The 60,948-nt window shown below is 38.7% G+C and overlaps 1 protein-coding gene across 5 annotated transcripts; it reads left to right on the top strand.

Annotated features, from left to right (window-relative positions):
* Nucleotides 1-17,223: 17,223 nt before the first annotated feature.
* On the top strand, nucleotides 17,224-59,853 carry SS18 (SS18 subunit of BAF chromatin remodeling complex). Of its 5 annotated transcripts, none has more exons than XM_080609980.1 (11): nucleotides 17,226-17,775; nucleotides 21,732-21,808; nucleotides 23,104-23,188; nucleotides 35,729-35,882; nucleotides 41,331-41,552; nucleotides 49,133-49,300; nucleotides 50,026-50,130; nucleotides 52,262-52,354; nucleotides 53,110-53,232; nucleotides 55,928-56,061; nucleotides 58,156-59,853. In XM_080609980.1, exons 1-11 carry the CDS (start codon nucleotides 17,707-17,709, stop codon nucleotides 58,180-58,182), a joined length of 1,257 nt encoding a protein of 418 aa, XP_080466106.1. In that variant the 5' UTR covers nucleotides 17,226-17,706; the 3' UTR covers nucleotides 58,183-59,853. The 5 variants fall into 5 exon arrangements, with proteins under 5 accessions (XP_080466108.1, XP_080466106.1, XP_080466109.1 ...); XM_080609984.1 differs by lacking the exon at nucleotides 17,226-17,775 and adding an exon at nucleotides 23,602-23,646 and having other exon boundaries at nucleotides 21,791-21,808; XM_080609981.1 differs by lacking the exon at nucleotides 52,262-52,354 and having other exon boundaries at nucleotides 17,227-17,775.
* Nucleotides 59,854-60,948: the final 1,095 nt, after the last annotated feature.

The raw sequence follows: 60,948 nt of genomic DNA, 5'->3' as shown, positions 1-60,948 counted from the left end.
GGAAGAAAAAGGTGTGAAGATTTAATCTCATTAGTTAAAATAGTTAATGGGAAAAAATAAAAACTTATCATGAAACAAGTTTAATAGTAACAAAGAACACTTGCTGTTCAGGAAAAGATACTGAAATAAATGAGATACTGTAGTTAAGAGCAGTAAAATTCACAGAATAGAAATTTTCATAAAAAAAATAAATAAACAAATGAGAATGGGTTAACTGCAGGTGCCAGCATAGAAGATATGGCTAAAAAGATTAAGTCATGGGAACACAGTTGCAAATGTGAATTTATTTATTAATTAAAACAAAAAAGTGAAATCACAGCTGGGTATTTAATATCCTCAGTAACCACACCCCTACATCAAGTTTGCAATTTGAGTAAATTTTTTTTCTTACTTTACAGTCAGTGTTACAGTCAGTGTTACAGTCTGCTCTGTTTTTTCTGTCTCAACTGATGATCTTTTATGGATGTGCCAGCTTCTTTTGGACATTCAGGTCACAAATGCCAATCAAGCATCACATTTATGTAAGTCAAACTCTTTGTTCCATGAGGTACAATCCACTGTGGCTTTTAAAACCTTATACATCATTTAAAACTACATCAGGAAGGTACAACAAAATAATGAGGCATATACTTTTACATTATTCTAAGCCATAAAGCTTAGGTGACTATAGTGACCTACTCAAAACAAGAGAGCTAACTGAACGGGGAGCTTAGCTGTACAGTGGGACATGTTAACTCCCAGCAGAGGAAAAGCTACTTGGCTGCTTGTTTGGGAAACCCAAAGCTACATCATGAAGCCACAGAAGTGATCTAATGAGGTTTGGAGGGTCAGGGAAGCACACATACCTCACTGGCTAGGCTTTAAGTGACAGAGAAAGAAGGGAGGAATGGGTACAAGCAATAGAAATGGGTGGCTGAAAATAGACAGTAACAGGGAATAGGTAGAGTTAAAATCATAGATCACAGAATGATTTGGGTTGGAAGGGACCTTAAAGATCATCCAGTTCCAACCCCCCTGCCATGGGCAGGTACACCTTCCACTAGACCAGGTTGCTCAAAGCCTTGTACAAGCTGGGCTTGAATACTTCCAGGGAAAGGCTTAGCCACTGAACACAAATTAATTCTCAGTGGAACAGAAAGAGTAAAAAATAAATAAATAAGCTAAGACTTACCATTTTAAGACTTACATAACTGTGTTAATAAATTGTACTTGCTGTCCAGTATAATTCACTAAAAGCAAGCAGGTTTATCACTGCAGCTGCAGTGGCCTGTAATAATACAGCATTATGTAAAGCAATAGTGCTAATCTATTTGGCATGGGTTATGTGACCCTTTTTTCTATTTGTCATTGTACAGGGTTACAACACTTAGTAAATGAAACAGAACATAAAATCAGAACTTTACTGGACCTGTAATACCACTGAACACTAATTATCCCACTTGCAAAAAGTTACAGAATTATAGAATATCTTAAGTTGGAAGGGACCCATAAGGATCACTGAGTCCAATACCCTGCTCCTCACAGGATGACCTAAACCTAAACCATATGACAAAGAGTGTTGTCCAGATGCTCCTTGAACTGTGACAGGCTTGGTGCTATGACTGTTTCCCTGGGGAGCCTGTTTCAGAGACCAGCCATCTTCTCGGTGAAGTTACAGTACGAAAGGGGAAAAAATGTTGGGGTTCTGTTGACAGATTTTACATATCCTGTAACAACACCAACTGAGGGCAGTCATCAGCTTCTGGAAAACACGTTAGTAACTTTCTGTGGCAAATACATGTGCAAGACAGAAAAAAAGAAAAAGAGTATGTGAATATATGCCTCTTTGCACAGTGCAAGTGTATATTGAGTTTAGCACAACTGTAGCTCCATCAAGTTTCTGGAAACATACAGAACTCAGTTTAAGAAGAAACAAGTTAATTCAGCAGCCTTGTGCACTGCAGACAATTACTGCCTCTTAGAACTTCACAGACGTAACAGCTATTATCATTGTTCTGTGACTTGGGTATTATTCTTTTTTTCTTCTCAGATTTTTTCCCTTCCCTATTTCTGCAACTTGCATTTCAGTATCTTTTGCACTAGAAAGCTGAGTAAGGCAAAATGATTAATACCACTGATTACCAGTTGTGATGCTCTAATCTATTTAGTTACATCCTATTTAGTTAATCTGTTTAGCAGCAAAAACGGTGCTGCTAAATATTTGTAAAGCATTTCAAAGTGATGCAGTCAGAATCACATATGAGTCAGGTGCTGGTGAAATAAAAGACCACCAGCAACCAGTAGTGGAGTTGCCAGAGGGGCTAAATGGGACTGCATCCCCTTCCCACTGCTTAACACCAGCCACAGTAAGGCTGAGCAAAAGCTGTAACACAAACTACACCAGTAAAAATTGAAATGCAACTGCAGACAAATTAAAACTGGTGTCAGTGTTCATCTACCTCCTTACACAGAGGCTGGAATTCTGTGTAGCATATAGGATGTTTTCTTGTTCTTTCATGCTGTGTACTAGTATTAAACAAGCTCAGATGTCAGTAGGAAATACACTCCACTAGGTACTTTCCCAAATTTAAATATATGTAATATATTTAATTGTGTTCCTCAGCTTTTTATAAACACGAGTAGTTATGCCAGCTGTTAGAATTTTTATTTCTAAAAGAAAATACTCAAGGATTAACACTGGTACTATTCCAACTTTTTTTGGGAAAACAAGCCTACAGCACTATTTGATTTCTTTTTTCTCAGAAAAAAATCAAAACCAAACCAAAACCAAAAAATCCCACTCCCGGCTGGAAAAAGGACACAGCAAATCAGTTTAATCAGGGCAAATCATGAATTCTCCTTCAAATTACAAGGTTGTGTCCTTGTTTTTCTTTATTCTCATAAGTATCATGTTGTAAGAAACTATTGCTGGAGCAGTGCACTTAATTTCCACCTCCCTGTGTTTGTATATTATCTTGGATTAAACAGGTGCATGTTTTTTAGCTGAACTGCTGATCTTCCACTGGGAATTCATAATTTGATTCACCCTTAACACACAAAAAGCATTAAAGCATGGAAATACATGATTTCTGAACCTGGAACTGCAATCTTCCTTCCTTCTAGTAGTTCTATGGGTGTTTCAAATGAGCTGGTTTGCTTGATCAAAAATAAGAAGTGTCTGCAAAGAATACCTGGGTTTATCTTTTTGTCTCTTTTGGTGAATAATAAGAAGATTTACATTCCTACTTCCCCCCTTTTTGAAGGGGTGGAGGGGTATTTTAAACTCTGAGCACAGGGGGAAAAACAAACAAACAAACAAACAAACAAAACCCCAAACCAAACAAAAAATGTATATCCTGATGTTTAGAGAAAACTCCTGTTGTTTCAGACTGCTACCTCAGGTCCTGCTGCTGGGCACCATGGACAAAAGCCTGGATCCATCCTCTTCATACCCTTCCTTCAGGTATTTATGGACATTGACTGGGTCCCCTGGTGCCTTCACTTCTCCAGGGTAAGCAGTCCCAGCTCTCTCAGCCTTTCCTCATAGAAGAGATCATCTTCAGAGCCCTTCGCTGGACTCCTTCCAGTTTGTCCATGTTTGCCTTGTACTGCAGGGCCCAGAACTGCACCCATCACTCCAGCTACAGCCTCACCAGTGCTGAGCAGAGAGGACAACCTCTATCAATCTGCTGGCAATACTTTGTAGTATGTAGTAAGTATTAAAGTAACTAATAAAAAAAATTAAAATCATGTATTCTGATAACTTTTTGGGTGTAAACTTTTGTATATTCTTTAAAGCCTGTATTTTCCATTTGTGATAGAAACAGACTCTATTAAGCTATGAAGAGACCACAGCATGTCAGAAATATTGTGCTAAGAATCACTACAGGATAAAACACTGCTATTATTTTCATCATTTTCAAAGACAGTAATAACATCTAATAGAACCCACACAAGTAGCACGTTGCCATACACCTTCCTACACTGCTTCCTGCATGGAATGTTCCCAACAGTGTCTTACACTATTACAAATTAGCTGAAATCACTATAGCTCCCAGCACTATCAATCTACAGAGACACTACAAAAGTCACCTAACATTGTACCACCAGATGTTAGGGGAGATTTCATACATCAAGTTGAATGCACAGGTGTCACCTGGAATAATTTCTGTGAGAAGATTCTGTGTACTAGTTATATCATTGTTTCCTATGAAGTCATTAATGCATACCTGTCTTGGCTGGTTTCTTCTTGTTATAGCAAGTTCAATGTTTTTTCCACCAAATTTCACACCACAGCATACAATGAAGTCATTAAAACTAAGTATATTTACCGAGTGGTTCACAATTTTAAGGAAAGAAGCTCAAGCTTTTCTTCAAGCATTTATTATGGGCTTTACTGTATTTCTTCTTTGAAAAGCTAATTGCTAATGCAGTGGTGTTCTTTTGAGCTCCTGTAGCTTTCCCTGGGTAGTTCTTTCCAAAAAATCTCCCCAGTTTTAGCATTGCCGCCAATTGTGTTGGCCTGTGGAGGACAGAAAGGAAGTTATAAATCTCACCACCACATACATTAACTTACCTGCTGTAATCAATCAATTGTAAACAATTCCTACTGGGACTCCCTCACTACCACTATGCAATATGCAGTGCACAACTCGCCTGTCTGCAAGGTCAATGATTTCCCCTTGCAGCTTCTACTTGGACTCTGCTAATGTTTCAGTGCTTGATCTTAGGGTATCTGGGAACATAAATGTGTGTTCTCAACTTTTAATGCCAGTTGTGTTTATGTAAACTGTTCCAGCAACTCTGTGTTTGCCAAAACCTCTTTTGATGTAGAACTAAGGGAAGGACAGAAATTTCAAAACCATAAAAAGGCATGCACAGGGTTTCTCTCAGATTTCAACACCTTTTTCAGTTTCATTGGCATCTAAATTGCTGTCAGAGCTTCCTGGTGAATTGAAGAGTGCAAGTGTGTAGTGAGCAAGACTGGCTTCTAGTGCTGCAGCTATTGTCTTTTCTTCCAGTATCTGGTGAATAAATATTTGTAGTGATTCAAGGATTATCTTTCCTTCTCTGACATTTAATAATAATAAAGTTATTCTAATATACTCCTAATAAAAAAAATCACTAACATTTGTTCATGCAAAAGAGAAGTGTAAGGTGGGCAGAATTTTCATCTGGGTTTACTGAGAAGTGGATTATGATCATCTCCACCCTTGCCATGGCTTTGTCAGCTCACCATATCCCTGGTGGCTCAACTGCAAACACATCTCTGTCAATCCTGCAGACAAGGTTCCATCAGCATTTTCTCATATTAAAATGAGAATGTCAAGAACGGTGTGTTGCACTGTTTACAGTGAAAAAAGTACATTCAGAAAGTTGTTTTTCTTTTCATGTTTACAATACTGTTATTAATAAACCAGTTGTCAGATTCTGTGAATCCTCAGCTTTTCATGGGCTCATGGCTTGATCTATCCAAAATCTATCTGCATGCTCCAGAACTCTTTCTCAGCTAGCTCAAAACCACCTTTGCAGTATTATGATAGCTCATGAGCACAGTGTCCTGTGTTTTGGACTGAATTCATTAGAGATGAAAGAAATCCACAGGATGGGATAAAAGCAGATGGTGGCTAGGACTTCCCTGCTTTCTGGCTCTTGGGAATCAAGCAGAAAACATGAACCATAATCCAGTTAACTACACCCTTGAGGCAAAAACTAGGGAATAAGAAGCAACTACAGGCAGGGACAGGGAACCAAGAAAGCATAATGGGCACATCACAGTATAGAACAATAGGAGACTGCAAAGCAAAAACACTTCCACTTGCATCAGTAAGTAATTCTGCTACTATACACTCACCTTGGGAAAAATAAAAACAAACTAACAAACATGCAATAATTAGGAAAGGAGGAATTAGGACTTCTTGTTACCTTCTGTCCGTAACCTTTGAGTTAAGAATCCAAATCTCAGAGCAAAAGGGGAATCGGGAGAGAGATAATGTTAACAGCAAGAATGCCTATTATCCTACATACTAAATTATCTAAAAGGCAACTTTCCACACGAAGTTGCTTAACTAGAAACAATGCAAAGTGTTTACTTACTTGCCAATTCTAGCAGCTATGTTAAAGCCATCAATCACATTAGAAGGTGTCAGAAAAATGGCAAAAAATATCAAATTGATAAAACTAGCATTTACAGTATCAACACAGTAATGAGGAATACTTATATGACAAAAGCACTTGGAAACAAAAATAGGTCAATACAGAAGTGATATTCACTATTTAGCTTTCTCTTTGGATTTTTTATTTCATTGGTGGACAGACAGAAATGAATAAAATATGCAACAAAACATAAAACTAGTGTAAGATGTTAAAGGCTGCTTATGCCCTTCAGTCTTTTGCCTCACAGCAAATATGATCTTTGATTTTGCCTTCACCAAGGCAAAATGTAAGTCTGGGGGAATACACTTGTAAGTATTGTAAGTCTGGGGGGACTTGTAAGTCTGGGGGAATACACTTGTAAGTCTGGGGGAATTTTAGCCTATTCTGCAGAAAAATTGCTCCCATTTATACATAACCAAAGTATGGAAACTATTATGACATGCTGGTATACTATCTCCATCCTTTTCTCCTACCAAGTTTGGTAGCTACTTACCAAAGAGAATTAATCCAAAGCCTTCTGAGCAGTGAAGGTGCACATCACTGTTGTTGGTATAGACCAACCCACCCCAGCAGCTTTCAGCTGCCTTAGCTATACCTATGCCAGAACTTGAAAGTCATCAGTGCATGGGTACAGAGCCTAGCTATCAATATTGCTACAATGGCCTCTGGCACACATGGGGAGCCATGACACAGCTGGTCCATTTTGGAGGTAAGGAGAGTCTGGTACAAATGTGGTCTCAAGGAACAAAAAGTGCTTTGGCAATTTTGTTCACTAATGAGGAGTACCCTGTGGGCTCACACTTGTAAGAGCTTTCAGCAACCATTAGCACAAACTCAGCAGTGACATTACTCCAGTAAACTGAGGTGGTAAATATCTGGTTGACTGAGTACAAAGTATGGATGACACCAGCTGCAGTCAGGTGTGACCATTCCTTTAGCCAGAGGACTTCCTCAACCCTGCCTCTACCTGTCTTCATTTAATAATATTACTTCTACTCTTGGTCATTGCCTCCGTGACCAACCAACATATTCAACAGTTTCCCAGCAATTGGAATGGAAGCCTGAATATAGTAATCCAGATTGCTCTCTTGCTACTGCTTCCTGCAGCACAGCTGCAACACCAACAGGGAGAGCTTCTAGTGTGAAGAGGCAGTACGCTGTGGTTCTTCCAGTCCTGCTGGAGTCAATCGCAAAAACCTGTGATCAAGAGCAAGGTATGACTCAAAATTCTCTGGTACAAAACTCCACTAATGGCCTAGCTGCAATTTGTGTTCTTTCAAATTCAGCGGATGTGCGAATTTTAAGTATCTATACAGAAAAGTGTCTATAAAAAGTGACAAGTGAACAAAAGAATCACAAAGAAAGACAACACACATTGGATGGATATTATTTTCCTGCATGAACAGGCTACCATTTCTTGCAGCAAGCATTAAGCCTTTGTAAAACTTTTACATGTCTTGACGTATTTTGGCTACAGATTATTATAACTTTGTTTCCAAAGCCAAGCATGCTTCAGTGACTTGGCTTGTTGCAGTTTGGTTCAGAATTCAACATCCAGTGTGAGAGACATGCACTGACTATGGGAGAATTTCTAAACATAAAATTGATTCTTCATGCAGTCCATATATGCAGTATTTACATATAAGTACTTAGATACTTACAGACTATTTATAATACACATAAAGTTGACACTTCCGAGACTGGTAGGTACCAGATGGCTCGTCTGGTGTAGTTCAAGACTCCCACTACTATCAAAGCCCACAGTCAAGGCAAGCAATACCAAGAAGTCTACATCCATTGCTTTGTGTGTAGCACCCTAGGAAAGCTGAACAGTTTTGGCATCCCAGAAAATTAAGAAATTTACTGTCAGAATACACCAGGAAAGCACAAGACTGAAAAGGCTAGATGCAGGTATTCAACATAAACATTTTCATTTCCAATCCATCAACAGCTTATTTCTGATCTTCAGACATTAGTTTGTGGACAATGTTCTGGTTGTGCAACTCTGTTCAAATCACACCTAAGTAACTGAGGCAGAACAGGCTTCACTGTAAAGAAACTACTCCCTGTTAAAACCACACAGACTACAGGAATTAAGGCTTAATCAGGTTATCCTTTAACATGATCTCAGGCACAGCTGTGAAAAGATTTGAAGGAACATCTCAGATGGTTGCAATCAACCAGCCTGCTCACAGGTGTTCTGCTAGTCTTAAAAGTATTTGAAAATAAGAATCTGTGAGTTTTACATTCAATTTGACCTTTCACATTGCTCTGTGGGGTTTTTTTTACATTTATATTTTTATCTCACCTCTTTATACAGTAAAAGTTTTTGGTCACTGTGTTTTTATTTCCAAATTATACAATATTCACAGATCTATATATACAAGGAACAGTTGTTTGCTGCTTACCTGCTAAAGTTGCAAAGCACTGTGTGGTATATTCTGTGACTGGACCCTCAAGAGTCAGTTTATGGTGCTGTTAATCACTATTCTGGCACCAGTAGCTAGGTCTGCATAATCATAATAGTAAAGTCATCACACAGCCTCTTTAATTAATTAGCAACAAATTATTATTATTCAAAAAGGAGCAAACCATTGCACCTTTTTTCTTTTTTTTTTAGTAAAAACCTGCTGAAAAACAATGCATATGAAGACAGGAACAAATTCAAAACAGCACACAGTGGTAGCCTTATGCTATCTGAGAAACAGCAATTTTAAGTAAATTTCAGGCCATAACAGTTTTAAGTTTACAGAAAATTAACTTACATAATTAAACATATATTTAGCACCTCCAAAACCACATGTAAGAAGTTCCCTGCTCCCTACTGTACCACATTACATGGTTTTGGTATTGTACCACCCCTTCTATCCTACACTACCAGGAAATGGGAGTTATAGCACCGTAACAGTGTGAAGAAGAGAGAGTTGCTGAGGTACCTCCTTATTCTTCTTGATTACATGCTACTGTAGAAAATCCAAGGCACAGTTTCACATTTTAACTTTCCTGACAATAAAGCCAGTTGAGTAGATTCCCAATTTCCCAATTTCCTAGTCAGTTATTCCCTTAGTGGTATTGTTGCTCATTCTCCCATTCTCCCACAATTTCACCTGCTTGTGAGACCAGTGAAAACACTCATCTTCAGAAAGTAAAAGATAAATATTTTAATTTGGTTGTATTTTTTTTTAAGTTGGATCATTTTGATGAGCTGTTTACTACAAAAAGCTGAAAATTTCTTCTATCACTTGGAATCCCAATCTTGGGAAGCAGCTCCATGTTCAGCATCAGCCAAGCTATGAGCACACTGCTGTCAACAGAGATTTCCCCCATCTCCTGTCCTCCTCACTGAATCTTCTCATTTGCTCCCTGTGTTAGGACAAGCTGTTCTGCAGTTGCTAAGTCAGATCAGTGTGTTCACCCAACTCACAACTAAATTTCTTTTGACAAGCTGAGTTTTGTTTTCATCCCATCTGAAAGCATGCAAAGAGGACGGTTTCACATCCTTGTAGCATGAGCTAAATGGAGATTGACACAAAAAGCAGCAGTTCTGTTCTTCCCAACCACTTCCATGCAGACATTCCTGCAGCTTCCCCTGAACTGTATTTAACAATTCAGTTATTTGAGGCAATTCACCAAAACAAGAATTCACTTTGCATCAGATCAGTGAATTTAGGGCTATTTGCTTCAATAGCGGCTTGCATGCACAGTTGGTTAGGTGTAACATTAAATTGCACCCTTGGTGGGTGGTAATGATGCCCTGACGACCAAAAAAAGGACAGTTCCATTTCCTCTCCCAGCTTCTCCTCCACTCTCTCTTTCCCTCACAGAGTTATGGGATTCATACAGTTGCACACTGAATCAATTCAAAAAGCAAATGAAGTGTTTCTTATTGTAAGGTTATTGAGTTGAGTCAACTCAAAAGGGGTCAAAGAAGCATCAGCAAGGACACCAAGGATGATGACAGTGCCTAGGGTAAAGCAGAAAGAGGAGGAAGAAGTGCCACCACGCAGGAGCACACACTCATATAGGAGTATTTGCAAGGGAGGAACTATAAGCGTGGGTCTTCCCTTGTCTTAAAATGAAAGCAAAAAGGGATGCATGTTAGAAATAGGTAAACTGCCTTTGGACTACCCTAAAAAGAGGAATTTACTGTAATTGTCTCTAAGCAACATAGTAAACCAGAAAGAAAATAGTAACTGTGTTGACTTCTAGTATTCATTTTGTCATCCTTATACCTGCCTGGATCAGTTATATACCTGCATTCCTCAGTAGCATAACAGAGAAAGAGCAGCACTCCAGCAGCTATCATCCCTGCAGGCCAGACTTCTTCCCATGGATGCAGCCTCCTGTTCTCTTCCTTTTTGCTCCTGCTTGAAAAGAAACACACATGCCTGGGTGCAAGGAGGCCTGCATGCATGAACACAAGCAAGGAGGCCTGCAGGGATAAACAAGCAGCTCCTGACAAAACCCCATACATAAAAAGGGAACACACCAGACGTGAATGCAGGGACAGGTAATTTTAAGCTGTCTGAGCATGCAGGAATGGGAGAGCAGTGGATTATGTTTTTATTCCAACCTTAGTAAGTCTTTAGACAGTATGTCCCACAACCTTCTCATGGGCAAACTGGTGAAGTTATAGACTAAATAAGTGTACAGTGGCTGAACTACCAGGCTCATAGGGTTGTGGTCAGTACCATGGAGTCCAGCTGGGGGGCCAGTCAGCAGTGATATATCTTAGGGGTCAATACTGGGGCCAATACTGTTTAACTTCATTTATGATGTGGATGATGGCAAAGAGTGGACCCTCAGCAACTTTGCAGATGTTATAAGACTGGGAGGAGTGGCTGATACACCAAGTGGTTGTGCTGCCATTCAAAGGACCTCAACTGGTTGAAGAAATAGGCAAATGTGGACCTCATAAAGTTCCACAAAGGGAAGTGCAAAGTCCTGCACCTGGGAAGGAACAACCACATGCACCAGTACGTGCTGGGAGATGACTGTTGGAGAGCAGCTTTGCAGAAAAGACCCACGAGTCCTGATGGAAAAGGTGAATGTGAGCCAGCAATGTGCCCTTGCAGCAAAGGCCAACAGTATTTTGGGCAGTAATGGAAAGAGCACTGCCAGCAGAAGGAGGGAGGTCTTCTTTAGGTCATGGGATCAAACTGTTTGAAAGAAAATTGCACTTTCTATAATTTGCACTTTCTATACTTCCTTAGTAAGTTGTGGATTTGTAAAAGTACTGTAGTCATTCAGTCATCTCCTCTGTCCTTCATGGTAATGAATCTTGAGAAGGCAGTAATTGAAGATGATGCAGATGATGCAGAAGTGAGAGTCCTCAGCAGCATATCCAGGAGAATAGTGTACCTTTCCATTGCAAACATGTTGCCTTTCGACAGATCTGCATGTCCAGTGATTACCAAGATCATTGCTACCTTTTCTTCAGCACTGCTTGGCAGTACCTTCTCCTGTTTACGTTTTCTGCTTTGCTTTCAACATTCAAAAAATGAGGAAGTTAGTGACGTACAGCACTTTGCTTCTGTGCCCCAAAATAAAATACCAACCTCTAAGAATTCTTGAAAAATTTCAGCTCTAAGGAGGCTCAGATTACATGTGCTGCTATCCTTTATTTACAGCATACGTTCCTAGTTGCTGGAGATTCCCTTTTGAAGAATAAAATCAGGACATGGAAAGATTTTCTCACTACAGCCGTTGCACTTACTCCCATCAGTGCCAACTGCTGAACCCACTGTGAGTTTCTTTAGTCTAAATATTTATATTTGCAGACTAAAATGACAGATACTAGAAGAAAAATTTAGCACTCCTATGATTTTTTTCTGGATTTTTTATTGCTTTTTCTGGTTTTTTATTGCTCCTCTGGAATGTGGCAGAGCCACCAATATCCTTGTAGTATGCATATCTGTTTGGGTCCTTTACACCAGAAATAGGCTTGCATTTCAGGTGCTACTTCTTATTAATATTCTACATGGTAGCCAGTGCAGAATATAAATGACAAAACTGGGGAAAAAAAACAAAAACAAAACCAAAAACAACAAGAAGCTGACAGAATAAATTGAAGACAAATTTATCCTGTTAGTATGATTCCTTTTAGGAAAAAAAAGCACCATTTACCCTAAAACCATTCTGATATTGTTGTGTATTTTGATAACAAGTTACCATTTTTTAAACAGAATCATAGAGTAGTTGGCATTGGAAAGGACCTTAAGATCATCCAGTTCCAACCCCTCTGCCATGGGCAGTGATGCTTCACCCTAGACCATGTACCCCAAGGCCCTATCCAACCTGGCCTTTGAACAGTGCCAGGGATGGAGCATTCACCACTTCTTTTGGCAACCTGTTCCATAAACTATTTTCAAAACTATTTCCAGTATAAGCATTTACGTAGGCAGACCTTAAAGAGCAAGCTCATTTTGCAACAAGGTGAAATAACACAGAGACTGGGCACACAGGAAATGCCACTAAGGTTATGAGATTACACTAAGATCAGCTGATGAAGAAATACTATACCAAAAATGGCATTTCTTCCCTTTGCTGTCTTCCTTTTTTGTCTACTGAAAGACACTCCTTCCTTGAGACTTGCTCTGTTACCTGATTGCATTGCTGATGTTACAAAACACATTTGTGCAAACACCCTTCAGTTTTTTTAGTTAAAAGATGAAAAAGTAGTCTACCCTGAAAAAGAGGCTCAAATTCACCCTCTCAGCCTGTTAACAGGATAGATCCTGAGCTATCATACTTATTATAGTAGAGAACGTGGGGTTATTTTTGTCAACTTGAAGTGAATGCACAAAATGAGGTGCTGTCACCAACATGCTAAAGGCTTTGCCTGAGAAATGTCTAACTCTCAAGAACTAATCTCAACTTTCATAAGAAGACCTTTAGTCGAGCAGTTTTAAGCAGATGGTGCTACCATAACATTATTTGCTGTTCTCTTTGCTGTACATATAGCTTTGTAAATGCTAAGTTTGAATTTTTCATTTTACATGCAAATTTGAAAATGTTGATGAATCAGCATTCTGTATTTTCCCACTTATGGATGGGAAAGTCTGTGGATTCCTTCTCTTACTTCTCTCTCCTATTCCAGGGAATTTATGGAAACTCAGATAATAAAAATGGCAAAAAATACAGAAACTGAAGATCACTTAGACCATTTTTTTTCTCAGAATTGTTGGAAGACTGGATTGCTGCAAATATTATAGGTTTCTCCAAAACGAAATGAATTTATCTGCAATGAGGAATTCTGACACAATCCTGAGAGCACTAAAATTGCTCTGCTGTTAGCATTTAATTTAAAACAAATAGCTTTCTCTAGGAACTAAATGTTAATGCTTTCCAGACCCTAGTCTCAGGAACTGTATCTCTACCTACTACTTGTTACTGAGAAATATGAGTTGGAAACATGGCGAAAACATCTTGGAAAAGGACCCATCCTCCTCTGTCTACACACTTTTCTCCCCCGAAAATATGACATACTCAAATGCACATCAACAAAAAAAGACACTACACTGACAAAAGTTGGAACAGAGGTGGAAGAAAGACCCGACTGAAACATATTTGCATTTCAAACTCTTGATGACGGTCTAGATTTATGCAACTAAATTACAATTAAATAATGTTAAGGTTGTGAGTAACTCACAAGAGCAAAGAAATGTGCAATTAAAGAGGAAATATACCATATGTCCTTTGATATCTAGGCATATTGCAGTGCATTAAGAAAGTCATAAAAGAGACACCCTGTTGTGGTTATGTGTTCTGAGACATGTGGCCCATTTCCATTGCAGCTATCTATTTCCCTGCTTGTATGCATCTGTGCCATCATTTAAATGTTGATTCTGAGTGTGAATTTCCCTTTGCATGGTAAAAGAAATTGAGCTGCAGACTCTTTTTTCAACATTTCTTTAGATCTGTTGCTATTTATGTGTGTGGAAGTCAAAAATGAGAAACATATGAATGAAAAATCATCACAGAGGGAAATTAATTTAATCATCAGACAAAATTAGGCAAGGAGATGGTTTTAGTTACTACGAATGAATGATCTTATATCTTACTGTAAAAATTGATAGAGTTGAATCCCAAACACTGTTCTTCTGTATTTGGCATGGAAATAGGCATGTGCTGAAAAGTTTCACATATTTAATTTGTATCATTTTAGGAAATACAATAAGAAGTTACTCCTTTAATTTTAAGGTTCGTCACCTGTGGCATCATTCAAGCCTATTTTTTTTCCTCTATACAAAACCAACCTGAAAATGTCGGAGAATATGATGGAACATTCAGATTGATAGGACAAGGGGGAATGGCTTTAAGATGAAGGAAGGTAGATTTAGATTAGATATTATGAAGAATTTCTTTATTGTGAGGGCGGTGAGGCACTGGCACAGGTTGCCCAGAGAAGCTGTGGCTGCCCCATTCCTGGCAGTGTTCAAGGCCAGGCTGGATGGGGCTTTGAGCTATCTCGTCTAGAGGAAGGTGTCCCTTTTTATGGCAGGGGGTTGGAACTGGATGATCATTAAGGTCCCTTCCAATCCAAACCATTCTACGGTTCTATGATCATAAAAGCAGTATGTATGTGCCTGACATTGAACCCACATTGTGTCAAACGCTGTGATCACCAAGACAACCCAATGTGAAGTATTTTATTAACAGTGGTTGGGTAACCAGACTATGAGAGCAAGATGTTAGACTTGTGGGAAGAGGAAAACATTTTCGGGAGTTCACAGTGTTCCGAGTATTTAATGAGAATATGCTTGCCCTCCAGTTGCTGAAGATGCTTGCAGCCTTGGGGCACTTTCAGACATGTCACCAGCTCTCCAGAACCAAGTATATACTTCTGCTGAAGAAACAAATCCTCCTTATTCTATTTGCAACTGGCTAGGAGATGGTACCTCTGATTACATACCTATTGGGCCATGGCTGTCTTGCATTTTTCATTCCTATGATTCCTCGTTGTTGTTTGTAGTAACTAGAAATAGTATCAGTTCGAGCACAGAGCTATTAGGACAGTTATCTTCTAAGTTCACTCCAAGATCCTACAATAATAACCATGAATCACCATGAAGCATATCAACTTTAGAAAAAACAGGTTTCTTCAACCCTTTTTTTTTGCTTTTGGTTTCCTACAAGTGGAATAGTGATGATGATGGTAAAGCGTGTGTGGGAGACAGAAAAAAACCCCAACCAAACAACCTACTAGTCCAAAAAATGGTCCCAGATACCATGGTGATGAGTGAAATGGTTAGAAACACAGCCTAATGGATATGCTGGCATCACTCCTCCTCTTCAGCATGTACAGTGCAAGAACTGGGCCAGAGACCTTTTCTGGAGAGGAGAGCAAGCCAAATTAGTATCACATCAAGTCAGGGTCCTGTATAATCAGAAGAGACAGGGCAGAAGCAGTGCCGTTTGGGTAAAAGAGACCATCAGGCCCAGGTGGGGGGCCTTTGGAGAAAGGGATGCTGTAGGAATGCAGGAACAGCTCAGAGCCAGCAGCCTGGGAACTGGCTGTCAAAGAAAAAAAGCACGGGGTGATGGGCGGTGTCAGTAAATCCTACAGCAGCAGAGCTAGAAACAGCGATCTCCATGGGGCTGGGGAAAGGAGCCAGCCTAGGAACAGTCTGAGGGGAGAGCATGACAGTTGGGAAGCAGCTGTACAGCCACAGGGTGGCCATGGATTCCACTGACAAATGTGTGCTGTAACCAAAAGGGTTAGGGCTTGAGGGAACAGCCAGGGACTTCAGCCAGCAATAGCTGAGAAACACAGCAAGCAATGCATTGAGTAAGGAACAAGATTCACTTTTTATGGTGTTGTGTCATGTTACTGAGTAGTGTCCCATCAGCAACAGCAGCACATGCGTCTGTGAACTGCAAGAGCAGAAAGCAATTTACAGAAGGCTACAGCTTGGAAAGGTGACAATCCTCAGAGCTTGTAGTGAGGCACTTGAAAAACAGAGACTGAGAACAGGGGATGTGCCCAGGAACAAATAGGTCTAAGATGCTTTAGTTGGGCATTTTCAGCTTTACTGTGAGACCCACCTGCAGTGCTGTGTTCAGCTCTAGGACCCCTAACACAAGAGGGACATGGAGCTGTTGGAGTGAGTCCAGAGGAGGGACATGAAGATGATCAGGGGGCTGGAGCATCTCTCCTGTGAAGACAGGCTGAGAGAGGTGGGCTTGTTCAGCCTGGAGAAGAGAAGGCTCTGGGGAGACCTTAGAGCAGCTTCCAGTGCCTAAAGGGGGGCTACAGGAAATCTGGAGAGGGACTTTTTACAAGGGCAGGTAGTGACAGGACAAGGGAGAATGGCTTTAAGCTGAAGGAGAGTAGATTTAGAATAGGCATTATGAAGTTCTTTACTGTGAGGGTGGTGAGGCACTGGCACAGGTTGCCCAGAGAAGCTGTGGCTGCCCCATCCCTGGCAGTGTTCAAGGCCAGGTTGGACGAGGCTTTGCGCAACCTGGTCTAGAAGATGTCCCAGCCCATGGCAGGGGGGTTGGAACTGGATGATCTTTAAGGTCCCTTCCAACTCAAAACATTCTATGATTCTGTGGCTCTATGGTGATGCTTTGAAACTTTCATCCTTGTACAGAACAGTTTGACTTTGCAAACCGACATTCCCTCCAAAGGCCTCACGGAAAAAAATCAAGGCGAGTTTTTAGCACTTTCAGCGTCTACAATTTATTTAAAGTTGCTGCAGTAACTGCTTCTCCTTAAACCATCTCGTACTCATGCCAAGGAAGCTGCGGCAGCCGGGAGCAGTAGGGAAAGCCGCCCCACACCAACGAGCGCAGCTGCTCCCCTCCAACTTTCCCTTCACAGTTTGTTTCCCGCCCCCGTCGGCGTTGCCAGCAAAAGCGCTGCTGAAGGAGCGGCACCGCAAACAGCAAAAGCCTCAAGGGCGGCAGCAGCACCTCCCCCGGCGGTTAGCACCGGTCCCGCGGCTTCAAGCTCCCCTCACGAGCGGGCCGGGCAGCGCCTCACCGAAGCAGCAGCCGCCCGGCACCTCCCTGAAGTACCTCCCTCAGCCCCGCCCCGCGCGGCCGCCAGAGTGCGCTGCCTGGGTGCAACCAACTGCCGCGGCGGGTAGAGGGGGGAGGAGAGCGCGCCGCTCGGCACAGCCGGAGAGCGTCCCCTGTAACGTGCACACCGTAGCGCTCCCATCCCCCCGCCGGCCGTACCACTTCGCTGCCTGTCCTGCTCTGAGGCGCGTGGGGCAGGAACGTACCAATGCTGACAGAAGGAGAGGGGTGGCCAAGAAAGTCGCGTGACACCTGAAGGTCACTTCTAAACGGTGCAGCTTCAACTCCAGGTCCCGTTGTTTTAGCCGAGCGGTGCAAGGCGGCCAAGGCCTCACTGGTCTCCCTCCTCTCAGCGGGAAAGTGGAAGGAGCAGCTGGTCCTCCTTAACCCTTCCCCGGCGGGACGGGAATGGGCCTTCCCGCTGGGTCCCAGCCCCCCCCGCACGCCGTGTTCTTCCCGGATCGCTGCCGCCTCCCGCCGTTGCTGGGTGCGCAGGGCGCGTGACCGGGCGGCGGGGGCTGACGCTCCTGGTAGCGGCCAGACATGTCGGTGGCTTTCGCGGCCCCGAGACAGCGGGGCAAGGGCGAGATCACGCCGGCCGCCATACAGAAGGTGAGGGCCAGAGGAGAAGAGTGGGCCGGGCCTGGCCTGGCCTGGGGGCTGCAGCTGCTTCCTGCTGCTGGGCCGTGCGGGGAGCGGGGTGACGGCGGCGCCCCGGAACGTCAAGGCCCCGGCGCGGGGAGGTGGGGAGCGGCCTGACCTCGCTGCACTGTGGTCGAGGCAGGGAACGGCCCAGCTCTGCGGAGGTGGTTGGCAAAGCGCTGCTACTCTGCAGTTTCGCACTTGTTCGACGGTCCCAGAGCGTGGGACGCGTAGAGGCCTTGGAGGGGCCGATGTTTCTCGCCTGTCCCGAGCGCTCCCGGGGCCGCGGGCGTGAGTTAACCCGTAAGGACTCAACCTAGCACCGTAGGGAACTGGAGGAGTGAAGTAACTCTTTCCTTTGAGGGGTGCCTAAAACCCGGACTTCAGCCGGGGTGTTCCTAAACCCTGCCTGACTTGGGGCTTAGCCTCTGCTGAGCGCTCCCAAACTTGGTCGGCCTAGTAGTAAGGCTTCCCGCTCCCCCGCCCCCCCCCAACCTGAAGTGTCATTAAAGAACATAATGGTCGGAGCCAATGACAGCGGCTCCGGACGACTCCATTTAAGCTGTTGTGGGAGGGAGCAAGTTAACTCCCTAAAGAATCGAAGAAAAGCATGTACAGGATTTGTAATAATCCACGTTACTTTGTATTGGCAGAAGTGAAGGAGCGTGTTCAAGTTCAATGATAACTTGGTGGTATTTGGAAACTTGGTTCAAGACTTGCACTGTTACCACTGTAAATAGCTATGAATCAGACAGATGTCAGATTATTGCAGGCTCTTCTGTCTAAGAGTCTTCTGGATGCATGTAGCTAACCTCTGATCTAGCAAAGAATGAGTGTCTACCAGGTGGGTGTTGCAGGTATTGGGATCTTAAAGAAGACCCCAGAATTATAACAGACCTGCAGGGTACTGTAGCAAAAGTCAGTGCTTGAGAAGCGTATATGAAAAATGCATACCCACTGGGTATAAAGCTGCCTGAGGGTAGTTGGTAGAGACTTCTGGTCACTGGGGTGTGTATGGAGAATGCAGACAATTAAGTTTTTCTTGTGCTGTAGTCAAACCATTAATTTGATGGTGGTGTGCTGGCAAAACCCTAGGATAGTTAAAGCTGAACAATCTTTGTAATGTACATAAGCTGTCATAAGCCCTGGAGGTGTCTTCATCCAGCTGGAAACTGAATTCTCTTTTGGTGGTAGGTGTTTATAACTCTTTCAAAGAACTATTTCAGTTTTCTGTCAGAAGCTGCTTGATCAAACTTGTATAAAATAGTGCCTGCAGCTGTGTCTAGGATATAGTTGTATTCCTTCTTGTTTGTTTTCCTCTTGGCCCCAGCATTTCTTCCCTTCTTCCATTCCCCCAAGAGGTTCCCCTTACCTAGCTGCAATAAAGAATGCAACCAGCTTAACTGGCCTTCTCAAGGTCTACCTGTCTACTGAGCCTTAAGGGTCTGCTGCCTTCCTCTGGAAGGTGGGAGACATTCCAAGGAGAGCCTTGATTCAAGGCTTCCTTTGTAAGTGCTGTGCTAGACTTTGGTATCAGAGGTGTTAGCCCCTTTTTCCTTATTTTTTATGGTGAAAGTGGCCATTGTGTTTCATGTAAAACTTGGTGAATGTGAAATGTGCCTGTGTAGCAGTGTGTTCATGATCCTCTTCAGAGTATGCAACTCCTGCCTAGTTTCTGAGGCTTCGACAGTAACTCAAAATACTGCAGTTCTTTCTGAGTTTAGTGCTTAATGACAGTGTTTCCAGATGCAGTAGTTTCGGGCAAAATAATTGCTCAGGGATTGTTCTAGTCAGTTCTGGTGAATTACTGGTTTGACTTTAGGAAGTCTTGGCTGATTGGCTTATTCTTACATGGATAGAAGTCCTGAGCAAACTGACTGTGTAAGGTTTCCAGCTCCATACCCTTTTCATAGTAGAGATGGATTAGTCAGAAGAAGAAGAAAAACTTTCAGTACTTCTTTTTTTTTTTTTTCTGCATAGAATTTGTTTAGGTTGGATTCCTTGAGAGAAAAAGGTGATGTAATGACACTATTTGTGCTTTCTTTATAGCAGCATGAGCATTTTGGCAAGTCTCAACTGTGTGGGGAAGAGTCTTGGAAGTGGTTCCTGCTAGTTCTGTGACATTCAGCAGCTGAGTAGAGTAGCTTTCCCCTGGGAGAGAGAAAAGGGATAAATCAATGCAAACTTTTTCCATTTCTTAGAATCATAAAGTGGTTTGGGTTGGAAGGGGTCGGGGCAATTCCAGGCACAGCTGCAGGTTGGGTGGAGAAGTGATTAAGAACAGTCCTGAGGAGAAAGACTTGGGGGTGTTGGTGAATGAGAAACTGAACATGAGCTGGCTTCAGCGTGCGCTCACAGCCCAGAAAGCCAACCGTATCCTGGGCTGCATCAAAAGCAGCATGACCAGCAGGTTGAAGGAGGTGATCCTGCCACTCTGCTCTTGGAGTATTGTGTACAGTTCTGGTGTCCTCAACATAAAAGAGACATGGGGCTGTTGGAACAAGTCCAGAGGAGGCCACGAGGACGATCAGGGGGCTGAAGCACCTCCCGTATGAAGACAGGCTGAGAAAGCTGGGGCTGTTCAGCCTGGAGAAGAGAAGGCTGCATGGAGACCTCATAGCAGCCTTCCAGTATCTGAAGGGGGCCTACAAGGGTGCTGGAGGAGGGACTCTTCATTAGGGACTGTAGTAATAGGACAAGGGGTAATGGATTCAAACTTAAACGGGGAACGTTCAGTTTAGATATAAGGAGGAAGTTCTTTACTGTGAGTGTGGTGAGGCACTGGCACAGGTTGCCCAAAGAAGTGATGAATGATTCATCCCTGGCAGTGTTCAAGGCCAGGATGGATGGAGCCTTGGGTGCCATGGTTTAGTGTGAAGTGTCCCTGCCCATGGCAGAGGGAGGTCCTTTCCATCCTTAACTGTTCTGTGATCATCTAGCTCCAACTCCCCTGTCATGGGCAGGGTGCCTTGCACTTTTAGTTCTTCTGACTTGGATAACTTGGCTGATAGCTCGGATTAGCCATTGGTCTGCTGCCTCTTGTCTGATCAGAATGCAGGAGAATGGTTAAAAATACATGAGTGGGGGGATATGCAGCCATAGGAAACCAAACACTATTTTTTTTTTCCTCTTTATGGAGCTTGAAACACCTTGAATTCGTGAGTTTTTTGTAGAAAGCAGGAGATTGTAATGTCCTATGATTTTAGAACAACTTTTTTTTTTTCTTTTGTCAGAAAATTAATTCATATATGTTAATATTCCTGGACAGTTCTGAAGTATAATAGATCTGTTGTGCCCGTTATACAGATTACTTATAAAATGCAGCTTAATTAGAGATTCTTAATGCAAATATGGCCTAGCTTTCCACTGTGTTTCCCAGAAACAGACCTGTCTGGTAAGCTCAGTTTCTATCAATGACAATATCAGTGTCTTTTTGTATTAAATTTATGAACATCTGCAGGCTTTAGAAGAAAAAGCAAAATTTGGGGAATAAATTTTTAAGTAAATTCTTTGTAGAGATCAAAGATATGCAAACCTTGGAAAACTTCCTAAGAACTTGCTGCGGAACAAGCATTGGTGTTCAGAGGGGAAGCTTCACAAATGAAGCTCTAATAGTGATAAGAAACCCTTAAACTGGAATCTGTAAAACTAATTGGAGGAGGGAAATGGGAGCAAAAGAGTATTCTATATGTAATTGGTTAAGTAGAACTTTTTGGAATACTCAGTTTTGGTTATTTATAAATAAATTCTTATTTATAATAAATTTTTAAATTTATTTAATTTAAATATACATTAATTAAATTTATAATAAATTCTTATTTATAAGTAAATTCTTTCCTCTGAGAAGAGGAGCAATATTTAAGCTTATCTTCAGTTCCTTTCCACAAAGAACATGAAACTTACGCCAAACTTCTTTATCGTTTCAGATGTTGGATGAAAATAACCATCTTATTCAGTGTATAATGGACTATCAGAACAAAGGAAAGACGTCTGAATGCTCTCAGTAAGACATTAATCCAAATCTACTGTGAATTTCCATCTAGATAACCATTCTTGTTTTGTTTAGTTCACCTTGTAGGGGAACTGTACTGTGAAGAGCAGAAAAGTATTGCTACAGATATAACACTTAAAATTTAGGGGTATTTTTGTTTGCCATATGACTATCACTTCTGTCACTTTTCAGTGTTGCAGCTTGCCTACTTCAGGTTTGTTACATGATGCTCATAAAAATGGGGACTGTGTACCCAAGATCTTTTTCGTCTGCATCATAATTGCACTTTGGAAAAGAGGCAGTTTTCTTTTCAAACATTGCAGAATCATGAAGGGATGGACCTTCTTCCTGACAGCATGTTTGAAAACCACCTTCTTATCACTTGCCCAAGAACAAACCAGCTTGTCTTAGAGTTTGGCTTGCAGAATATCTCATGTAGTCTTGCTGTCTAGTGTGGTCTCTAGAGAGTGATCCAAGAGAATTGTGGAAGGAGTGAATTACTAAGGAATATTATTTTCCTTTTTTTTTCTGGCATGGAATGGTCATGTAATTTGACAAATAAAAATCACAAATATGACACAGCATCACAATATTGCTTGAGTCCCTTACTAAGAGAACTGGTAATTTGGGAGTAGCAGGGGGTCATAAATAGTAGGTATTTTTGCTTTAAGTAGGTGCTTTTATTGTAGCACCATTACTATATTAAGCTGTTTGCAAGCCTGTAGTGATGGATTTGTAGTCTGTTCCTGCTTTCAGGGTTATTTTTGTGACTGTGGAATGGATGTGGAGACTCCAGAATGTGGTTCTGAAGAAGAATCATTGGTTCCATAGCAAACTTCCAAACATCAGGGTCCTCCTGGTGAAATGCTTGCACTGTTCTTGGTCACAGTTCACATAGATCTAGATACCATGTATCTGGGGGCATAATAGCTGTCTTTCCCAAGTGTTTGTGATGGCAATGACACCATACAGCCGCAGACACACTCTGTGTCTCTTGGTGACTTATTTTGGGGCAGGAAGTGAAATAGGTAAGAACAGTGTCACCCGGCTTTAGATTTGTCTGTCATAAGAAAACAGAAGTTGTAGAAAAGATAAAAGCACAGTTTTGGTGGAGACATTGGGGAAAGACTGGGTAATAGGTAAATGTGAGGGGAAAAGGCTTCTGATTCCTAATAATGGTACTCTTGCAAGTCTCATGAATCTTGTTTTATATAGGTAACTTTACTTACATGTACAGAATTAAAGTAAATTCTGATGTTGCTATGTTTATGACTTAGAATCTATTTTGCTGTTGTTTATTTTGATAGATATCAGCAGATGCTGCATACAAACTTGGTTTACCTAGCCACTATAGCTGACTCCAACCAGAACATGCAGTCTCTACTACCAGCAGTAAGTACAAAATAGTGCAAAAGTAGGGAATAGATTTCATTTGGGTTCCTGGAGGGGGAAAAAAAACCTAAACCAAACGGAAGTGTTTGAGGTCATGATGAAACATTTGGCCTCTGATTTACTGTAGAGTGAATACATGATGCAGTGCCTCCTTGTGCTGTATTTGGTGTAATCTCACTGTTTAGGTCTTGCTCAAAATCTGACTTAACTGAAGACTGATACTGTGAGTAAAACATGCAGTGCGCGTTTAATCTGGCCTGCCTCATAGATAATGTAGTGGTGTGGCTTTTAGCTCCTCCAGCAGTACTGTTTTTACCTTTACGTTAGGGGAAGGTGTTTGGGTATGGAATTTCTTACTTTTTTTTTTTTTTTGTTCTCCCCCCTCTGCAATATCACCTATTCTTTTGCCTCAGTGGAATGAGGTTGGGTACACCTTTGTCTGCTTTTCTGTACTCTAGGTGAGTTTCATTCTTTGCCTCTCTCTTCAAACAGAAAGCAACACTTTCTAAGGTGGATAATGATAATATGCAAGATACAAGGTTGTACAGGCTTAACCTGAAACACTCCATCACTTTGCAAATGAAGCATTTCTTGGATATTACTTGATATCTTTTTTTAATCTGGAGTTCCCAAACTCTTTATAAGATACCTCAGTTTTTTCCTCCTTTCCATTGTTTATGGAGCAGTAAGGAAAAGTACAACAAACGTTAAAATAGCTTGCTATTTGTTTGCTTTTTGTGTTAATCGGAAAGCTTGGGGAGTTCATTGTGAATAACACAAGGAAGTTCTTTGGTTTTCAGTAATAAGACTTTTCTTGCATTAATATAGTCTTGATTCATTTCTGTAATATGAAGCTAAAAAGAATGTCTATAAACCAGCCATTCCTAGATACTAGTTTTCACCAGCTGAAATTGAATTACTTTTTCTTTGGTCTCTGGAGAAGTGTTCTCCAATCATTGCTACTAGCAAAACATCCTTTCAAGTTGGTACCTAGAGGACTACAGAAACAGTGCTTCATTATATCCAACCTGTTGTGCCTGTGAAGGCTTCTCTTTTTATAAATCCATGCTTGTAGTGGGGGGAAAAGGGGGAGGGGAAGAGAAACCTTTAAGAGGGCTGTGTGAATTACTCAACTAATATGTTTTTGGAGGCTTAATTCATATCCTGGTTCTGATGACAACTGGAAATGAATTTGACCTTATCCTAGTCTCTAGTGAGCAGCCCAGTTCTTAAGGTTGAATGTGATGACATTCTCTTCTTTAAGAAAATGAAGATAGGGCCAGGGAAGACTTTTGCAGATCAGGACTGAAGTGAATTTCTGATCTTGAATGTGAGGAATATTCCACAGTAGTGAGAAAATAGCATAGTGTGGCTTTGTGTGTGGGAGGTGGAGAGTCCCCTTTGGACAACTTGAGAGGGGAATAAAAAGGTGGCTTCATTGTTTTCCTTTGAAACTTCAATACGGAGTTAATTCGGATAGATTTTTGTAGGTGCTCTGACCTATCAAGTCAAATAAATCTTTGAAAGTTTGCCTGAAATGTGGTAACATAATAAAATTAAATTTTTTTTAATGTTTTTAAAACTGTTTTCCCAACAAATTTTGGTCAGAAGGATTTGGGAACACGTGAGCGACTGTGCTGCTGTCTTTTTCAGTGCAAGATAAACTGCTTCAGACCCTTTTCCTTTATTGGATTTCCGTTTAAGAACTGATGAGGCTCAAGTTGACTTGGAGGTATTATGTTTCTGTTCACCATGCTTCTGTGTCAGCTGTTGAACAGTCTTAGTAAATTCAAGGGTTGTGGGTGGCAACAGTTAAGTATGGAGCAAGATACTGTGTGTGTAAACATCTACTGTTTTTGATAGTAAAATACATGAACTTCATGTACTACCATTGCAGTAGTTCTCCACTTAACATATAAGAGCTTGAGTCTGGATAGCTTCTGAAGCTGGATTCTGTCTGATCTATACATATCTGGAAGGTTGTTCCCTGAGAAAATTATATTTTCTCTTTTGTTTAAATTTTCTTGTTGTTTTAATTAGGTAAATATACAGTCTCAAGAAATTTTGTAACTATTGCTTCTTATAAAATGTTCTGTGGTAAAATGAGGTTGAAAAGAGAATGATGCTGTTAAGGTAGCCTTCACACTAAACAGAAGAGCTAAATGATCAGGGTGATTGAATTTTTTTAATACAAGCTCAAGTGACTTGAACCTTACAATAACTTTGTTGTATCCTCTCACAATACTACTCAGACTTAATGCTGCATATTGTTGGGGAAGAATGCTTGTAGTCAGCTTCTGTGCCTCTCTCCACATCTTTTAGAATGTGCTATTCTAAACAAGTGACTGTACATCCTTTCGGAAACTGTGGTTGTGACTGGAGAAAACAAGGTAAATCTTATGCTAAACAAAAGTATAGTGAAACATCTGTGTTATGCAGAGAAATGCTTCTACAAAGGGGGCCTGCAACTGAGGAAGAGGTGAAACAGGTGAAGCAAGCATTGCAGGGTGTGGCAGCTAGAAAGGCTTTGAAACTCCAGCGTCATAACGAAGCTTCTGCTGTCTTTGTATGCATCATAAATTTTGAGTATTAAATTATGACTTCAGAGGTAAGAGTCCTTTCTTCTCATCAGAAGAGGTATGAGGTTAATCTCCATGAGTCAACCAGTCTTCCCTCGCTCATGTGAACAGCAGTGTTATTGAGGGCAGGGCTGTTTTGGGGTGTCATCCCAGCTGGGTGAGAGTAGTGGCTAAGTCCATGTGTGGAGTTGATGAAGCTTTGTGCTGCTGCTTTCTGAGTTACAGCAGGTAGTCTCTTTCTTGGACGACAGTTAGAAGTCTGTTTACTTTCCCCATGTGGGATAAGCTAGCTTCCCCAAAAGAGCTAGTATGGTGAGGAACACAACACTTGCATTCTTTTGTTTTTCATTGGTGCTACTTTTAAGGGAGTCTTTGAACTGTAGAGACCAAAAATGCAGTGTAAGTTTTTCACTAGGACTTCCAAAAAAACCTCCAAAAAATAATAGTTAAGTATCATGTGCATGTGTTTCTGAACACACTAAATCTCAAACTGCAGAATTGGCATCTCATCCTCCTCGACTTCTATTTATTTTTTGTTTTCTTGAGAGAGAGTGCTTTAGTGGCATTAAAAAGTAACTGCAAACTATTGAATGGGGGGGGACACCAAAACAATGAAAAAAACCCAAACAACAAATTTCCACTTGAACATTTTCTCTCCTCCATATGTCTTCATTTTGCTAAATCTGCATGAGAAAACAACTATGACCATCACTTTATGGGAAAAGTAGAAGAGGTACTTTTGTCCTGCCTCTTCATTTTGGCATTAGTTTTATAATAGGCAAATGTTGAGGTCTGCAGGAATGATTTGATTAGGAACATTCATCTTGGTTCCTTTAAACACAGAAAAAGTGTTTTTTCTTTTCCCAGAGTTTTTCTTACATAATGTAGCTTCCCTTCTGTCAGCATGCAGATCACTTGTTTTCAGTATATATCTCAAGAAGGTGATAAAAATAAACACTTGTGATTATTGCTCACTTCTTATACGAGTTTTCGTTTACATAGAAAGTGCCAGTTTCTTCCAGTAGCAAGCTAAACTCTGTGCGTGGAGTGACTTCTGAGGTAACTGATTGTGTCAGAGTTGTAGAAACACATGCATATCACATCCAGAAAAGAAAAATATGGCTTATCTTTAATAGCTTAAAATAAAATCTGCATATAAAACTCTCATTGCTGAAGATGAGAGGGGTATTAAATTAATAAAGTTCTTGTCCAGTTATGCACTAAATGCCTGAGAAAGTCTGGTATCTCTGGTAGTGTCATGGTTTAACCCCAGCCAGCAATTAAGAACCATGTAGGTGCTTGTTTACATCCCCCACCTTCCAGTGGGATGGGAAGGAGAACTAAAGGGGGAAAGCTAAAACCTGTTGATGAAGAACAGTTTTGTAATGGAAATAAAATATATTAATAATTGTAATGAAATGGGAGATGACAGAAAGAGGGAGGAATAAAACTTGAGAAGTGATGCCCAATATCATTGCTAGCCCCCTGCTGACTGGTGACCAGTGTGTCCCTGAGCAGCGCCGGAGTGGCTCCCAGCCAATTCCCCCCTGTGTATGTGCTGAGCATGACATTCTGTGATGCGGAATATTGCTTTGACTAGTTCAGGTCAACTGTCCTTGCTCTGTCCCTTCTCCCTGGCAGAGCATGAGGGACTGAAAAGTCCTTGATCAGGGTAAGCACTACTTAGCAACCGCTAAAACATCAGTGTGTTACCAGCATTATTCTCAAACTAAAACCAATACACAACACTGCACCAGCTACTAGGGAGAAAATTAACTCTATCTGAGCTGAAACAGGATAATTTAGCAGAAAGTCTATTTGTGATATCTGCTTTCCTGCTGATCACAGCTGGCATTGGTCTTTAAACCTGTGGTTTAATTTTGTGTGCATTGAATATTCCTGTGTTGATTAAATTCGTTTTGAAGTAGATACACAAAGCAGTACGGTGTATTAGCCTGCATTAGTCTCTCTGAACAGAAGTCCGTGCCAAATTCAAGTTCAGCTACTTGTAAATTGAATTAATAGAGAACAGAGCAAAAGAAAGGTTTTCTTGTTTCCTGTCAAAAGGCAAGTGAGCTATTAGTCAAAAGTGGTGCTTTGATTTGAAGAGTAATTGCTCTGATTAAATGTTTGTTAAACAGTTTTCAAAAATCACAATAATTTACAAATTATTTTTTATTATATTATTACAAAGGCTTTTAAAAAGAGAAACATTAGGTAGCAAATTTTTTGAGAAAGGGGGGAAAGATGTTGCATTTATGTATACCATAGTATGTGAGTGCACTCCAAGGAACTTTCCTGCTGCTCTTTAAATGTAGAGTCTTCCGGCAAGTAGAGCCGCTGTGGTTGGGATGTGTAAAAGAATTAAGCTTCACATTCCTGTACTGTTATTAGAAACTATCAAGTCAGAGCAAATCCATAAATGATAAAAGCTGATCTATTTGTGCTTGCATCCTCCCTGTAGAATATAATTTCTTAAATTATCCCTTTCTCCAGCTCTTCATACTCTACTTTTTTATTTACTTTGTTGATTTTTCATCAGAAAAAAAAAAAAATCCTGTGTTTTGTGAGCAAGAAACACATGGGATAAATCTCCTTTGGTAATAGTCTCCAGCCCCCAGTTAGTTTAGCTTTGTCACTAAAAAATGAGAAATGTGGGACATTTAGGTTCATGTTGTAGTACCACTTTACTCTAAGAATTCACCCTGACTGCTGTGTTAGTAATCTCAGATACTCAGCACTTTGAACAAAATGGTAAATAAGACTTTTCCTGAAATTGTACAGTACTAGGGGTCTGTTAAAGATGAAATTTAATTCTTTATTGCTGTCAGTAGCCTAGTTCTCAGGTACGACTGCAATAACCAGTTATAGAAACAATGTGTTATGATTGATCTCTCAAGTCTGGTGTATCCATATCACTTAATTGTCTTTGCTCCAAGGCTGGCATGTGATCATCTGTATCCATTTTCCTTCTTTGGGTTTTTTCATGATATTTGACTTCTGCACAGTTAGTGAACGCTCTGATGCTTACATGTTCATTGTCTGTGTGCAACTTTCTGGGCTAACAGTGTCATCTGCCTTTAGCAAGAGAATTGGGTATGCTGCATTTTTAAAAGAGTTTTCAGATTGTGCATCTTCAGTTTATCCGTGTATGCCATGGTCTTGCAATAAAATTGCTTTTTCAAGTTGTTCATTTTGCTCCAGAAAGGCTTTTAAATGTTGGAAAGAAGTTTGGCTGTTGTTGGACAAGATTCCTTTCGATAGTAATGGTTATGCTGACATAGTAAGAGCTGTGCTCTCATCAGTTGTGGTTCTGCTGTGTGATATTTTAAAGTTGTGTTATGATCCAGAGAAGCAGTCCAGATGAATTAGGTGTAAAGCAGGATATTTTCATTCTGGATTAGTTCAGATTAACTGCAGAACTGTGTAAATGGCTTTGTTGGCACAGCTGAAAGGGTACTATTGGGAAATAGGGAGCACTGGAAGCTCCTGAAGCCAGCAATTCCATTAAAAAAAACCCCAAACATCAGAATGTCGGTCTTTAAGATGTTAGCATATTAGGAGTGAATTCATAGGGCACTAGTGTACTCCACTTTAAATAAGATCACTCTAACTCCTGTATGCTACTTTGCATGTATTACTAGTCAGGTGCGTCCACATGGGGAGCTAGTGCACTGTACACAAAAAAAAATACTTCTATCGCCTACTAACTTCTGTGGGTAATTGAGAAATCAGTAAAAATAGCAGCCAGTTTGATTTTTGCTCTGAAGTGCATTTCTTTCATACTTGGAGATGTGATTTGCCTGTCTGTAGTACCATACCTGCACAATAAATACCTATTTCAACCCTTGTCAGTTTGCTGAGAGCTGTACCGGGCAGTCTGGTAACATAGGTGCTGAGTCCTTTAGCCTGTATGGTTCTGCTGTTTTCCTGATTTAAATGCTCTGAAGATTCTGCAGGATTCTTTCTGCTTTGAGTTTGTGTAAACCCTTCTAGCTGGAATGGAGGTGGAATTTTTCTCTTCAATTACTGCATGCAGGCAAAACCTGTAAATACTGGACCAGATGTTAAATGACTTAAAAGTCAAAGAAGCAGGAGGTAAATAGCTGTGGAAGAGAAAGCCCCTGCTTTTGAAGACAGATGAGAACTGCATTTTATGGAGAAATTACAGAATATCTCTGAAGTAATCTAGTTTCTATAGCTTACTGTTCCCCAATTAATGTCCACAGTTGATATATTTCTAGTCACTTAAAATAAAACCCATCTGAATTTGTACCAGATTATTTAACTTCTGATTTAAATTATTTCTAGGCATATCGAAAGTTAAGAATTTTATGTGATCATTTTTTAAGTATCAGAAGAGCTAGTCCTATGTAGACAGTAAGTATTTTCAGGTTAGATTTTCCGGTTGTTAAAGTGATGCTAAAGAATATTTATACAAAGAAATACTTTTGTACAGTGATACATGCAATTTGAAACAACTAAAGGTTCCAATTTCCTCTTTAAACAAAGTGTTGAAGTATTACATTTTGCACTATTTTAACATTTTGATCAAATACTAAGTCAGAGTTTCTATGATTTTTGAAGGTACTGAGATTTAGAAACTGATTGTCATTCTGAATTTAGAATTCTTTACTGCTGGTGTCACAACTAGTACTCAGCAGTGAGCTGAGCCCATATTATATTTGTAATTAGCTTCACTATTTAGACATGATTGTAAATGCATTTCACAGAAATCCTTCCTACCCCAAAATATTATACTTGTGGAGAATTGATATAGGTTATTCTTCTGTTTTTTTCTTAATTTAAGGTATTCCCAGTATTAAAATACCCTGTGCCTTGCAGAAGAGGAGTTGTAGTCCAATTAAATAAATCTTGTTTCTCTCAAATATCAAAAATGTATTCCTTTATGATCTTATTTCCCAGTCTGACACCTTAGTAAGTACTCTGCAGGCGCCATCACCACCTATCAACAGAGTGCTGTTCTCTGAGACTGGGACAGGTGCTGTGATATTAGCAATGTGATATTAGCGGGGCAGGGTACCTCCTGGGACGGGATATTTTGCTTCACAGAAAATGGGATTTGAGAACTGAAAACAAAGATGATTGATTAAATCAAGTTAGAGCTTCTCTCAGACAGATCAGAAGGCTCTTATGTTTGTGTTCCATGTAGTTTTTAATGGTTATTTGGAGAGAATTTCAAGAAAATTGTATTTTCCGTAGTGTACTTCAAATAGCTATTGCTATTTGTATTGATTAGCAGTACTGTGTGCTTAACAGTATCTCCTGCCTTTCACATCTTATTGATGATTGAGTTGATATTCCACCTCAATTTTTATAACAATAAATGTTCTATAACCAAATCTTTCAATCTGCTGTTGATGGTAAGAAAAACCTAATAGGGCAAGAGAAGAGATGATAGATGAAAGTTCCAGATGTACAATTCCACCATGGCAGCTTTTATTGTTTGCTGTCTTGCATTTGATCTGATTTGTTATTTAAAAGAAAATCCTCTAACAAAAATGCAGTTTGGTTATTGCCTTAAATGTAAGCTTTCAAATAACTGTTGGGTTTAGCAGGATTTTGTTTGCTTAAAGTTGTCAGGTAAAATCTAATGGGTCTTGTCTCTTTTTCCTATTTTCCTTTTTCTTGTCTCCTTTTTTGGTTATCACTGCAGGTTAGTTTCAGTCTTTCTCAAGTTCAGATTTTCAGAGTTGGACAAAATAGCTTTGAATTTATTTTTTTTATGCTTGGATAAACTTTAAATGCTCATAGTGGCTATAAATTGTTATCTGTGTGTTTGGGAAAGTGAGCCAAAAATGAGTGTTTAGCAAGTGAAGCTGTGTCTAACAACTTCTCATTCTTTAATTTACTTTTTACTGATAGTAAAAAAATTAACAATTTCTGCTTCATAACTGGAATAAAATCAGCAATTATTTTAATTTCCTTTCTGCCATGCATCCAGCAGGAGAGGAGTAGCTTCTCCTTTGGTTCTGTTAACCTAACTACATTCAGATGTCATTTCACCCTTTATATTTACGTTCAATGTGTAGGGTTCCTGTTGGATAACTTCCCTTTCACAAAGGGTGGGGAGTTTCTTTTTCTTTTTTCTTTATTAAGTATTTGTCTTTCAAATACTATGCCTGGGGTATGCTAAATTTACGCTGATTTAAAAGTTTATCAGCTGTAAGAACCTGCATCAACTCTGATAGATACAGGGAAGTTGCTGTTTTAAAACAATTTTTTCTTGCTTTCTTCTGTCTGTAACCAATAGAAAAAACACTTGGGAGAAATTTCATTGGGGAATAATTATATCTGCAGGTGACATTTCTTTTTAATTGCTAGCAGGTAGTGATTGATTTATGACCCTGGCATGAAGGCTTGTAAGACACTTTTAAAATATACTGAATAAAATCCTATATAACTGTTTCAATTGCATGTATATGATTGTCTCTATATCTTAAAATTTGTTCTAATGTCTGCTGTTGATGAATTCCTCAGTTTATGTGATTTATGTGGTGTCTTGTATGTTTAATGTTATTCCTCAATTTATTGACTATTCTCCTGAGGTCTTCTTTGTTGTTAAAGCATAAATTGGATGATCTACTTTTTGTATGGATCATACATTAAATTGTATTTCTGTCGTATCCTCTTATGTTCATTTTGTTTTGAGGCAGAAAAAAAAATCTGTCCTTTTTTACTTGTTTCAGGTGATACCATTCAAAGTCTTTAATCACTGGTTGCCTATCTTTGCAATCCTTCTGCTTTCACAGTATCTTTATGTGATTGCTTTCCTCAACTCGAACTGTCATGATCACAAATACCATGACTTTTTTCTTTTTCCCTTGCATATTATACCTCGTTCTTGATACATCAGGTACTGAAGATAATCAAAGTTTTGTATGGATCTTTTTAAATTATTTTTTTTCCACCAGACTCTTTGGGTAGTGGTCAATTCTTTTTTTATTCTCTGGATTAGTTGCAGTAGGAGTTCCTCTTTCTGAAAAAAGAGTGGTTCAAAATTCAGTGTACTTGCTGTATATTTGTCCATGTTGAACCCTGGCACTATTTGACTTACTGTTTTTCTTCTACAATTTTCAGTAATTAATCTTGCAGTATCTTCAGATGTTGGTATTTACTAACAAATATTTTCACGGAACCTTTATGTGTTCTTCCTTCTTTGAACTTCATGAAAGGTTATTGCTTATTTCTTCCCTTTCAGCCATTTCTGGTAAGTGGAAGCATACACCCCTAGACAAGATATTTCTGCAAAGGCTTTGTCATAAACTTGTGTTAAGAAATTTTTGTTAAGCATGCAGCTAAGTGGTTTAATTTATATTTTTTAGAATTTCTAATAGATCAGAAAGATTTGACTTCTCTTATTGATACTTTACTGACTCATCTTTATCATCCTTGGAGTTCCATAATACCCTAATTATTTTATCATTTACTTGTAGCTTGGGGAACATGTATCACAGACTTATGATTCCCAGAATTGTACATTGTTCATTTACTTTCTGTTCATCTTATTAGGTAGTTTAATGAAAGATTGAATGTTTTTTGCAGCTTGGATCTTTTTCTTGCCTTGTTTTCAAGAATCTGAAGTGGGTTCACACAGATCTTCAAGGTCTTTCCATATCCAAAAGCTCCTCTTGCTAAATTATTTTCTGGTAGTGCTTTTTGGGGCGTTTTTAATCACCCCCTCAGTTCTCTCAATTCCTAGTATTTTATGAAGTTTCTTGTGGGTTTTTGTATCTAATGAAATTTTAAAAATCCTTGCACTTTTTTCCCTGTCCTTGGATGTCTGCCGTCTCAGTGCTGTTAGTTACTGAGTATTTGTCTTAAACAGTAGTTGTTTTGAAAACTGCCAGGATAAATTTCAGAGTTGGAATATGTAGTTTTGTCTTAAATGGAGATTTTTTTTTTTGTGTGTCCATCTTTCCATGCGAAAGGGCATGCCTGTGCTGGTGCAGTTGCACTTACAGGACAGCTAAAACCTGACTATAATCTAATTTTTTAGTACTTCATAGTACTTTTCATTATCAGCCTATTTTGTGAACACTGGGTTTACTAATGATTTATACTTGGAATACAAGTAGTTTATTTTAATTCTGAAAATATTTCAACTTGGATGAGTTTTTGGCTTTGCTTTCTGCTGACATGGGGCTATTGTTAATGCTCTGAGCTCTAGCTGCTCATGTGGAGATACCCACAGTGTTGGTTTTGCTGGTATTCCAAAGCATGCTTTGTAAATAAAACTTAAAACCATTCTGCGTTCTTTTCTGTGTATTTTTCTGTTTTACATAATTTGTTAGATACAAAAGCAGGATGAGAGCTCTTGAAAGTGAAGGAGGAAAAAGACTTAACTGCAGCATTCTTACTTTGATTGCTCACTAGTGGAGGAAGATCAAGCAAAAGTGAGCAGGATTTTACTCACAGTGTTCAGAGAGTAGAGCTGCCTTTCACTCTTACCTCTTCTACTTTCTGCCATTTCTGCTATAGGATGAGGAAGCCTTGCTTATAAAAGGTCCTTGCGGAGGAAGGAAAAGAATTTAGTGAGAGAAGTCATCTACTTGCTTCCATTTTCCTTCCTTCCTTTCTTCTGCTGAAAAAAGCCTTCACTGATTTGTTGGGGAGTTTCTAAAACTATTGCAGGGGAAATAATACCTGCTTGAGATATTTGAGGAAATGCTGAGAAAAGAAATTAGTACTGCTTCCCTCCTCTGTCTGTCGTCCAAGTGAGTATGTGTCTGTCTACTACCCTGATGCTACTGTCCCCAGGGCCCAAGAGGGGTCCTGCCTTACATTCATTTGGAAAGTGTTACTGTTTTCTACTGTGTTACTAGTTGTCTTTACCAACCTCCTGGTGAGTAGGTGTAGGTACAAGGTGGGCTGGGCTAGACAGGAACTTGGGATTCACCCGCTTGGCTCTTTCTCCGAAGAGAAGCGGGAGAAAATGCACACATCATTGTCTCACAAGAAGGGTTTTGCATGGATAGTCACAGCCTTTTAGGGAGAGTCCTCAAAAGCCGAAGACCCGGGCTTTTGCTGTCACAGAGATGGTTTTTATTCCCTGAAAGCATTTGGCTAAGGTGTGTGAGGAGGATCATTCGGTCTCGCAGGTGCTTTTACTAGGAAAGCAAAGCTGGCTACCAGCAGTTTCTGTGTCTCCTTACATTGCTGAGAGTAGAACCTACTGGTAAATTCCCCCTTGTATTTATTGTTTTTCTTGCTCTCCCTCTTTGAACTCTCAAGGTTATTCAGTTATTTTCCTCACAATTTCATTAGGAAATTTGCCAAAAACATCCTTTCTAGGCAGCTGTCTCTGGACCTTTGGAGGCCAGCACTAATGTGCTCTCAGTCTGTAGGGGGTGTTTGGCACGGAATTATGAACTAGGCCTTCAGCGATTTGGGGGAGAGATGGGAAGAGATCGCAAACACTTCACCACAACCAGGTGCAAATTTTTGCTAGTCTATGAGCATTTGGAGGCTTTTTTTCTCATGTTGTACCTGTTTTGTCCTGGTGCAAGTTCTGTAAACAGCAACAAATTATTGGTGCGAGAGAATTACGACAAAGAATTGTTTTTCTGCTCCATGAATGTTGCTTTGAAGGGAAAGCTTGTGTGTGTGTGTGAGGGAGCGACCCCAGCAATCTTAAACTGTTCAGGTATAATTTTTTAATGGGGCATTGATTTGTATTTTTTCTGTTTGAAAGCAGTGCTCGAAGGTGCTGTGGTGTTGCCTGCATGTAACACTTCATGTAAAATTGATTGGAGTATTAAGCATTTTACCAAAATAAATACTGGGAGGAGTTAACCTTATCAGAAAGAGCAAGAAACACGTTTCAGTGCTTTCTTTCATACCCTGCTGAACAATATAGGCAACTGCTGTACCATATGTACATATAATATATTTGTCAGACTAACTGCTTCTCATGTTTGACTAAACTGTCTCCTTTCAGCCACCCACACAGAATATGCCTATGGGTCCGGGAGGGATGAGTCAGAGTGGCCCTCCCCCACCGCCGCGCTCGCACAACATGTCTTCAGATGGTATGGTAGGTGGGGGCCCTCCTGCACCACACATGCAGAACCAGATGAACGGCCAGATGCCTGGTAAGTTTTTCTCCTCTAAGACATTAACACCAGTGTTGCCTGGCAACTGAAACGACATGGGGGCTCAAGGGATACTAGATTGTTGATGACAAAACTGCTTTGAATGCCCCCGAGTACAAGCTCTCTTAGAGTTTGTTAGCTACAGAGCTACGTGACCTGTATTCAGTGTTTATCAGGCTGCCCTTGGGCTTTGATGTAGCTGACACACAGCATTCCTCTGATGAACAGAACTGGCTAAATTTAGTCTGCTTGAAACCGCGCAGTACAGCTGGCTTTAGAAGGCTTACTGAGGAAAGGTATTGGCCTGTGGCTGAGTGAACACAAATCCTTCCATGAAAAGATAATGTGAAATCATTGTAACTAAATAATTAGATAATAATAAAATAGATACACCTCAAAGAGGGTGTTTCAGATGTGGGTAAATGTAAAAAAAATAAAAGCTTGCTTTTACACAGAAAGTCATCCAGCTTCCACTAATCCTGTGTATTCTTTATGACTGAAGATGTGTTGAATCATAAGGGATTTGTAAAGAAATGGCCTCCAGGTTATTGTTCTAGGTGTAAATTTTAAGTCAGTTTTTATGCCATCCTGTTTCATAATAAAAAGTGCTTGGAAGTCAGAAACAAAGCAGTGAAACAAGATGATAAAATTCCACATTGTACCTACCAGCACTGGCTTTGGGGTAACTATTCCCTTTAGCAGTCAGATCAGAATGGAATAGGCTATGGAAAAGCTTGCTTCTTTATATAGAGGCTGTTTCCTAGAATTTCCACTCATAAAGTCATACTGCCTATTTCATGTGAATTGGCTTTCATCTTAAAATTGCATTCCCAGGATTGCTTTTGTTCAGGACCCCTTCATTTTTTTTTGTATGGAGGAAGTTTCTATACAAAAGCTCTTCAAGTTATTGATACTTCCAAGAAAGGAAACTGCTGTCAAAGGATCTTTGAAAATTCATCTCTTGGTGGTCACAAGGAAAAGCTCTTTGACAGTAAACACTGTGAATAACTATGCACAACTTAATATGAAGTAAAAAGTAGAATGATTGCTGTAATCTCTAATTTCTGCGCAAATCTTGATAAAATGGACCTGACAGTGATAGCTTTTCTGAGAAGAGTAGCTGAATAGCCTCCGGGGACTGTGTGTGAGAAGTGTAATAAAAGATCTAGAGAAGAAGTTACTTTCATCATACGTGTTGGTCATGGTCTGCAATTGCAAGTGGAAAGAGCGATATATGCTGCTCCTTAAGTAGGTCAGAGATATTCTGGTTGTGAAGTCCTCTATCCATCTAAGATCCATCAGCTCCCATAGAGAATAGCATTGCCTCTCGCAAATCAGTCTCTTTGACCCTCTAGTGTAATCATATTATTGTTATTATAGTGATCTTTTCCAAGGAGAAGGATTACTAAGTCACAATGTGAGCATAATGACTTCACTGCAGAGCCACAGGGGAGAAAAGTCACTGCTTAAACATACATATTTTGTAATTAGATACAATAAGAAAAGGGCTCTTACGAAAATATGTGAAAGGTAAATAGGTTTGTTTTGGTATTCACCTAGACAGATACTTAAATACAGTTTCCAACTAAGCTTTAATTTAGCCTTTTTTCCAACATAGTCCCTTTTTTGAATATCTGTTTCTTCCATTTTCTGTTTAAGGCTGTCTCTGAGGGTGTGAAGATTAACAGCTTAGGATGAGGGCATCTCTAATATCAGAAAGGCATGCTAAAATCATTTCATAGTTCATAGTTGGAAAAGGGGAAACAATCATTTTGTTAAGTGGATTACTGAGTATTTTGGGTTTTTTTGTTTGTTAGTTTGCCTGTGTATGAGCCTTTCTGTATTTCACAGACACGTATCTAATAATTTCTGCAGTGTATGCATTTGCTTTCTGTTTATGGGGCACTTACTCTAACATTACATAGACACTTTGTAGAAGAAGCCAGATAATAAACCCTTAAATATCTGAAGAGATAAATGATCTTTCTAAAAGGAACAAAGTTACTAACACGCAAACTGGGAGATCTAGGCTTGACAGCCAAAAGTTCACCGGCCTGGAAGAAATAAAATCAAGGCTCTTAAAAATGCCGGTTGAGGATTTCTGGAAGGCTTAATCTGAGCATGGGCTTCCACCAGCCTGAGTATAGGTGAAAGAGTTGATAGGAGGATCAAAAGAACTGCCTAGTGATGGACAGAGCATGAGTTATTTTAAAGTTCTGGCCTAGACCTGTCCCATTACCTAAAGGGCAAAGCATAATTTTTATCATTCTTGTGTTCTGCTTAATAAAGGACCTGGAGTGCTGCTGAAACCCCTAATTGCATACCCTGACGAATGAGTGTCTCTGTCCTTTTACCAGGAAAGACTGTCCTGATGCACCTTTTTCAGCCTGTAGTGGAACCGAGTGTTACCTATACCTGTGACAGATCATGGCTTTTACCTGAAAAAAATTACTGTCTGAAGAGTTACACTGAGAGTTTGTGTGATGCAAAGTACATTTGGATTTGGAAGGAGATTATGAATTGGGTTGTGCTAGTGGCAATTTACCTACCCGATTTCTTGAGCTTGTTTTATCATATGTAAAAAGCTGAAAGGTAAGACTAGCCTTAGGGTTTTCTGACCTTTGTCATGGCACTCTGGTAGGTGGCCTTCCTGAATAACAGGTGCTTGTGTATTAACAATAAGTTCTCTCCAAGTCATCTTTCCTTCCTGAAAATGTACCTTAAAATGCACTTAGGCTTGCTTAAAGCTTCTCAGAGCTAAGATATGGTCTCTAAGTGGTTAGGAGGAAAAAGGACTTCTGTTTATAGTCAAGATAGATACTTATTCCACTAACTTTATTACAATACAGAATCTAATTAGTATAGCATTTGAAACAGTTATTTTAATGGCAGATGCACACTTCATGTTTCATTCATATTCCATTCTTCCTATCTCATTTATTTGTATTAAAAAAGAATTAGAAAATAACTGTGTTGTCTTTATGTGCAGGAGAACCCTGTGCAGTATTTTGGCAAACTATTAAAAAAAGAAAATAAATTTGTGAAGTGTGTTTTTACTATTTTTCATTTGCAAGGGTTTTTGTTACTGCAGACGTAGCTTTTCCTCTGTCCTTGTCTTCTAGCTTCTCACTAACAAACTATCTGATTTTGATTCCAGAACATGACACATGCCTGTCATTTCTTATGCCAGCTTTTCGTTATGAGTGACTTCTATTTTGGTGATACCTGAGACATGCAGTGTAAACCAGTGGTTTAGGGAAGGTATTTTTTTTTTTTTTTTTTTAACTTCTTTTCTCTTGTGATGATTTTTGCCTTCCTCATTTTGCTTTACATTACAGGTCTCAAAACTTCTTCCACCTTGTGTTTGGCTAGCTCTCTGAAATCCGTTATTGACAGTTTTTTCCTTCTAAGCGAAGAGGAGCAAAACCACTGCTAGGCCCTGACTTTCTGGCACTAACCTGGTGTATTCCTTTTCTTAGGAAAGAAATTAAGAAGGTAATCTTCTAGCAGTCCTGCAATAGTTGCTTGGCACTACAGTGTGAAGCTTGTCTTCACCTTGGTTTTATTTTAACACCCTGATGATTGATCTCATGGTTAGAGATTATCTCACTTTCTCAGAATTAAATTGTCTTTGTGTTCTCACAGATTTAGGCAGTGTTGAATTGAAGAGAGGACAGCATAGGCACCTGTAGTTCTCTGTCATGGTCATAGTCCTGTACAGTGAGTTACTTTTTCTGTGTGTGTGCTGCATCCACCCTTGTACAATTCAGGAATCTCTGCTCACCTTGTTTTGCAGGAACAGTGAACTGCATATATGATACCTTTATCAGCTTTTTCACTTTCCTTGATAAAATAAGCTTATGTGTTCTTTTCATTAAGGTGTCCTGAAAAGGGCAAAGGATAAACATACGCTTAAACTTTGTTTTTTATGCTGGCTTTTAGTAGGTGTTCCTTCACCATTGGTATCTTTTTCTTCTGCATCTCTTTTGTTTTCAGGTCAGTTGGTATTGCCTCTGTGACCTTGTGTACAGCTCTGTGTCTTTCCTTTTGCGTTCATTCTGTCCTATATTAGTGGAGTTGTTTCTTTAGCCAAGACAGAACTTGCGAGCTGTTTACATCTGAAGGCAGATGTGTGTTCTGGTGTTTTGGGTTTTGTTTGGTTTTGTTTTTTTTTTTTCCCCAAAGGGGAGATACGTAGCTAAATCACTGTTTTCCTACAACTTTTCTGGCATAGTTACTTTTAGGGTCCGTTTTAAAGTTTTCTGTATTTCTTAGGGTTTTGTAGCTTAACAAAAAAATCTGTGGTATGTTTAACAGCCATGGCATCTTCTTGATGAACTCTATATATCAGCAGTTGTCTTGTTTACAGTTGACTTACTCTGTCACATGCTCTCTGGTGGTACATATCTTTATAAACTCCTTGTGGTGCTTGTCATATGCATAATCCTTGCATTTCATTTACTTGTCATATTTATATCCAGTCACACCTCTTACTAATTTTACTCCTACTAGCTTCTCACCCCAGCTAAACTAATGAGTAAGCTGGTAGGATGGTACTGTAATGTTTAGACTTTTAAAAATACTCATTGAGACTAGATTTAATTCAGAGAACAAGCCAATTTCAATCTGTGTTGTCAGGAAGAGGGAAGATAAAGGGTGAAGGGATGTAGTTGGTACATGAGTATGTAGACTCATAGAATAGTTTGGGTTGGAAGGGACCTTCAAAGGCCATCTAGTCCAATCCCCCTGCAGTTAGCAGGGACATCTTATGAGCAGATTGTTCTTCCTTTGCATATTTGCAAGCATGAGATGTGAGCTGATAATTTGATGGCTGTCCTTCTAGACATCATCTCCTACCCTAGCAATCTGTAAATACAGTTACAGAATAATGGCTATATATTATAAGTTCAAACAATGTTAAATATGCCTTCAGCCATTTTTATTCTGCATGTGTTTGTACCATGTCAGTGTTAGTAGTGTCTGACATTTTTGGGGGGAGAGGGAGAGAGGATTAACCATTGCAGAAAAGTGTCTAGTATGGTTTGTTTGAATAAAAAGAAATGTTGTAGCTATTGTGACAATTATATAGTTGTAGTAGAGTACCAAGCTGATCTTAAGCTGCTCTTGTGCAATTCAGGTTAGAATTTGTGGTGTGTTGTGTGAAACTGAAAGACTGGAATTGCATATGGTATGGATATAAGGTGAACTATATGATAATTTACACTTTTGCTGTACTAGCTTCAGTTGCTCAACAAAAAAAAATTGCATAGTAGAACTGAACTTCAGCTGTTAACTATTTTTAAGTTTTGAAATGAGTGAACTGTTTTAGCTTTTTAAAATGTAATTATATTTAATTACTTTTATTTACTTTTGTGATTCAGTATGACTGTATTTGCTTGTTTTATGATACTTAATGTAGAACCTCTTTCCCTGTTTTTCTTTCTGAAGGACCTAATCATATGCCTATGCAAGGACCTGGACCTAACCAACTCAATATGACAAACAGTTCCATGAACATGCCTTCAAATAGCCATGGCTCAATGGGCGGCTATAATCACTCAGTGCCATCCTCTCAGAGTATGCCAGTACAGAACCAGATGACTATGAGCCAGGGACAGCCAATGGGCAACTACGGTCCCAGACCAAACATGAACATGCAACCAAACCAAGGTAAGTGTTAGCTTCTGTAAAAGGAAATATCTCAGGTACAGACATCTTTAAAGGCCTTCTCCTGTAGATTTCTGGCTCTAGATGCATTTATACCCATGTTTGGACAACTCAACGTCTTCATTCTTCCATGTGTCAGTGACTTTTTATTTATTTGCAGACATTGAACTGTTTTCAGGTGTTGTGTGAAAGTCTGGGATTGGATCTGCTTTCATCAGTTACGAATTTGAACTGCTGTTTATCTTTCTCAGACTTTACACTTCCATCTAAGTGTTGTTATTGCTTGAGTTGATAAAATACATCTCTACTCTTCAGTCTCGTGGGTAAATTGAAAATTTAAAGTCAGGTAGCCTTCAGGTTTTTATGCCTAAGTAATCCTTGTTCTCTGCTGCATGCTGTTTTAGTGTGGAATGTCTGTTAATCTTGAAGAAATAAAATCCAGTTCCAGGAGCAAATCCTCTATTCCCTAATGTTTTCAGGAGATGTCCTTGCAGAGGTAGTAAAATTCAAAACTAATTTTGTATATGTAATATTTGCATAGCATAAACAGAGATTATGTATCCTATTGAAGTGCAAGGACACTGCAGAATTAAAATACTGCATTAGGGTCACAACAGACCAAATTATTAAGTTATGTATATATACTGCATATTCTTATAAATGTGCTTTACAAATCAACAAGCAGTATTGTCAACTTAAGCCTGTTACTACATTGGATCTGGACATACCACCTGCTAGAAGACATGCTGCAGAAGTTTGGAACCATTTGTTCCTGAGAAGTACAGACAGATCAAGTGATACTGGTTGGTTTGTTTATTATATCACTCAAAAGGTTCAAAACAAACAAAAGACTAAATTAATGAGAGATCAAAAATAAGTCAAGACAAAACAGAAGTTTCTGCAGTTTTCTTATCAGTAGTGAAAGTGATAAGTCCGAGTCTGTCCTTGTCCACATTGTTAATGGCATTTTTCTTAAAATCTAATGACAGAGGAAACAAAAGATAGGCATACAGCAGAGGAAGCTTTCACAAGGGGGAATATTTTTGACTGTCTCTCTGAATTGACGAGTTATCTGTGTATTCTGAGCAGTACACAATGGACTAATTTTGTGAACGTTGTAAGATGCTTTGGAAAAGTCCTGTGCATGCTCACTTTAAATTTCTCAGTTGCAGACAGTTAGCAATAAATATGTAGCAGTATGTGTGAGGAAGCCATCCACTAAGTCAGTCTGCAGAAAACAACTTATTTTGTACGACTGGCTTACAATTTAGGACTAGTGATTACTCCATCTCAAAGAACGGTTCCTTACTCTTCCTTGTAATATTCCCCTGCTGTATTTTCACTACTCTGTCAAACTTGAAAATTGCTCAGTCAGAGTTAGGGCAGAAACGTACTTAAAAGGTTTCTGTTCTGAACAAATAATAGTACTGAAGTGGCTTTGGGGAATAAAGAATAAAGCAGTACCTAACCAAATTACAGGTTCAAGAACAAGAGCAAATTCTCTAGTGAGAGCAAGAGCCGGAGCCATAGCCTGCCACTCAGGGCCACAGTAAGCTTTCAATTGGGTAACTATTTTTTCAAAATTTTGACCCTTTAGACTGACACTTTTTCCATTCAAAGTGTCTGCTTCAAAGCTGGGGGTTTTGGGTTTTGTTTTGTTTGTTTGTTTTGGGGGTTTTTGGTTTGTTTGTTTTGTTTAGTGGTGTTTTTTGTTTGTTTGTTTTGGGTTTGGGTTTGGTTTTGTTTTTTTTTGTTTTTGTGCCACTCGCGTTAGAGCAAGGCTGTGAAACTTGTCTGTTACGCCAGCAAGGTGCTACTTGCTGTATCAATGAAAATACTGTCCCAAATCAGTCAGATTTTAAATACTTAATACATTTGCTCCATTTTCTGCTTTTAGCTGATATGCTTGTATTGAGATTTAGTAACAAATTAGAGGACATATTTTTTTCTGTTTTTACTCTCTTGTGACTCCAGGACAGCAGGGGAGAAAATAGCATGGGAGTCTGTGAAACTCTGAGATGTGGATAGGTAGCCATGATCCAGTGTGGCTGGGCAGAGGTCTCAGCAAAGCATGGAAAGAGCAGGCTTCTCATCTAAGTAAAGAAACAAGAATGAGCCACTAGGAAATGCATTAGGATGCAGTTTAACAAAAAGGGAACAAACAGATTGTGACTTGAAGGTTTCCAAACTGGTAATGTGTGCTGCCAGTCAGAAATAGAAATGAACCAAAATTTGTGAACCTCTCTTCTTGTCAGAAGACATTTGTGAACTCCTAAACATGCTTTGTTCCTTTTTCTTGTAAAAGGGTAAGCCGTATTGAGAATGAGAGATCCTACTGTATCTGTCAGTTAATAACAGCACTAGCTAGATATAATGCTAAATATTCTGAAAGATAAGGTCTCTGCATCTCAAGTTGGCTGTTAAAAATTAGTAGATGTTTTTGACCTTAATCTTTTCCTGCATGGATTCCTTATCTGTAGAGGAATTAATCTGATGGTAAGGTTATACCATCTGATTTCACAGGAGTGTTGTGAAAGTATATTCATTATGGAGATTTGGACATTTAGTTACAAATGCCATCAGAAAGCCTATGAGTAAATTAATAATTCTGTCTTCCTTCACTGTTTGAGTAGGCATAGCATCTTACATGAACAATTAAGAGGAAGCGAAATATTAAAATAGCTTTTCAGTGAATAATATCTATTGTGTACTGAATGAGGCAAGTGGTTTTGGAAAACAAGCACGCTGTCAGATAAAGACAGCTTAACACAGAAATGTTTGATGTTAACTTCTGGGTGGTTTGTGCATAATTTTTATGTGCATTTTCTAGCAAAACATCTTGTTGTATATACAGATATTGAGGCAGATGGTGGTAGTAAGAAAAAAAGAAAAAGTGCTAATTAAGAAATAAAATGCATAGTAACAGAACCCATTACTGGATTTACTTTGTCTCTGCTTTGTATTTATTATTGGTTTGCACTAATTTATAAAATGCTAGCCAGAGGAATATCTTAGAAGCAAAATTGATAGGATTGGGGTTTTTATGTTGTCAGTCTAGTTGAAAGAAGAGTTTTAGTTGTTTTGGATTTTGGTAGCATATTGTTTTAAGTGGGAGATCCTGTGGATGACTCTTGATTAAAAAGCTACTTTAGCAGCCTGAGTCATCCATACAGAATATTGTCTGCCTTTTCTGAAAAGATAGTAAGCAGCACAGCTGAGTGAATGTGGAAAAAACTCTGTTCTTATGGGTACATTCCTTCTTTTGCATGGGAAGCTACTTCTGTTCAATGAAATATTTCAGGTCTTGCCAATTTTTGACATTTCAGATGGAAGGTGCAAGCCTGATTTTTCTGGAACCTGAAACTTACGTGGAAATTCCTCTAACTTCTGTTGAACAGATCTTTCACAGCCAGAGACTAATAATAAACAACAAAATGCAAATACTTTAAAAATAAGGACCAAGAACTTATAGCTTGGCCATCTCAGAAACTTTTTTTTCTCAGATCCTTTTGCTAGGATTCTGTTCTGTTACCTGGAGCATTTGAAGAAAAGTTGCCAAACTCCCCAGTTTGTATTTAATGAGCATTATAGGTGCTTGGGGTGAGACAGGGGACTAATTTACTTTTAACAGGTGAAGTCTGCATGAGAGCATCCTGTTGACTCAAATCATTTGCAGAAGACCAGTTGCTGAATTTGGTGCTGATATTTTTATTTATTTTTTTTTTTTAATTACAATTTCATTTACACAAACTTAGAAAATGTCCATTAAAGTTTTGGAGCTCTTTCAATTACAAGCAAATACAAAGAGATCATGGTGACAGCAGAGATGAGGCAAGTACGGACTTCCTATTCTTTTGTTGTCCACATAAGGAACATAAAAATAGGAACATCCAGTATTATCTGAAATAGAAGCCTATTTCGGTATGATAGATCATATTAAAATTATTTCTGAGGTTGAGAACCTTTTGTGAATGTCTTGCCATCTCTTCATTCCCATGTAAGCAGAGACCATTACATTGCAACACCTTAGCTGTTTACAGTAGCTATGATGTTGAAAAGGATCTTAAGATCATCTACTTCCAACCCCCCTGGCATCGTCGGCCCCCTTCACGTACTGGAAGACTGCTGTGAGGTCTCCACACAGCCTTTTCTTCTCCAGGCTGAACAGCCTCCACTTTCTCAGCCTGCCTTCATACAGGAGATGCTCTAGCCCCTCTGATCATCCTCGTGGCAGTCTCAGTTTTCTGGACATCAAGCCTATTAAAGAAAAATAAAATTACATTCTGAAATGCAGTCATGCTGTAGCTGGATTTGTAGGGTGTCTAGACATAGAAGACATCACAGTTCTCCTATCTTGAAAAAACAAAGATAAAAACGGACACCACAGTGCTCATTCTTTTGTGTTTTCTCTAGTGTAAAATGTGAAAGGAAATGTTAGTAGCTAAGGAATTTTTTGGTATTACTTCTTTTTATGTATTCTTTTTCATAAGTGACATCTGAAATTATGATTCAGTTTGAGATGGAGAGCTGCTTCTTCAGAAGTTTCAGTCATGTCAGCAGTTATTCTTGTCTTCTCACAGCACTTACCACCAGTATCTGAATTTCAGCAGAAGAGACAAAGCTAAAGAGACATTTTTAAACCATGATTTTTTTCTGCGGCTCTTCCATCCTCAGTACACTTCTGGTCTTGATTTGGTAGGTTTATTTGGGAACCACTTCTAGTTTGCATTTCTGTTCCTCAATATTCACCTTACATGTCAGAAGATTAGGTTGTCAGTTTCCTTGAGTCATTGTCAGGGTTTTCTATGTTAGATTTGTATCATATTAAGTATTATATAATTAATAAATCAGCTTTATTATAGGCTTAATTAAAAAACAAAACAAATTTGAACTTCCTTGCCCCTCAAAACTTGCCTCATAAAATGGCTCCGTTGTGTAAGATGAGATACATGATAGAGAACATGTTTCTTCTTTTAGGTATCGTCTTAATAAGAGAGAGAGATGTGAACCAAACTGGAAGGAAGCCAGGCACTCTGTTATTAACACACTACATAGTCTGATACAGGGTAGTGAATTCTCATTGTGGCTCTACAAAGCGTTAATGAAGTTCTAATTTAAAAAGCAAACACAAAACCTCTACATTGCACCATGGGGACCCAACACATTTTATCACATTGTATTGTGACTAATATTAATATTGTTAATTAACAAGCTTTCTTGAGATCTAGGAATATTATGGCAACAAGTTTCTATTTTTTTTTGCAAGGCTGCCTAATGTTTCTTGGTACTTCCAAACAGAGGAGCAGTGAAATGGAATAATATAAATTACCTACTTGTTCAGAAGATCAAAAAATTAAATAGATTTTTGCTAAGTGAAAACCACTTATGGCATCTCTGTTGAAACCATTTTTTTCACTTGAAAACCGGGCACAAAAATTTCCATGCTGAAGGATAGAAGCATAACTGGATCATTTTGAAAATGGCCAATATTTATCTTCAGAGGAAAATGAAGCTTAACAGAACTAAGGCCACTTCTCACTGAGAGATTTGACACAGGGGTTTAATGGGATTTAACTAACACCTTTGAATTCATACCATTAATTAATTTGGCTTAACTTTCTCTTGAAACCCCACAAAGGCAGGATCTAAGTGGCTGTATAGTCCTTTCCTTATATAAATCCATTATCGGTGCTGACTTTAGGTAGATTTTCAGTAAAGTGGTTTCATGCAGGACTTCCTGCTTGTGTTCCAGCACCTAGTTAAAAATATTAAATTCAATGGCAAAATCTAGCATGCAGAAAACTGGATGATGCCTTTTTTTCTTCTCTGGGATGGAGCTAAGGGGTGGCTGTGCTAGTTAGATGTTTCAATTTGTTTTTGAGTCTTGTTGTCTATAGTTTATAAAACATTAAAGGGGGGGCAAAAGAAGTTTAGGATTTCACCCTTGTAACACTAGTATGTGTTAAGTGGTTTGAATTAATGCACTATAAAAATAGGTTGTTTAAGAAATTTAGCTCCTTTCACAGTTCTTTTGTCAAATTTTTAATACTGGAACCACTCTTTTCCGAAGTGGTACTAGAGAAGAAGTGAAGAAGCTGTTCTTTGTTAAAAGTCATATCGACCTAACCTGTAATCTCATATAATGAAATGGCCTAATCATCATTTTAATTGCTGTATGGTGTCAGCAGGATGTTCTTTACTGTCTGTTTTCATTACTGAAGTTTGCATTTCTTCAGTTTAGCCTTAATCAGATTTTCTCAGCTGGTAAAACATGGGCAGTATTTGATCTCTCCTGGTCTTTTCCTGTGATTCATAGAAACGTGGTGCAACTTTGTATGAAAGAAGATTTTTGTTAAAGGCTGCTTGGGACTGTTCAGTGGTGGGCCAGAGCATGGATTCCTGTGGGCTTTTCAGCATACTGCTTTTTGTGTGCTTGCCTGACTCAGTGGTACATGTGGTTTGTCTTTACAGGCTAAATACAATTCTTTATTTTGTAATAACAGCCAAGTGGCTTGTTCATGGACTGTAACAACGTGTATATTAGAACTATTCCCTAAGGAGCTGGCAATGTTAAATAATTTTTGTGACTTATCAAGTTTTCCCCATCAGGTTTTCATCTGCACTTTCTTTGCAGATGCTTTTTAAAATAAGCAAACAAAAAATGGTGAAAGTGTTTCAATTACCTTTGTGCATGAGTAAACTAATGTCTATATAGTTGTCCTGGGCTCAGCTGCAACAGTTAATTTTTCTCCTTCTTAGTAGCTGGTGCAGTGCTGTGTTTCGTCTTTAGTCTGAGAACAATGCTGATAACACACTGATGTTTTAGTTGTTGCTAATTAATACTTACCCGGATCAAGGACTTTTTGGTCTCACATGCTCTGCCAGTGAGGAGGGGCACAAGAAGCTGGGAGGGAGCAGAGACAGGACAGCTGACCCAAACTAGCCAAAGGGGTATTCCATACCACAGCACATCATGCCCAGTATATAAACTGGGGGGAGTCACCTGGGAGGCCCAGATCGCTGCTCGGATTGGGCTAGGTGTTAGTTGGCGGGTGGTGAGCAGTTGTACCATGCATCATATGTGTTTATTGTTCTTTTTCTCTTCCCTTTTTAGTTTTATACTCTCTCCCCTTGTTATTTCCCTTATTATAGGTGGTGGTAGCAATAGTAGTTTTGTGTTATACTGTAGTTACTGGACTGTTGTTATCTGAACCTGTGGGAGTTGCATGCTTTTGAGTCTCTTCTCTATCCCGCTGGGAGTCGGGAGGAAAAAAAGGGAGAGGAGTAAGCAAGCGGCTTCATGGTTCTGAGTTACCAGCTGGGCTTCAGTCACAACAGTATTTTGAAGAAAAATCATCTAGAAAGCAGCTTCATGGAGGCACAGTTCTGTTTTGCAGTATGGTTTCTGAACTGATCATCTGCATTTGTATTGGTCTAGAAACAACAAATCCTCATGACAGCACTAGAAATAAGAGTCTTTTTTTGGTCTATTTTTAAAAGGTTGGGTTTTCCATGTTCTGTTTGAAGGGTTTGATTGCAAGCTATGTGTTTCAAAGATGTGTTTGCTACTTTTCTTTCTACAGGTCCAATGATGCACCAGCAGCCTCCCTCCCAGCAATACAACATGCCACAAGCTGGTGGCCAGCATTACCAGGGGCAGCAGCCACCTATGGGAATGATGGGCCAAGTTAACCAAGGAAATCACATGATGGGTCAGAGGCAGATTCCTCCATACAGGCCACCACAGCAAGGTAGGACTTCACTTCAGTGTTTTTATATTGGCTTTAAATAGCCATCTTTAAAACTATTTTAAATCACTTTTCTTGCTTACAATTTCAATCAAATTATTGGGTGTCACAGACTGTTTGTGGACTCTTTTTGTTACCCTTTTAAGGGTGGTTCTTGCAGCAACAGATTACTGATGTCACCCTGAAGCATGAAGACAAGTATTTCTTTTGAGTTCTTTCTGACAAAAAGTATGTAAAAATACTCAGCATCTCAGATATGCTGATGCAGAATTCTGTTTCACTATTTAAATGATAGGTACAGTAAAGGAACAGAGTGCCTGCTTGGTTCTGAATTTGCTCAATTACAAAAAAAGGAACAATGTTCCACAATCTTGCTTCTATTTTTCCTTTTTTTTTTTTTCTTGCCAGTCCTTTTAGAAAAGGAATAACTTTATTTTTAGCACCTTAGTCTGTTATGCACATGTTGCTAAAATGAGCTCAAAACTGAAGTTTTTCATATATATGCTCAATCTAGTGCAGCCAAACAACTGTCTGTGTATATATAGATAGATAAGTTTTATTTTTATATTTTTTTTTCAAGTAAACCAGGTTACATATGTTGTCTGAAATGCAACAGTATGGGTGGGGAGTACATTTGAGAAAAATTTCTCATACTAAAATCAGAAATTAGCAGGCTTTATAACAGAGAAAACAAGTTATTTACATATTGACTGGTTGTGGTTTTTCAGGCCCACCACAGCAGTACTCAGGCCAGGAAGACTATTATGGGGACCAATACAGTCATGGTGGACAAGGTCCTCCAGAAGGCATGAACCAGCAATATTACCCTGATGGTAATCTCTCATAAATGTTAACTTTCCCATTTTCTATACCTGCCCAATACTAATGTAGTCATATGCCCAAAATTAGGGAATAAGGCAAGAGTAATAATTGGATGTCATACCTCACATTTACAAAACCTTTCAAATTCAGAATTGTTACTACAGTTTAAGTTACTATGACAGGTTAATTTTACAACTTACTGAAAGCATGTAATTTGTAATACTCCCACTTGAAACTCTAGCAACTCTAGCAAAATGAAATGCTGTAATTGATTTATCTAAAAGTGTGGAGAGTTCCTTAGCATATCTAGTATAATTGAGTTGAATTAAAACAGTTGTAATTTTGTTGTAATTAAGAGAGGGGGCGATATCCTTTTATTGAAGATTTTATCAAAGTTGAAAAACATGGTAAAAAGATGTGGATTTTCTGTAAATATTCTGGTTTTAAAGTTAGTTTTAGTTTTCAAGTAAGTTGCACAAATGTGTTATTGCTGCTACGGTATGGGCCTTCAGTTTAATTTTTACAAAGGGATAAAATGGTCCCTGCCCTGAGGAGATTGTAATTGTGAATCGTCTTTAGAAGTCCCCCCAGTCCTTTCAAGGCAAGACTGGAACTTTGAATTTCATAAATCTGTCCTCCTACTTGGAATTTAGAGTGCTGAAGGCTATTAGATTGTGTTATGAGTTAGAAAGTTGCAATTAACGTGTTTTTGGGCTGAGCAGAGGCTGGGAGAACACAAATGCTGACTCATGACTACTCTGATAACCGTGTGCGCAACTTAATGGTATCTTACAAAGTTCAAGGAATGTGGTAGACGTTAATGTTTTAAGAATGTATACACAGCAAAGTGGAGTAATTGCCAATGCAGCTACTCATTGAAAATAAACGGATACAAGTTGGTTGTTTGAATTTTAATTTCTGTTAAATCGACTTTCAAGATACATCGACCCACGTCTGTATAAGCTTACATGTGTTATTTGTGCAATTATCTGACAGGTTGCATTAACTCATAAATAAATTTTCATTATGGAACTTCTATGTTATGCACATGAACTTTAAGGAGTTACAGGCAATTTGCTATAGTAAGGGCAATTCAATGTTACTATCAACAGCTCTGTGGCAGCACAGATTACTTCTTGAAGACCTATTTGTTCTATAGAGTAGAACATTCTTTATCATTACCTCATTATTACTGATACAGCACCTAAAGAGAATATATTGTAGTACTTGTTTTAATGAGTATGTATTTATATTAGATTCAGCCAATGATGTATGGTAGAGTAGCAGAACTAAATATGATGACCTCTTAGTTTTAGAACTTTCTCATTTCCTTTTAATTCCAAAATTTTATTCCAAATTTATATAATCTGTGTAATTTTAATTTCAAATTTAAACATAATTTTGGCTTGTTTTCTTGAAGCTAGCAGTAAGATATATTTTGCTCATCTGTAAGATAAAATATATTTGCTCTAAAAAGCAACAACAGGTAGGATGTTTACTGCATATATTGGATTCTTAATCAGATATGGCAGAAAAGGAAGGTTTGTTTGCAATGATCCTACTCAGGACTGAAATGTAAGAGGAAAAGATTTCTTAAGACTTGTAGGAAAAATTTTGAGAACGTTTTTCTGTTGCGTAAAAGCAAAATTTAATGTAGACTGTGGTTCATAACTTTGAGCTTTTTTATATTTCACACTGCTTTTAGCATATGCTTTTGAATTGGAGATCAGCGGAACAGGTGTTAGACAAAGTATGATAATTGCTTTCTTTGTTCATTCTAATTTAATTCAGGTTATTTACATGTGAAAGGCCTAAATGCTTTCATTATTTTTTTTTTTTTTTGAGTGAAAGATAAAGTACTCCCCTCCTCCCCTCCAACAAGGATTATCAGTAGGTTAAGACCATCCCTTGCTGTGATGTTGCTAAAACTACTGCGTTAAGCCTTTTTTTTTCCCCCGTCACATGTTAATTCAATATGAAAGGAAATCATATTAATAAGTCTTTGGCTAATACATTTGAAAATTCTTTTTCATGTATATCCAGTTGAAATTTTTTTCATTTTTCTGAGAAATGAAATATTTTGAGGGTTTTTCACTCAGAGGCCATTAACGTTTCTTCCTGTCTCTTGTCGAATTGATGTAGGTCATAATGATTACGGTTATCAGCAACCGTCGTATCCTGAACAAGGCTACGATAGGCCTTATGAGGATTCCTCACAACATTACTACGAAGGAGGTATCTATATACCTTCACACACATACGCACATACATTCCCTTTCCTCCCTCACCCGCAACGGGAACAGAAATTCCTGCACAACACGACTTATACCCATGCAAAGCTCTTGTAGAATACTAGTTGCTGGCTGTCTTGAAAATTGCAGGGAACTTGAAGTGTTCAGAATAATTTCTTGCAAACACCTAAAATATATAACCACAATTTGCAATTTCTAACAACAGTAAAATGACTAAAACACTCTAGAGACTTTTTTTTTTTTTTTACCTCAATGGAAATTTTTATTTAAACATAAATTTGTTGATTCAGTTGTATATCTTTTTGTGTGTGTATATATATATATTTTGTATAATTGTAGTGCCGTTAGGAAACAGCTTGCTGATCTTGTGTAGCTAGTCTGTGCTCTTGTAGCTGTCCTTAATTTTGTCTTTTTTTTTGTTTCTTGTTTGTTTTTTGTTTTCACTTTATTTAGCATAGTCATGGTCTTATGACTGTGATGTTCCAGTAAATGTAATGCTCGTTTGGCAGAGATGCTGAAAATGCTGCAGTTCAACTTTGCAATACTGGCTTTAACTGCAGTTTGTTTGGCCGAATTCCTTCTCTTTGGTTTGAGTTTTCTTTGTTTTGTTCAGTTTTTGAAATCAATATTGCATTTTCATTTTGTTCTTGTGTTGTTGGCTGTGCATCTTAGAGGGGAAAAAAAATTAATAAAGTAGGTATCTTTATAAGCTTTTGCTTTCTTGCAATCATCTTACAGGAAACTCGCAGTATGGTCAGCAGCAAGATGCATATCAAGGACCACCCCAACAGCAGGGTTATCCACCACAACAGCAGCAATATCCAGGCCAGCAGGGCTATCCAGGACAACAGCAGGGTTATGGTAAGAACCTGAAGACACAGACAGCAATCACAGAAAAGACTTAAGAGACATCCTCATATGTTATTCGATCTGTATTTTACTTTGTTGAAAGGCCAAGCTTGTGCAAAAAAGCTGCCCACAATTTCACTGGGCCAAAACAAGAAAGCGTAGAAGACAGCATGTTTTGGGAAGTAGATTGTGTTGGCAGTCTGGGACAGTGTGGTGACACAGAAAAATGAAGGTGTCTGTAATATAGAAGGACCCAGAAAGACTCTGCTCTCTTGTGTCCTCTGTAGGTGAACACTGTCAGGAGGGCACAAAAATGGCAGAGCCATTTATGCCCTGTCATGCTTGGATTTGCCGTATAGAACAAAATCTTTTAAAAACTAGTTCAAAATTTCATCCAGCATACATTAATCATTCTTTTTAAATTCTTACACTGATCAGTAAGGAAATGAATAAGCATTACCAATGCAGATTTCAAGAGACGTTGCCTCAGAAATTTGTACAAGTAATGCAAACCTTCTGATGTATGGCAGGAATCAGAAACCCACTGCCACAAGTGAGATAATATAGTCCTTAAATTCAAGGAAAACCTCCCAAACAGGAAACTTAAAGTATTAGTGTGTAAATACTGTGCATTACATCTGAAAATTTGAGGTCAGAAGAGCATACTGAAAATACTGCTCTTTCAGGTTTTACTTGCTTGCATATTGTAAAGCTCTGTGTATTTATTTCAGAAGAAGGAATCTCTGAAATCTAATTTCATATATTTAATGTTTAGCTTTGTTGCAAGTTTAGGTGCTAAAACTTTTTCAGCATTGTGTGTATGCGAGGAGTGCATGAATGACTTGTTTGCCGTGTAGATAAATGCCAGATAAAATTTAACTCTGTCTCAACATAACTGGATTTAATGTGTTAAGAGGATCCACTGAGATTTAGCAAGTTTTTGCCTTTCAGAGGTTATGAATGAATTGATAGTTTTAAAATAATACTCATGTACTTATATTCTGCTGAATGGAACACAGGAACAGAACGAAGAATAAAGTGAAGGTCCATCTAGCTCACTCTTCTAAATTTTGTAAATAAAGAAATCTGACTTATTCTAAAACCTTATGTTAAGAAATAATTAGAGGAAAGGAGTGAAGAAATCTGTTGGAGTGAACTCACCCACCATAATTTGTAAACCCAAATAGCATGCTTCTCAATTTTCATTTTTTAGCAGAAATGGATACTGATGTTCCATTTTTATTTTATAAAGTGTGTCACTGAATATCTAGAATTCAGCTATAAAGAATGACCATGAATAAATAAAATCAAGTTTCATTTGTCAGCACTTTTTAGGATTGTAATACCTTTGCTTGATTTAATATTAGATTGCATTCTAATTTGCAACAATAAGTCATCATCCCAGATACTATTATCAACCTTTAAAGTTTCATTACATGTAGAAAGCTGAAACTGCATAGTTGAAGGAGATTTGAGGCCTGAGGAGGATGTTAATAGCCTATGGAACTTTTATTTTCCAGGTTGTCTTTTTGACTGTTATATAGATCCAGAATTGTTAAAAGATTTACCAGCTGATGTCTTCTTGATGTCCAGTGCCTATAGCTAAAGCTTAACCCTCCCTACTACTGAATCACATTACTGTTAAAACACATCAGTTTCTTCTGAGGGAGCAGGAAAAAAAGTATTGTTTTGTTTAAAAGAAAGCACTTCTGAAGAGTTGCAAATCTCCTGGGCTCTGCCCATTTTTAAGGGGTGGTGGTGAAAAGCTAAATTAGATCCACTGGAAAAAATCCATATGAAGTGTCACTGAAGTAGACAGTAGGCCATCTTTCCCAAGGTGGGAGGGAATTCAGTTAATTTTGTTTGGAACATAGCTGCATGAGGATACTAACCTAATGGTTGTAACCATTAGGTTAGTTTCCAGTGGTAGACAAACTGAGTCCCTGTGAATAGTAACAGAGTTTGTATTGACAAAAGAACTGCTTCCTTTTATAGCCAGAAAAGGCTGGAGCCAAGTGGTGGGTTTTTCCATCTTTTTTCTAGAAAGTTAGGATGACCAGCAGAGTATGGAATTAGGGAGTGCTTTTTTCCATCCCACAATAGCATTTACTCGTCATATCTCACATTTTGTGAATGTAACTCACTTGCCTGATACTCCATTTATGATTGCCTGCTGTGGTATGGGAACTGACTTCTGGCAGTGCAGCCCTGCTAGGCTCTTCAGAGGGTCCAGATGCTAAACACTGCTGATCATCTGGCTGTGCCTGGCATTAGAAAGTTCTAGGACTGGAGCAGCATTACAGCAAGAGGAGAGCCTGTCTCCCTAAAGCCTGAACAGTACTCGTATTTAGGATTTGTCGTTTCTTGCCTTGTTCTTCTCTGTCCTATGATCCTATGATAGTGTGCTGAACTACATGCATTCATAATAAAAAATTAATATATAAATAAAGGTAAATATTTCTGTGGTTGGACTACAGGCCCTGTCAGCCAAGGTGCTTTCCAGGGTAAGAGGAGGGCTACTGATCCCTGATACGTTTTTAGGTAGGAAGAAAACTAATTGGACAGTAGTGATACTTCTTAGCCCTGCTCAGTTGTAAAATTCAGAGCTTTTAAAACTGTTCTCTTCCTCCTAGCACCTTAAGCAATCTATTTCCTTTTTTTTTTTTTTTTTTGTTTGTTTGTTTGTTTCCATTTTAATGTTTTCCAGGCCCCTCCCAGAGTGGTCCAGGACCTCAGTATCCCAGTTACCCACAAGGACAAGGCCAGCAGTATGGGGGATACAGGCCCACTCAGCCTGGGCCACCACAGCCACCACAGCAGAGGCCTTATGGATATGACCAGGTATTCTTTCATTTGATGAGGAAGTTGTGATTCTTACACACTTATTTGATAATCTTAGTTTCTTGTGGACATTTAAACTAGTGAATTAGAGGACATGGTCTCTCAGGTGTGTATGTACAATTCTCTTGGATTTTATTTCCTGGTGAGTTACCCAGAATCATTTATCTGGAGGTGTGATTAGTCATTCTCTTGCAAAATGTTAATGCAATTTGCCAAAGTAAGGCACTCCCGGCAGTATTTTTGGACCTTAAAGATTAAGGTGATCTGTTTCATAAGCCTCATGGTGGATGACAAATATGAAAGACGAGGTTCTTAAATCTCATGGTAGATTGTTTTTCATTACTGCTTTGCAATAAAAGTAGTTGAATTTATTTTCCACAAACACAATCCACTGATCCTCCTCTCCAGCTGCAGAAGCAGCTCAGGTGTGCAGCTGATGGCCTTCTACTGTAAAGCCATGTGGGCAGACATGAATCCTGTTTTTACACAGGTTTTCTCTGAGCAGCATGATGAACACTGAACAGGGGGAAACAAGTGACCTGGAAGTCAGCTGCTTGTTTCCATTGCTGCTAAGATAAGTGCCTAAAACTCTGGGATGGAGTTCTAGTGAAAGGACTTCTGTAAAAAACCTGTCCTGTAATTAAAGGATGAAGTGAAAAGTTTCTTCCTGTAGAAGGCACTAAACTATAAAAATACAATTTTGCAATATGAATCGTTCAGAAGTGTCATTACAATGTACACTATTACTTTCCATGGCATAAATAAAATGGAGATTAACTAAATGTACATTATGGTCAATTTGAGGTCCTGGTGTTTTAGGTATCCTGATATGTCAGCAGACGATCAGTGGAACTTTCAATAAGAGTTTTCCTGTGGAAGTGAGAATAGCCACAATTGTACATATATTTAAAGGAGAACAGTTGGCTTGCTTTCTACAGAAGTTAGCAAAGACAAGGAAGAAGGAACGATCTCTTTCAGTGTGGTAGTTTAGAGATACAATTACTTCTCATTATTTAACAGATTAACAAAATGCTTATGCACTAAAGTAATAACTTCCTCCTGCAAATAATAAGGTGTGGAAAAATGCTTTGCATGTGGTGAATGTAGGGTCAAGGGAACTTAATCTCAATTTGATGAGTTTATTCCAGCTTTCTTTGCAGTGGAATTGGATAACCCTCTGTAGATGGGCTCTGCTCTTCCAGTTTGTGCAGTCTTAAGTTCCACTGGGAAACTCAATTATAGAAGGCCTCTCTTTCATACTAGCCATTCCCATAGGAATTGCATTGCTTAAATTCTCATCTGGCAGTTGTTTTGACTGTCATAGGGAAAAACTGACATTGCAACATAAAAGTGAAATCTAAAATGATACTTAACATAGAATGGTGCCAGGACAGTAGCTTGGAGAATGTTTACTTTTTACCACAGTACCAGTTTCTGCAAGCCTTGAAGCCTGTGTTGAAGGATCATGGTAAGCATTTGGCATTGATGCTTTCACCTCTGTCCTGCTCTGTAGTACGTGACATTGTGTCAGAAGAGGTAGAGAATATCAATAAGGGTAATAATTCTATGTATCAGATACCTGGAATAATTGGTTCCCATAGGATATGTTGACTAGTTGTGTTCATTGGGATGTGCCTTGGGTTTTGAGATACATATATCAGTCAATTCTGTGATGCTTGATGTATGAATATTTTTAGGTACTTCTAAAAGCAGGTAATTTCCTAAATTATTCTGAATTTGGCTGACCTGGTCTTTTTGAAATAATATTCAAAGTTAGGGTGAGAAGTAACTCCTATATTTTATTTTTGGTGGTGTTTTGCAAATTTCACAGCAGTCTGTCGAATTTAAAGGTTCACTCTTTTAATCAAATTAGCATCCTGTCTTTCAATCTACATCATCAGTCTTCCTTGTAAAACATAAAGGATTTTTAGTGAGATGAAACTGTATCACTTACATCGGCTTATCATTTATTGTTAATTGTTTTTATCTTCAACATCATGGTTTATTTGGATGGTCTTCTGATTTCAGCTTTTAATACAGAAAAAATATGCCTTGTGATCTAATTATGTATTTTGAATTTTTTTTTTTTTTTAGGGTCAGTATGGAAATTACCAACAGTGAAAAAGTACTCACATTCCAGTAGGCAATATCTTTTAGCAGCCATATTGTCTCCTCAGCACTGTGGACATCTTCCTGAGATGAGAACCTTCCATTCCATCTAGCTTTTGGAAAAAACTTGTGGCTGTTTTATGGTATACAGTCTTTATGGGTTAATTGTTAAAGACTGTAGATTCTCAGAAACTGATTTCACGTCTCTACTCTAGATGGCAATATTGGACAGAAAATACATGACATAATTTGCAGTGAGTTGACTGTATGTCAAATAGACTGTTACAGACTGAAAGGTGCAAACAGCTTTGTATGTTTATGAAGGTTATGGGAATTTAATATTTTTTCCACAGATTTTTTTTGTAGGGGGAAAGGGGAAATGCACACTTTTTACAGCAGCAATATTTTGTATATTATGTTTTTCATGTGGTGAATATGCAAGACAGTACACTACTCGCTGGGCAGGATAAGAAATCTACTGTTAAAAATAGGTAGGGGCGTGATAAGTACTTGATTGTATAAATCTCGAAATGGTGTACAATAAAGATAACAGTGAAAAAAGATGGAGAACATCATACATCACCGATAGGTTCATGTACAAAGAGAATGATAATCCCAGTTATCTAAATGGGAACATAATAAAGGACAGTATAATATAGTCTTGTGCAAAGATTAATTTTTTAAGCTTTCCAATTTTTCTGAGTGAAACAGTTTTATAAAAATTATTTCTAACATAGTTTGACAGTTTTCTGCAACATTTTTTGGGTAACAAGGTAAATGTTTGGGTTTTATTTCTCAAGTGTTTTGTCACAGCTTTGCATAAGCAAGCTGTAATCCCTCTTAATAATTGCAATAACAAAGAAAATGACAAGTGTTAATTTTACTTGGCTTGAATATGCAAAGAACTTGAAAAAGAGTATGGAGGACAGGACTGTATTGTATAAGTGTATTTTAATCTTTAGTTGAATAATTTGTATGTATCAAAATAGCCTAGAAGACTTTGTAAAACCTATCTAAACTTTCCTAACTGGGAGATAATATCTTTAGAAAGGGGGCATTTTCTGTGTGTGTCCATTTTTCTTGTCGGTTAACATGAGACCAAGGGATGTTTTATAACATCAAATTGAAAACCTGTTGGTGAGATAAATGCCAAATTTTGGTTTGAACTGCATTACTGCTTATAGTGTTGCATGTGAGATAGAGGCACCACCTTGATCAGTAGCATAGTACACACAAAAAATTGGTTTTGAGACTGTCCTGCGACTGTATATCAGATAAATAAATGGATATTCTGTTGTGCAGGAGTATATGCATTCAGGAATTCCTGGCAACTTTTATAAAGGACAAAACTTAAAATTAGCCCAGGGGTAAAACAATATTTTGGTTTAAGTTGATCACATTTGAGGATTAAAAGCAGAAAAACAGCTGGTGTTCATCATACGTACGACATCACACATGGAAGACAAGATTTTAAATTTGTTCATCATTTTTAAAGGGAAAACAGTTTTCTTAAAGTTGATAGAAAATACACATCAAGGTTTGAACAGATATGGCATGAGGAACATTATTATGAATGAAATGCTTGTAGGTTCTGTGCCAATTTTCCACCACTGTGTACTTCATCGCTATTTAAAACTGTACTCCATCAATTCTAACGGAAGAATAAATTATTTGTGATTTTAATTTTCTCATTTGTTTCTTTAAATTAGATCCCGATCACTCTGATGTCTCATCTGGAGACTTTGCTGTGGGCTTTTATTTTATAGAAGTTTGGCCAGAATAACCAAACTGTATTTGCATTCTAGGACTTTATCAAAATTCTCTTGCCATAGCCAAGTTAATTAGAATTAACTGTTCAGTAATCAGCATGTTGTGTAGGTTGTTTGTTACAAAATTCTTCCTCTGAAAATGAAGGTCCATGAGGCTATAATCAAGATGACTGAATTAGATAAATGAGTTGAGGAGGCAAAAATGTGTTGAACCCAGCCTCGTGTAGATATGTTATCTCATTTGAAATAAGCTCAACTGACATTAAGAAATAATTTGTCTTGCCAGCCCATCTTCTGTTGTCTTATTCTCCTTTTTAATGGAAACTAAAATTGCAGTTTTAATAAGCAGAATTTCCTCCAGGGTTTCCCTCCTAGAGACTACTGCATTTGCAAGGTTTAATTGTTTTATAACGGTCCTGTTTCGTAAAACTTTTTAATTGGTGGTGACAAAAATTACCTTATTCCTCTGATACTATTCCAGAAGAACAACTTGAGATGGCTCCACATGAAAGTACTCCTACTAAAATTATATATTAAAAAAGAACCAGTTTTCCCTAAACAAAACAGAAGGAGGAATGCATGACAGGACCAGGGTAAGATAGCAGGAGACTGGGTTCGTTTTAGTAAGTACTCTTTATTAAATAAAACCCAAACAACAGGAAACCAGTACGAAAGGTGTTACATTTGGCATTTTACATGTAGAATGTAGAAAATAAGACCCAAGAAGGAGACTGACACAGCAGATCATATATGTAAACAGATATTATACGGATGTTTGATGTAAAAAGGAGTTAATGAATTCAGTGACAGTTATCATAGTGCTGTGATTTTGCTATCATACTTTGCTCTTCCTTCTCAGACAGTTTTATTTCCTTTCCTGCTCTGTGAATGACTCACAGAAGGGAGAAGCTGGCTCACTGTTTCAAATGAAGTTGTCTTCACAACGTTGTAACATAAGTAAGCCAACATGCCACTTTCTAGAGCAGGATATATGTGTATTTTTGGGAGT

Source organism: Psittacula echo (assembly GCF_963264785.1).
Source record: "Psittacula echo genome assembly, chromosome: 2".
Taxonomy (NCBI): Eukaryota; Metazoa; Chordata; class Aves; order Psittaciformes; family Psittacidae; genus Psittacula; species Psittacula echo.
This window is presented reverse-complemented; position numbering and strand designations above follow the sequence as displayed.

Excerpts from the sequence above, each read along its gene's own strand:
- SS18 (XM_080609980.1), top strand. The coding sequence starts at position 17,707 with ATGTCGGTGGCTTTCGCGGCCCCGAGACAGCGGGGCAAGGGCGAGATC. Across the intron at positions 23,189-35,728 it reads TGCAGTCTCTACTACCAGCA|CCACCCACACAGAATATGCC; the intron begins GTAAGTACAAAA and ends GTCTCCTTTCAG. Across the intron at positions 56,062-58,155 it reads GGCCTTATGGATATGACCAG|GGTCAGTATGGAAATTACCA; the intron begins GTATTCTTTCAT and ends TTTTTTTTTTAG.